General features: G+C 44.5%; 1 protein-coding gene across 3 annotated transcripts; it reads left to right on the top strand.

The window, feature by feature from the left end:
- Positions 1-11797: 11797 nt before the first annotated feature.
- LOC117969739 (ras-interacting protein 1-like) lies at positions 11798-53252 on the top strand. 3 transcript variants are annotated; one of them, XM_059018410.1, is made up of 15 exons: positions 11798-12883; positions 23853-23965; positions 24920-25734; positions 27051-27271; positions 28710-28907; positions 32435-32657; positions 33330-33679; positions 39822-39983; positions 40332-40369; positions 41779-41927; positions 42108-42214; positions 43351-43612; positions 45604-45779; positions 45910-46051; positions 51304-53252. In XM_059018410.1, the coding sequence occupies exons 2-15, from the start codon at positions 23853-23855 to the stop codon at positions 51480-51482; spliced, it is 3135 nt and encodes a 1044-aa protein (XP_058874393.1). In that variant the 5' UTR covers positions 11798-12883; the 3' UTR covers positions 51483-53252. The 3 variants fall into 3 exon arrangements, with proteins under 3 accessions (XP_058874393.1, XP_058874394.1, XP_058874395.1); XM_059018411.1 differs by lacking the exon at positions 11798-12883 and adding an exon at positions 13084-13217; XM_059018412.1 differs by lacking the exon at positions 11798-12883 and adding an exon at positions 21120-21138.
- Positions 53253-71644: the final 18392 nt, after the last annotated feature.

Below are 71644 nucleotides of genomic sequence, written 5' to 3'. Positions count from 1 at the left end.
TGATACACGCCTCTGTATCACTCCAACATTATTATTTACAGGTGTTTGCCATGAGGCTCTGGACATTGTAAACTCATTAAATAAACCCCCTTGCACCTGGAAATCACTGTCTGTCTGATTTGTGTCCGCTCTGCACTGCACTCACCTGGATTCACTCACCACTTTGCCACACCTGGGAATTAATTGTCAGGCCATCCAGTCCAGGGTACTCTGTTCCCTTTACTTAGCGCCCTCACAGGTCAGGAGGGAGATTAACCATCAAGAATCATTCTATTTCTGTCACACAGAATAATCCAACATTTTCACTGTAATGCTCAGAATATTCAGCCCCGGTTTTAGTGCTTTTATGAAAGAATGACAGTGTGGCGAGTGACCTGGATTTCTATGGTTTAATTACTCATTGTTAGTCACTATGCTTAATATTGCACTTACCCCTCATCTTCCTCCATTGATGTTTACTCTGAAGCAGTCTTTGTTGGCCAAAATGAACAGAACAGGTACAGCTTTATTACCTACAGTCTGACACATGTACCAATATTGAGCCTGTTAAACCAGTTTATAATCTACTACCTGCAGAAGGTAACTTTAGGTCAATTTTAAAGGGGGGTCCATAAACAGGCATGGAAATAAGACTCCTACTGCACAGCAGTTTCACCCATTCCAGGTTTTACTACAAGCCTGATTAGCCCCAGTGTATAGGTATCAAGCACAGGTGTGTCTTATTAAACTCCTAATAAAACCAGGAATGGATCAAAATGCTGTGCAATGGTAGCTGTGGTAAAGCCTATGCTTAAGAAACACAATTTGGATCCTAAAGTCCTCAATAACTACAGGCCAATCTCCAACCTACCATTCTTAGATAAGGTTCTCTAGAGATTTGTTGCAATTCAGTTACAAACATGTCTAACTCTTAACGGTATAGTCGAAGTTTCAGTCTGGTTTTTGTGCTGCACGTAGCACCGAGACGGCCCTTGTCAGAGTTGTGAACGATCTGCTGATAAGCTCTGACTCGGGCTTTCCATCAGTTTTAATTCTAGATCTAAGTTCTGCCTTTGATACTGTAGACCATTCCATCCTACTGAATCGTCTTGAAAGCACAGTAGGACTGTCTGGCCTTGTGCTATCCTGGTTCAAATCTTATCTTTCTGATAGGCTTCAGTTCATCTCTATTGGGGAGGTAAAATCGACATTATCGGAAGTTGTCTGTGGTGTTCCACAGGGCTCCTTCTAGGTCCCTTGTTGTTTTCATTATATATGCTACCGTTAGGTCACATTATCCACAGACACGGAGTGAACTTCCATTGCTATGCTGATGATACCCAGCTGTATGTGTCCCTAAAGCCAGGAATTTCTTCTGCCTGGGTGTTATTAGCTACTTGCCTTACAGACATCAGGCATTGGATGTCACAGAATTTCTAATGTTGAATTAAGATAAAACAGAGGTTATGCTAGTGTGATCACAGAACCAACTAAAATGAAATATGGGATTACATGAGCTCAACCCTTGCAGTCTCTCATCAAAACTTAAATTAGAAATTAAGAGTTTGGGTGTCATCTTTGATCCTGATCTCTCATTTGAGACTCATATTAGTTACTAAAGTATCTTTTTACCATTTGAGAAATACAGCCAAACTTAGACCAATTATTTTTGTATCTGATGTCAAGAGACTAATGCATGCCTTTGTTTCATCTAGAATTGATTATTGTAATGCACTTTTCTCTGGTGTCCCAAAACATGTGGTATCCCACTTGCAGCTTGTTCAGAATACTGCTGCTAAAATTCTGACTAAAACCAGGAAAAGTGAACATATCACCCCTGTTTTGGCCTCTTTACACTGGCTGCCTGTGCAGTATAGAATTGATTTTAAGATGTTGCTGTTAACTTACAAGGCCCTGAATGAATTAGCACCTAGTTATTTGCAGGAGTTACTGACCCTGTATCTTTCAACCCGCACTCTGAGATCACAGGATGCAGGGCTGCTGGTTATTCCGAGGGTCAACAAAAGCAATACGGGAGGTAGGGCCTTTTATTGTAGAACTCCTAAATTATGGAATTCTCTGCCTTTGTCAGGGAAGCTGGGACCGTTACAGTTTTCAAGTCAAGACTAAAAATGCACTTTTATAAAATGGCTTTCTTATCTCAGTGGGTTTTAATGTAACATTAAAATTGTTGCTTTTGTATTATTATGTGTATGCTGTTATTGAAATGGTCTGACTGTGGCAGTTGTGTGTGTGACATGCTATACAAATGTATTGTGGTTTGTTCTTTTTTTCTGCTGTGTACTGTACAGTGCTTTGCTATACTTTTGTATAAAAAGCGTTATATGAATGCAATAAATAAATAAATCAACTGTTCTGTTGTATACTGTCATATCTTCTCATTAAAGCCTCTGTTTGATTTGTATCTATGTATTTTTTCAGCTTATGCAGTGTTTTATACATTGTCCCTGTTTCCTTCATTGCACTAGTTCCAATCTTTTTAAAACAGAGAGAAAAAAAGCTTGCGTCCCCAGTGTTTGTGCGATGGTCCGGCCACGTACCGGTCCACTCTCTGTACTGGACTTCCTTAAGGTGGACCGGACCTGTACCGGGCTTCCATAGGTTTGGATCGGACCACTCACAGAACCTTGGGGGTGCTGGTGATGGATTGAGATTTTTTCACATGGCTTATATTTTATATTGTCACACGTAGTTCAGCAATTCATTTCGGGAGGTAGTTCAAATCCCTAAACCACCCCCTTAGCTATGTCACTGGTGTGTATGTCTGTGAGTGTGTGTGAGTGTGTGTATGTGAGTGTGAGTGTGTGTGTGTGAGTGTATGTGTGTGTGTGAGTGTATGTGTCTGTGAGTGTGTGTGTGTGTCTGTGAGTGTGTGTGTGTGTGAGTGTGAGTGTATGTGTGTATGTGTGAGTATGTGTCTGTGAGTGTGTGTGTGTGTGTCTGTGAGTGTGTATGTGTGTGTCTGTGAGTGTATGTCTGTGAGTGTGTATGTGTGTCTGTGTGTGTGTGTGTGTGTGAGTGTGAGTGTATGTGTCTGTGAGTGTGTGTGTGTGTGTCTGTGAGTGTGTATGTGTGAGTGTGAGTATGTGTCTGTGAGTGTGTGTGTCTGTGTGTGTCTGTGAGTGTGTATGTGTGTGTCTGTGAGTGTGTATGTGTGTCTGTGTGAGTGTGTGTGTGTCTGTGAGTGTGTATGTGTGAGTGTGTGTGTCTGTGAGTGTGTATGTGTGTGTCTGTGAGTGTGTATGTGTGTCTGTGTGTGTGTGTGTGTGTGTGTGTATGTGTCTGTGAGTGTGTGAGTGTGAGTGTATGTGTGTGTATGTGTGTGTGTGTATGTGAGTGTGTGTGAGTGTGTGTGTATGTGTCTGTGAGTGTGTATGTGTGTCTGTGTGTGTGTGTGTGTGTGTGTGTGTGTGTGTGTATGTGTCTGTGAGTGTGTATGTGTGTCTGTGTGTGTGTGTGTGTGTGTGTGTGTTGTACTGACCCATCAAGGGGTGTAAAAGCTGAACCAAGCCAAACTGCCCGGACGGTGCATTACCACTGCACACTGATCCTTGACTAGACTCAAGGGAACAGGGAGCAGTGAAGGGCTGTATTATTACCGTGCAGACCTTGTTTTGTATCCTGTGCTTAGGGCTTCTGATTTTCGGTTTTAACCGATAAAACCCGATAAAACACCCCTGATACAAAAAAAATGAAATCAGTGAATAAACGGAAAACACCGGAAAAACTGTGAAATGTTTAATCAATTCACATTGATTTGATCCTGTTCCAATAAAAAAATAAAACCTACTAGAAAAATAATAATAAATACATTTCCCAGTGCTGCTGGGCAACGTCCCGACTTCCTGACTTGCATCTATCATTGATTTGTTCTGAATACTTTAAACCCGCCCCAACTACTGAGTGACAGCGCATTCCTACATTTCTATTGGAGACTCCACTTGCAAGATTCAAAATGAGATTAGAATCAGGATGGAGGCTTGTTAGCAGGATTTCAAACTGTATTACAGTTAAGACACAGAGGATTTAAAACAGAATTGTGGCGAAATGTACAAAAATGCCTCCACACAAAAACCCCAGAGGTATGTGCCCGTGACCATCGGGATTTCACTGTGGAAGACAGCTAAGGAAAGAAGGTACAACTTAAGTGTGCAAGTACTGTCAAGTTACTACACATATTTTGACAGAAAAAAACCCCAAAACGCTCAAGCATTTTGGAAAGTAACCGAAAACACTAATTTCATACAGTATATCAAAAACGAAAGCCCCGAAAAAAAAAAACGATTTACATAAAACTCGAAAATAGCTAAAAAAAAAAATAAGCACCGAAAAATACAATTAATAAAACCCGAAAAACAGAAGCCCTACCTGTGCTTTGCCACACTTTACCTTACTGCTTTGTGGTTTAACAAATGCTTTTCTATACTTCATTGTCCTGCTACACTATGACTTCTTACCGAGTCCCCAGATTTAATATAATTATCCTCGTACAACCTTTCATGTTGTTTTAATCACTAAAATGCGTCTGGACCGGGGGGGGGGGGCTCTCGGCGGGCGCATCCAGCAAAGGTGCTCCGCCGATCAATAAAATCTCAAATAGACCAGGCCGGCAGATACGAAATAGGTTTGTTTTATTTCTGATCACATGACCTCCCTTTAAACTAATTTTGAGCCAATTCTGTTTACTAATTAAACTCAGAAAAAGCCGTTAATTACAAAACCGTTTTTAACTTCACATCTCGACTGAGCCGGTGTTAGGCAGAATTCAGAGCCTCATGGAAATCACTTTCCTGCTTACTGTAGCAATCAGGTGGTCTGGCGATTCGTCTTCCGCACTTTCACCAAGGGCTGTTTTGAATGAATTCCGAAGTGAACACTTTTTTCTAAGGTTAAGGTTAATTTCGCATAATTTATATTTCAAACAGGCGTGACAGATTACGTTAATTGCATTTCATTCTTGCAGTCGCTAGTTTATGGTTGTGCTTTTGTTATACAGAGTTGTCCCGACAGCTTTTCTTTTCAGCATACCCAGTATGAAGTTATACACTGATAGCAAGTCCACCATTTATAATCTCTTGATTTGTAGCAAATAAAAAAAAAAATCTTAAGCCCAGTTTGTAATGAATAGTTTTCTCTTTGTTAGGATGCAGAAACAGCTCAACAACAAGGTAGTGATTCTGAAAAAATAGAAACCAAAAGGTTCAAGCCCTATAAATAGGAAACAACTGGAGGATGTACGATCAGGAAGCTTACAGTCTCTGTGCCCCTTGTATGCACTATAATAATAATAATAATAATAATAATAATAATAATAATGCAGACATCATATGATATGTGTATTTAAGTTGAGTGAACTGTTCTTGAAAAGCATGTGATTCCAGAAGAATTAATTTTGATCTTTAGGGGGGGGGGGGGGGGGGGGCTCTGGCCAAAAGTGTTGCGCCCCTCTAATAGAATGAACTAATCTCGCTTCATAAAGTGGAATGAAACCTGCTGACTAATATTACGTCACCATATTGAATTACACACCGTGTGTCGAGGTACACCCCGCCCCCCTGTGTGTATTTTGTATTATTGTTTTACTGCATGGCTTGGTGTGTTATTTGTTTATTTATTTATTTATTTATAGTCACCGCCAATGGTTTTTTTTTACCCTGGTTTTCTCCCCAATTTGAAATGCCCAATTATTATTTGTATTATTATTATTTATTTCTTAGCAATTTGTTTGACTTACAATTGTTACAAGATAGCACATTATTTTTACATACAATTACATTATTTTTTTACACATTATTTTTACATACAATTACCCATTTATACCGTTGGGTTTTTGTTGGAGCAATCTAGGTAAAGTACCTTGCTCAAGTGTACAGCAGCAGTGTCCCCCACCTGGGATTGAACCCACGACCCTCCAGTCAAACGTCCAGAGCCCTAACCACTACTCCACACTGCTCCACACTGTATCCCGGTTCACTGCTTGCAACCCCCTGGCAACTCGGGAAACGGTGGCTGGAACACGCGTCCTCCGAAACGTGCTCCTGCCAATCCGTCATTTTTTGCACTGCGGATCCACAGCAAGGCCACCAGACCTATACTGCCGGAGGACAACACAGATCTGAAGACTCCACTGCAGAACCGTAGGCACCCAGTCGGCCACAGGGGTCACTGGTGCGCGGTGAATCGTGGATTCCCCTGCCGATCTAAGCCCTACCAGGGCGGCGCTCAGCCAATTGTGCACCGCCCCCTAGGAACCCCCGGTCACTGTCGGCAATGACATAGCCTGGATTCGAACCTGCGATCTCCAGCCTTTACTGGATGCGCCACTCGGGAGCCCCCTGCGGTTTGGTGTGTTAAAAACACAATGTTGTTATTGTTTACAACCTGGATGGGGTTAAAATGCCCCATCTGGATGAATTTGTGAGAATGTGTCGTCAACAGCGAGTGCTTACTGACAAACTGGCTGTTGACCACACATATGAAAACCTGTGCTGAATGTGGTCCAGGGATAAACTATAAACAAGAAGCTGCTTGATGAGATTCTGGGATCAATCAGCTACTAACAACCAAACGAGCAAGATGGGCTGAATGGCCTCCTCTCGTTTGTAAACGTTCTTATGTTCTTAGGTAATTGATAGCCAGTTAATCCCTCAGCCGCAATATAAAAACAAGCAGCTTTTGCTGAACTTGGTTGGTGTGTTCAGAGGCGGAACGAGACGCGAGTCGTGAGATAAAAAGAAAAGCTAAATCCAAATAGAAAGTGCTACCCGTGTGGCTTGATAGCATGCTTGATAACATGTTTGATAGCATGCTTGATAACATGTTTGATAGCATGCTTGATAACATGTTTGATAGCATGCTTGATAACATGTTTGATAGCATGCTTGATAGCATGCTTGATAACATGTTTGATAGCATGCTTGCTAACATGCTTGATAACATGTTTGATAGCATGCTTGATAACATGTTTGATAGCATGCTTGATAACATGTTTGATAACATGCTTGATAACATGCTTGATAACATGTTTGATAGCATGCTTGATAACATGTTTGATAGCATGTTTGATAGCATGCTTGATAACATGTTTGATAGCATGTTTGATAGCATGCTTGATAACATGTTTGATAACATGCTTGATAACATGTTTGATAGCATGTTTGATAGCATGCTTGATAACATGTTTGATAACATGCTTGATAACATGTTTGATAGCATGCTTGATAACATGTTTGATAGCATGCTTGATAACATGTTTGATAACATGCTTGATAACATGTTTGATAGCATGCTTGATAACATGTTTGATAGCATGTTTGATAGCATGCTTGATAACATGTTTGATAGCATGTTTGATAGCATGCTTGATAACATGTTTGATAGCATGCTTGCTAACATGCTTGATGACATGTTTGATAGCATGCTTGATAACATGTTTGATAGCATGCTTGATAACATGTTTGATAGCATGCTTGATAACATGTTTGATAACATGCTTGCTAGCATGCTTGATAACATGTTTGATAGCATGCTTGCTAACATGCTTGATGACATGTTTGATAGCATGCTTGATGACATGCTTGATAACAGTTTGACACCCGCACGATGCTTGTTTGTTCCGTGTCTGTTTTGTCTGTTTTGTTTTGGCCACTATGCCGTTTTGTTTAAGTGTTTTTGTTTAAATCTTTGTTTTATTATTAAAACTCGTGCATCAACACTTCCATACGCCAGTGCTGTGTCTGTCTCCTCCCTGGTCTGACATCACCAGCAAGCCATCTTACAACACACCGCCTTGTAGTTTTCCATATACTTCACAAAACACTGACACAAATTGAAAAATGTGACATTTGGAAATCTAACATGAAATACTACTGTAGTGCTATTATGGCTTCCGGTAGTCTTTTTTTGCGATATTATTTATTTATTTATTTATTTCTTAGATATCATTTTGGAGGAGAGGACGAGGTGCATAAAGGCAGTTTCCCAGGCCAAGCAGGGAGAATGGATGAGATGGGAGAGTGTGGAACAACGCAAGATCGGCTGGCGAGATCTACGGACAATGGACCAGAGCAGGATCAGTTTCCTCATCTGGTTCTCCCATCACCACAGAACCTTAATCTATGGGTAGGAGAGGATCCGTGGTGTCCTTTGTGTTCATCACCAGCTTCATTAAGACACATTTTGACAGGATGTAAGGTGGGTCTTAGCCAAGGCGTCATGACCAGGTGCTGCGATGTTTGGCTTTAACATTGGAAGACAAGCGCAGCATGACCAACAGGCTGTCACCAATTCCAGCAATATATGACTGTGACAGGCTGGCTTTAGTGGTGACGTCAGCCCAGAAATGAACACACAGCACTGCGAGTGAAAATAGTGAATGACAGCGCTGCTGCGCGGTTTATTAAGTACGGAAAAATAAAAGGTTTGAACAAACACAAAAACACTGTAAAATAAAACGGCACAGTGGCCAAAACGAACAGACAATAAACAGACAGACAAACGAGTGGACGAACAGACACAAACAAGTACTGTGCTGGTTCTCCAGCACGTAGTAGCAATTGTTATTTTTTAAATACACTCTCCTTTCTCTCTCACCCGTTCTCCACTCTCGAACACACAACCCTGAGTGAATGAAACGTGCATCTATATATACAATTGTGCTGGGATTCAATTACCAATTAAATATTCACTTTAATCCCAGCACGTGAACTAAATCTGTGCAATCCTGTGCTCACATATTATTAAATACTTTAAATGCACGTGAAGTGAAGTGCAATCCCCGTGCCTAAATATAATTATACATTTTAAACACTCGTGCTCATTACCCACATTATATCCCGTGTACCAACTACAATACACCAACATTAACACACTACATGCAACATATAACACACAAATGCACACGGGTGGGGCACATTGCCACAATGACACACGAAGAACAACATTCCTCCGTCCAGGGGAGCAAACTCCAAGAAAAGGTATTAAAACCAAAACTCATCTAGGACAACTGGAAGCTGCTAGAGACTGGAAAATGCTGGCAGATGTTGGACAACGGCTTATTTTCCCACTTGAGATTGCCACCACTAACCTTTGACCTGATATTGTCTTGTGGTCTGGATCAGCACGCCTCGTTCACCTGGTAGAGTTAACAGTGCCATGCATGGGAGGATGCTGTGGATGAGGCGTATGAGAAACTTCGGTACGCTCAACTAGCTGCTGAAGAGGAACAGTTTCTCAGAGACATCGGATTCAGTGGTTAAGAGTTGCAATGCATAGTGAAGAACAGACAGACAGACAGACAGATGCACAGACAGACAGACAGACAGACAGACAGACAGACAGACGCACAGAGAGGCAGGCAGGGAGGTCCTAATAAAGTGGCCAGGCCAGTGTGTATATTTTTGAAACTTTGAAACTTTTGTTCAGAAACAGGAAACGCCTGTCAGGAAGCTGACCTTGATACTGCGACAATCTGGGAGAAGCAGGAAGCAGTGTTCTAGGGCAGGAAGTGACCTCGTGTCCTGAGGAGGGGGGAGCTTCCTGTTTCAGAACTCCGTCAGCAAATCAAAACAATGAAAATAGTAAAAACACAGCAGAGTGTAATAAAGCACAGTGAAAGTATGGTAAAACATAGACAATTATTGTAAAGCATAGAGAGGTGTGGTAAAACATAGACAATTATTGTAAAGCATAGAGAGGTGTGATAAAGCATAGGGAAGCATTGTAAAGCACAGAGAGGTCTAGTAAAGCATAGGGAAGCATTGTAAAGCACAGAGAGGTCTGGTAAAGCATAGACAATTATTGTAAAGCACAGAGAGGTCTGGTAAAGCATAGACAATTATTGTAAAGCACAGAGAGGTCTGGTAAAGCATAGGGAAGCATTGTAAAGCACAGAGAGGTCTGGTAAAGCATAGGGAAGCATTGTAAAGCACAGTGAGGTCTGGTAAAGCATAGGGAAGCATTGTAAAGCACAGAGAGGTCTGGTAAAGCATAGGGAAGCATTGTAAAGTACAGAAAGGTATGGTAAAGCATATGGAAGCATTGTAAAGCACAGAGAGGTCTGGTAAAGCATAGGGAAGCATTGTAAAGCACAGTGAGGTCTGGTAAAGCATAGGGAAGCATTGTAAAGCACAGAGAGGTCTGGTAAAACATAGGGAAGCATTGTAAAGCACAGAGAGGTCTGGTAAAGCATAGGGAAGCATTGTAAAGTACAGAAAGGTATGGTAAAGCATATGGAAGCATTGTAAAGCACAGAGAGGTCTGGTAAAGCATAGGGAAGCATTGTAAAGCACAGAGAGGTCTGGTAAAGCATAGGGAAGCATTGTAAAGCACAGAGAGGTGTGGTAAAGCATAGGGAAGCATTGTAAAGCACAGAGAGGTCTGGTAAAGCATAGGGAAGCATTGTAAAGCACAGAGAGGTCTGGTAAAGCATAGGGAAGCATTGTAAAGCACAGAGAGGTATGGTAAAGCATAGGGAAGCATTGTAAAGCACAGAGAGGTCTGGTAAAGCATAGGGAAGCACTGTAAAGCACAGAGAGGTCTGGTAAAGCATATGGAAGCATTGTAAAGCACAGAGAGGTGTGGTAAAGCATAGGGAAGCATTGTAAAGCACAGAGAGGTCTGGTAAAGCATAGGGAAGCATTGTAAAGCACAGAGAGGTCTGGTAAAGCATAGGGAAGCATTGTAAAGCACAGAGATGTATGGTAAAGCAGGGAAGCATTGTAAAGCACAGAGAGGTCTGGTGAAGCATAGGGAAGCATTGTAAAGCACAGAGAGGTATGGTAAAGCATAGGGAAGCATTGTAAAGCACAGAGAGGTCTGGTAAAGCATAGGGAAGCACTGTAAAGCACAGAGAGGTCTGGTAAAGCATATGGAAGCATTGTAAAGCACAGAGAGGTCTGGTAAAGCATAGGGAAGCATTGTAAAGCACAGAGAGGTCTGGTAAAGCATAGGGAAGCATTGTAAAGCACAGAGATGTATGGTAAAGCAGGGAAGCATTGTAAAGCACAGAGAGGTCTGGTGAAGCATAGGGAAGCATTGTAAAGCACAGAGAGGTATGGTAAAGCATAGGGAAGCATTGTAAAGCACAGAGAGGTCTGGTAAAGCATAGGGAAGCACTGTAAAGCACAGAGAGGTCTGGTAAAGCATATGGAAGCATTGTAAAGCACAGAGAGGTCTGGTAAAGCATAGGGAAGCATTGTAAAGCACAGAGAGGTCTGGTAAAGCATAGGGAAGCACTGTAAAGCACAGAGAGGTCTGGTAAAGCATATGGAAGCATTGTAAAGCACAGAGAGGTCTGGTAAAGCATAGGGAAGCATTGTAAAGCACAGAGAGGTCTGGTAAAGCATAGGGAAGCATTGTAAAGCACAGAGATGTATGGTAAAGCAGGGAAGCATTGTAAAGCACAGAGAGGTCTGGTGAAGCATAGGGAAGCATTGTAAAGCACAGAGAGGTATGGTAAAGCATAGGGAAGCATTGTAAAGCACAGAGAGGTCTGGTAAAGCATAGGGAAGCACTGTAAAGCACAGAGAGGTCTGGTAAAGCATATGGAAGCATTGTAAAGCACAGAGAGGTCTGGTAAAGCATAGGGAAGCATTGTAAAGCACAGAGAGGTATGGTAAAGCAGAGTGCTTTACCATACTTTCACTGTGCTTTATCATGCTTGCCTATATTTTACCATGCTTTCACTGTGTTTTATTACACTTTGCTGTGCTGTTACTGTGGGAAACTTTTATAAAGTGTGTCAGTGTGTGAGAGGGAGAGGAAGAGGGAGAGGGAAAGGGAGCAGGAGAGGGAGCGGGAGAGAGGATAAGGGAGTTCCCAATCTCAGCTGATTTAGTTTCAGAACAATACAGTTACTCTGAGACAGAGGGACACACAGAGTGGAACTGCCTGACTGTACAGAGGAATCTGAGCTTCGATCAAGCAGAGACAGAGACACACAGAGAGGAGCTGCCTGACAGTACAGAGGAATCTGAGCTTCGATCAAGAAGAGACAGAGACACACAGAGTGGAGCTGCCTCTGTACAGAGGAATCTGAGCTTCGATCAAGCAGAGACAGAGACACACAGAGAGGAGCTGCCTGACAGTACAGAGGAATCTGAGCTTCGATCAAGAAGAGACAGAGACACACAGAGTGGAGCTGCCTCTGTACAGAGGAATCTGAGCTTCGATCAAGAAGAGACAGAGACACACAGAGTGGAGCTGCCTCTGTACAGAGGAATCTGAGCTTCGATCAAGCAGAGACAGAAACACACACAGTGGAGCTGCCTCTGTACAGAGGAATCTGAGCTTTGATCAAGAAGAGACAGAGACACACAGAGTGGAGCTGCCTCTGTACAGAGGAATCTGAGCTTCAATCAAGAAGAGACAGAGACACACAGAGAGGAGCTGCCTGACAGTACAGAGGAATCTGAGCTTCGATCAAGAAGAGACAGAGACACACAGAGTGGAGCTGCCTCTGTACAGAGGAATCTGAGCTTTGATCAAGAAGAGACAGAGACACACAGAGTGGAGCTGCCTCTGTACAGAGGAATCTGAGCTTCGATCAAGCAGAGACAGAGACACACAGAGAGGAGCTGCCTGACAGTACAGAGGAATCTGAGCTTCGATCAAGAAGAGACAGAGACACACAGAGTGGAGCTGCCTCTGTAGAGAGGAATCTGAGCTTCGATCAAGCAGAGACAGAAACACACAGAGTGGAGCTGCCTCTGTACAGAGGAATCTGAGCTTTGATCAAGCAGAGACAGAGACACACAGAGAGGAGCTGCCTCTGTACAGAGGAATCTGAGCTTCGATCAAGAAGAGACAGAACGTGGACAAGAACATAAATACAAAGAAACAGAAATAATCTGAAAATAAAACGTTCCGCTGGGCATCTCACACGGTAAGAGAGCGGCAGAGTTATTATTATTATTATTATTATTATTATTATTATTATTATTATTATTATTATTATTATTGCAGACGCTTTTATCCAAAGCAGCTTACAGAGACTAGGGAGTGAACTCTGCTTCATCAACAGCTGCTGCTGCTGCAGAGTCTCTTCAATAGGACCTCGTTGTTTTATGTCTCACCAGAAGGACGGGTTAATCCACTCCGTTACACAGAACACATAATTCAGCACTCAGAGAAACAGCAGCAGAGCTTCCTGTCACTGTCAAACTGGGCTTTTCATTTCATATCATCATTACGTCAAGATTAAAGACTTGCTTTTATAGGTTAGCCTGTTTAACCTGACTTATATTACAACTGTTTTGATCTGTTTCATTCTGATTATTGGTGTCATTTTGTCTTTTATCGATCATTCTAATTCATTTCCTGTTTTCTTCAATCGTTTTATTTTGATTTTTTCATTGTTAATATTTATTATTATTATTATTATTATTATTATTATTATTATTATTATTATTATTATTATTAGCAGTAGTATTTAGTATTAATTTATCATTTTCACTTCTTGATATTGCAGACTTCTTTCTGTTTCACCCGACATGTAAAGCATGTTGAGATGCTGCGGTATGAAAGGCGCTATATAAATAAAATACATTGAAATTCAATTTCAATTTCAATTAATTCACTTTTAAAGAGGCTTTTTAATCAAGTTTTAAATATGTCATTTTAATTAATTCACTTCAAAAGGAGCCTTTATTTTTGTTTATATTTTAAATATATTGTAGCATTTTTAGGTTCTTGGGACTGAGCCTGAGGCTGTGATGGAGTTGGAGGCTCAATCCGTTTGTTTTTACACAAGTAATCAATACAATAAAATCATAAAGTAAAGAAAAGGAACTGAGAGTTGAAAATGAAAATGAACACACCCTTCTCTCACACCCTGGTCTCCCCCATCTTGCGGTCTTTTCATGCACCCCCTTATATCCTCCGCTCCCTCAGTCAGACCCCTGCCCCTGCGTATTTCGCGCCAAACTTGTACCCCAGTTCTCCTACACACACATCCACACACAACATGCAACCCGTGCACGCACACACCACCATGCCACCCCTGCACGCACACACACACCCCCCCCTCCACACTATCCTGATCCTGCCCCTCCCCCCCGCCCCCAGGATCACTACTATATCATAGGTTTCCATACAGTATTTAGTATTACAAATATTTAACATTTTCAAGAACATAAAATATAACTGGTTTCCATATTCAATATTTTTGGCTTCTATATTTTATATTTAAGAATTTAGAAATACTAAAAAAAGGCATGAATTAAAAAATAACATTTCTTGAGTGTAAATTCAATAACAAACATTTCCACTAGAAGTCTTTCTCGGTGTCTTCAGAGTAAATTCAATGACACATGTTTCCAGTAGAAGTCTTTCTCAGTGTCTTCAGCGTAAATTCAATGACACATGTTTCCAGTAGAAGTCTTTCTCAGTGTCTTCAGAGTAAATTCAATGACACATGTTTCCAGTAGAAGTCTTTCTCAGTGTCTTCAGTGTAAATTCAATGACACATGTTTCCAGTAGAAGTCTTTCTCAGTGTCTTGAGTAAATTCAATGACACATGTTTCCAGTAGAAGTCTTTCTCAGTGTCTTCAGCGTAAATTCAATGACACATGTTTCCAGTAGAAGTCTTTCTCAGTGTCTTCAGAGTAAATTCAATGACACATGTTTCCAGTAGAAGTCTTTCTCAGTGTCTTCAGTGTAAATTCAATGACACATGTTTCCAGTAGAAGTCTTTCTCAGTGTCTTGAGTAAATTCAATGACACATGTTTCCAGTAGAAGTCTTTCTCAGTGTCTTCAGAGTAAATTCAATGACACATGTTTCCAGTAGAAGTCTTTCTCAGTGTCTTCAGAGTAAATTCAATGACACGTTTCCAGTAGAAGTCTTTCTCAGTGTCTTCAGAGTAAATTCAATGACACATGTTTCCAGTAGAAGTCTTTCTCAGTGTCTTCAGCGTAAATTCAATGACACATGTTTCCAGTAGAAGTCTTTCTCAGTGTCTTCAGAGTAAATTCAATGGCACATGTTTCCAGTAGAAGTCTTTCTCAGTGTCTTCAGCGTAAATTCAATGACACATGTTTCCAGTAGAAGTCTTTCTCAGTGTCTTCAGAGTAAATTCAATGACACATGTTTCCAGTAGAAGTCTTTCTCAGTGTCTTCAGAGTAAATTCAATGACACATGTTTCCAGTAGAAGTCTTTCTCAGTGTCTTCAGTGTAAATTCAATGACACATGTTTCCAGTAGAAGTCTTTCTCAGTGTCTTCAGAGTAAATTCAATGACACATGTTTCCAGTAGAAGTCTTTCTCAGTGTCTTCAGAGTAAATTCAATGACACATGTTTCCAGTAGAAGTCTTTCTCAGTGTCTTCAGCGTAAATTCAATGGCACATGTTTCCAGTAGAAGTCTTTCTCAGTGTCTTCAGAGTAAATTCAATGACACATGTTTCCAGTAGAAGTCTTTCTCAGTGTCTTCAGAGTAAATTCAATGACACATGTTTCCAGTAGAAGTCTTTCTCAGTGTCTTCAGTGTAAATTCAATGACACATGTTTCCAGTAGAAGTCTTTCTCAGTGTCTTCAGAGTAAATTCAATGACACATGTTTCCAGTAGAAGTCTTTCTCAGTGTCTTCAGAGTAAATTCAATGACACATGTTTCCAGTAGAAGTCTTTCTCAGTGTCTTCAGCGTAAATTCAATGACACATGTTTCCAGTAGAAGTCTTTCTCAGTGTCTTCAGAGTAAATTCAATGGCACATGTTTCCAGTAGAAGTCTTTCTCAGTGTCTTCAGCGTAAATTCAATGACACATGTTTCCAGTAGAAGTCTTTCTCAGTGTCTTCAGAGTAAATTCAATGACACATGTTTCCAGTAGAAGTCTTTCTCAGTGTCTTCAGAGTAAATTCAATGACACATGTTTCCAGTAGAAGTCTTTCTCAGTGTCTTCAGTGTAAATTCAATGACACATGTTTCCAGTAGAAGTCTTTCTCAGTGTCTTCAGAGTAAATTCAATGACACATGTTTCCAGTAGAAGTCTTTCTCAGTGTCTTCAGAGTAAATTCAATGGCACATGTTTCCAGTAGAAGTCTTCCTCAGTGTCTTCAGAGTAAATTCAATGGCACATGTTTCCAGTAGAAGTCTTTCTCAGTGTCTTCAGAGTAAATTCAATGACACATGTTTCCAGTAGAAGTCTTTCTCAGTGTCTTCAGAGTAAATTCAATGACACATGTTTCCAGTAGAAGTCTTTCTCAGTGTCTTCAGAGTAAATTCAATGACACATGTTTCCAGTAGAAGTCTTTCTCAGTGTCTTGAGTAAATTCAATGACACATGTTTCCAGTAGAAGTCTTTCTCAGTGTCTTCAGAGTAAATTCAATGACACATGTTTCCAGTAGAAGTCTTTCTCAGTGTCTTCAGAGTAAATTCAATGACACATGTTTCCAGTAGAAGTCTTTCTCAGTGTCTTGAGTAAATTCAATGACACATGTTTCCAGTAGAAGTCTTTCTCAGTGTCTTCAGAGTAAATTCAATGACACATGTTTCCAGTAGAAGTCTTTCTCAGTGTCTTCAGAGTAAATTCAATGGCACATGTTTCCAGTAGAAGTCTTCCTCAGTGTTTTCAGAGTAAATTCAATGACACATGTTTCCAGTAGAAGTCTTTCTCAGTGTCTTCAGAGTAAATTCAATGACACATGTTTCCAGTAGAAGTCTTTCTCAGTGTCTTCAGAGTAAATTCAATGACACATGTTTCCAGTAGAAGTCTTTCTCAGTGTCTTCAGAGTAAATTCAATGACACATGTTTCCAGTAGAAGTCTTTCTCAGTGTCTTCAGAGTAAATTCAATGACTAATGTTCCCAGTAGAAGTCTTTCTCAGTGTCTTCAGAGTAAATTCAATGACTAACTGTGGCAGAATGAGGGTACTGCCCTATGTATATAGTGTGTGTATATGTGTGTTTGTAGTGGTGGTGGGTAATTAAAGGGTTAATTCACTGGCACTTTAAGAACATAAGAAAGTTTACAAATGAGAGGAGGCCATTCAGCCCGTCTTGCACGTTTGGTTGTTAGTAGCTTATTGATCCCAGAATCTCATCAAGCAGCTTCTTGAAGGATCCCAGGGTGTCAGCTTCAACAACATTACTGGGGAGTTGGTTCCAGACTATCACAATTCTCTGTGTAAAAAAGTGCCTCCTATTTTCTGTTCTGAATGCCCCTTTATCTAATCTCCATTTGTGACCCCTGGTCCTTTTTTCAGGTCAACAAAGTCCCCTGGGTCGACATTGTCGACTAGGATTTTGAATGTTTGAATCAGATCACCGCATAGTTTTCTTTGTTCAAGACTGAATATATTCAATTATTTTAGCCTGTCTGCATACGACATGCCTTTTAAACCCGGGATAATTCTGGTTGCTCTTCTTTGCACTCTTTCTAGAGCAGCAATATCCTTTTTATTATTTGTTTATTTAGCAGACGCCTTTATCCAAGGCGACTTACAGAGACTAGGGTGTGTGAACTATGCATCAGCTGCAGAGTCACTTACAATTACATCTCACCCGAAAGACGGATTTGAACCGGGGACCTCCTGGTTACAAGCCCTTTTCTTTAACCATTGGACCACACAGCCTTTTTGTAACGAGGTGACCAGAACTGAACACAATATTCTAGGTGAGGTCTTACTAATGCATTGTAAAGTTTTAACATTACTTCCCTTGATTTAAATTCAACACTTCTCACAATATATCCGAGCATCTTGTTGGCTTTTTTTATAGCTTCCCCACATTGTCTAGATGAAGACATTTCTGAAACAACATAAACTCCTAGGTCTTTTTCATAGTTCCCTTCTTCAATTTCAGTATCTCCCATATGATATTTATAATGCACATTTTTATTTCCTGCATGCAATACTTTACACTTTTCTCTATTAAATGTAATTTGCCATGTGTCTGCCCAGTTCTGAATGCTGTCTAGATCATTTTGAATGACCTTTGCTGCTGCAACAGTGTTGCCACTCCTCCTATTTTTGTGTCTTTTGCAAATTTAACAAGTTTGCTTACTATACCAGAATCTAAATCATTAATGTAGATTAGGAATAACAGAGGACCTAATACTGATCCCTGTGGTACACCACTGGTTACCTCTCTCCATTTTGAGGTGTCTCCTCTAATCAGTACTTTCTGTTTTCTACATGTTAACCACCCCCTAATCCATGTGCATGCATTTCCTTGAATCCCTACTGCATTCAGTTTGAGAATTAATCTTTTATGCAGGACTTTGTCAAAAGCTTTCTAGAAATCTAAATAAACCATGTCGTATGCTTTGCAATTATCCATTGTCGATGTTGCATCCTCAAAAAAGTCAAGCAGGTTAGTTAGACACGATCTCCCTTTCCTAAAACCATGCTGACTGTCTCCCAGGATATTGTTCTCATATCGGTAATTTTCCATTTTAAATCTTATTATAGTTTCCATAAGTTTACATATAATAGAAGTCAGGCTTATTGGTCTGTAGTTACCTGGTTCGGTTTTGTCTCCCTTTTTGTGGATCAGTATTACGTTTGCAATTTTCCAGTCTGTCAGTACAACCCCTGTGTCAAGAGACTGTTGCATGATCTTGGTTAGCGGTTTCATTTCTTTGAGTACTATTGGGAGGATCTCATCTGGCCCAGGGGATTTGTTTATTTTAAGAGCTCCTAGTCCCTTTAACACTTCTGTTATGCTAAAGTTATGCTAAAGTTATTTAATATTGGATAGGAACAGGTCGACATGTGGGTCATGTTGTCCGTGTCCTCCTTTGTAAAAACCTGTGAAAAGTAATCATTTAATATATTTGCTATTTTTTTTTCTTCATCTATGATTTTGCCATTTGTGTCTCTTAGACATTTTACCTCCTCTTTGAATGTTCTCTTGCTGTTATAATATTGGAAAGACTTTTTGGAATTGGTTTTAGCCCCCTTAGCAATATTGATTTATATCTCTCTCTTGGCCTTTCTAACTTCCTTTTTGACTTGTGTTTGCAGTTTCAAGTACTCTTTCTGTGTACTTTGTTTTTGGTCCCTTTTAAACGCTCTGAAAAGTGCCTTTTTTTCGCTGAATATTTTGTTTAATTGATCTATTAAACCATTTTGGCCATTTTGTTTTAGATTTAGATTTGTCTACTTTTGGGATGCAAATGTTTTGTGCCTCCAGTACTACATTTTTAAAAAACAGCCATCCTTTTTCTGTGGATGTTTTCTCTATTTTACTCCAATCTACTTCTGTTAGTCTCTGTTTCATACCTTCATAGTTTGCTTTTCTAAAATTGTAAGCCTTAGCTTTAGGTATTACTTTTGGGGTTTTAAAAAATACTTAAAATGAGACCATGTTGTGATCTGAGTTTGCCAATGGCTCTCTGACCTCTGTTTTAGTTATTCTGTCTTCATTATTTGAAAAGACTAAATCAAGGCATGCCTCCCCTCTAGTCGGTGCCTTGACAAATTGTGTTAGGAAGCAGTCATTTGTCATTTCCACCATTTCAATTTCGTCCGCCGTGCCCCCCATCGAGTTTTCCCATTGCAGTGTTCACGCTAGGCCGTGCCATTGCGCCAATGCCCCCCTGAAATAGAAAATGTCCCGCTGAAATTCTCGTAACGCGCCCGTGTGTCCCCCCTTCCCAGACCAGACGCAATACCAATACGCAGTAAATGAATGCATTTTGTATTAACATGACATGTCTGACGACAGGCTAATCTTTTTGACTTGTTTGTTTACACTTGCGTTTTCATAATTAAACTCCCGTTACAGTCAGTTTCACAGTAAAGCCTGGATGACAACATCAGGCTTGTTAACAACATGGCCCGGCGCAAATATAACCTTGTATCCCTGTTAGACCCGACCATTACTTCTGGAAGAATAACTAATCAGCTTCGGCAGTGACTTTTGAAATGCAGGCTATTATATTTGTGCTTAAAAATACTGTGTGCTGTAGATTTGCGAAACGAAAACCGCATTATTGACTAAAAAAAAAAAAGTAGCCTACGGTAACGTTATAAAATATGTGAAATTTTTAATATATATATATTACACACACACAGTGTATGTGATTTTATACAGCACTGTATATCTTGCACTGAGAAAACACCACTGGAATCGGAATAAAGGAAATTATTATGTAATACAGTTCACGTGCAGTCGCGGTTTTCAAAACCATATCATTATGTGCAGTATTACAATAAGTTAAAAAATATAGCAAATCCACAAAACCAAATACATACTGCATATCTGACCTTTTATTTTTAGTGTTCTGTGTAACAATGGCCATCGTTTAACCTTGAAAAAAATTAAATACAGTACCTGAAGCAGATATACGCGTCTATCATATCAACAACACTAACGTGTGTTGTAAAAACAAAAGCAACAATTGTTTTGAAAACTGTCCACAATATTTACTTGGGGGCTAAGAATGGAAAAATGTAAACAAAAAAATGCAATTTTTATATGGAAATTGTCAAAATAAAAGGGGAAGCTGAAAGGTAAGAATTTACCAGTCAGGACAATGACATTTAAATACTACTACAATTAAACTGTATCTGTTAGTAATGTGGTTTCTTCTAGCAGTTTTCAAACTGGGGTACACGTACCCCTGGGGGTACGCGAGAAAAATTCTGAAATGGCAGACAACGCATTTTATTTAGTACCACTTGCCAATCCTATTGCAAACCTTTAATCAACGTTTAGTTGCTAACGCCAGACTGATGTGCTGTGACAGAGCGTTCAGCGCACACGACTAATTTACATATTCAATATGTGCGTTTTAAATAATAATAATTACATATTTTAAAAAACTAAAAGCCTAGTCTTTAACTCATTTTATTTCCTGTGTGGGTTAGTACCTGCAAATCGATATTTATTTTTTTTCAATGACCCTATTAAAGTTTATTGTAACTTAAGTACAACATTTCAAAATACAGAATGTATGGCCAATCAGAAACCAAAGTATTGCCATGCGTTACGTCTGGTGTTAAGAGTTGTTAGCTTTCAATCCAGTGAATAAGGTTGTTGGTTCAATACTAGAACATTACTAGCAAAGGGCGATCAAGACGAAATACCGTTATAGATTAAAAACGCCAAAAATGTCTTGCGACTGAAGCTCTCTCCAATTCCCCTGCCCTCATCAGAGATTTGTGTGGTAACAAGCAGGGACATCCATCACATACTAGGTAAGCGTTTTATTATTGTTTTTTTTAATTAGCATCAGTACTGTACGTTTTAGTCACCAAGAATTTAAAAATGCCAATGATATGTTTTGGTAATGAGGTCAGCTGTAGAGATGCGTGGGTAGTGAACTTCTTTGCCTTCTTTTCTGTAATTTTATTATCAATAAAAATACATGATTGCCATTTGCTATCATGGAATAGTCCTATGTCATTTCTGAGTGATATGAGGCTAGCACGGAGGCTTTGTTGATTTTAATTAATTAATATTTACAATAGAATTATGATGTTTCCAACAACTAGAAACCTGTTTGAGGGACTATTTTTAGCCATATTTCCTTTATAATACTGTAACTTTTATAATTGTATCCATCACACACTCCAAGGCTTGTGTGTTTTGTTGTATCCTGTTATTGTACAGATCTTTTTTTTCTGTTTTCATTTTATGACTGACTATCTCAGTGGACTACATTGTTTGGAAAAGGATATGCAGCTTAAAGATTGAAAACCCCTGTTCTAATGTGATTTAGTACAATGAATATCCTCTACTCAGTTGATACACCAGCATCATTGTGACACGTTTCCCAATAATTTCCCCCAAAAGTGACAGTGAGTATTGTAGAGACACCTTGGTTGTATCGACAGCTTTACAGTTTTATATTTTGTTCAGAAACAAAAGGTCAGTAAACTCTGCTGGCATATTTAAAAACAAACAAAAATAAGAAATGGTGGTTGATTCTGAATCATCAAACATATTGACCCCCTCACTGAAGAAAATGTCCCCCTAAAATTTTGAGAGGGGGCCACATTGACCCTCAGTCTATAAGTCCTGGAGCAAACACTGCCATTGTATACGTGGGAAGTTGAAATCCCCCATTAGTATGGCTTCTCCTTTTCTACACGCATTTCGAATGTCATTGTATAACAGATTATTTTGCTCAGCGTCTGAATTTGGCGGTCTATAGCATGCTCCTATTATTATGCCCTTTGAATTTTTATCCATTATTCTGACCCATATTGATTCTGCATTGTTTTCTTTGTCCTGATTTAACACCTGGGCTTCAAGACTATTTCTTATGTATAGCGCTACCCCTCCGCCTCTTCTGTCCTGCCTGTCTTTCCTATACAGTGTGTACCCACTAATATTATATTCGTCTCCATCACTCTCAGACAACCAAGTTTCTGTAACACCTATCACATCGTAGTTACTTGTTAGTGCAGTAGCTTCAAGTTCTAACATTTTGTTTCTGAGACTTCTAGCATTAAGATAAATATACATTTAATAGTTGTCTTACCTGAGTTGTTGCCCTTGTTTTGATGTGGTCTCCCTTCTGTTTTTTTGTTTTCTCCCCCCTTTCTTTCTAGTTTAAATGCTTCTGGACCTCCTGAAGGATCCTTTCTCCGAGTAGATTGGTTCCCTTTCTGTTTAAGTGCAGTCACACAGGTTTAATTGATTAAGTGGGTGTAAATTGCTGCACAGGTGTGTATATAAGGGAGCACAGGTTTAGTTGGTGTTATGATTCTGGAGAGGGTAGATCTCTGATCCTGTGTGTAGTGGGTTTTTGCTGTTAAAGTGTGCAAGATCTGATGATCTTTAAACTGTTTATTTTGTTGTGGTTTTGTGTTTGTTTTGTAAATAAATACGCGCTGTAGCGTTTTCACCTGCCGTCTGTCTCCGAGTCTCCCTGCATTACCGCCTGACAGCCCTTCCACTCGTGTCATCCTGTGAAACTAACGTTTCCAGTAGAAGTCTTTCTCAGTGTCTTCAGCGTAAATTCAGTGACTAACGTTTCTTTCAGTATTTCTAAATTCAGCCCTATCAAGTGTTTGTTAGTAGGCTGTGTGGTCCAGTGGTTAAAGAAAAGGGCTTATAACCAGGAGGTCCCCGGTTCAAATCCCACCTCAGCCACTGACTCACTGACCCTGAGCAAGTCACTTAACCTCCTTGTGCTCCGTCTTTCGGGTGAGGCGTAGTTGTAAGTGACTCTGCAGCTGATGCATAGTTCACACACCCTAGGCTCTGTAAGTCGCCTTGGATAAAGGCGTCTGCTAAATAAACTAATAATAATAATATAGATAATTAATATTTAAGAATTATTTTCTTTAGTCTATATTGTAAAAAAGCATTGTGCATTTAAATAGTATAATAACCCTTCTTAGTTATTTGTTCACTGTCCCGCACCCTTCCCATGGCGTTTGCAGTCATTCCGAGCTCTTCTTATCATTGCAGTCACTCAGACACTGGCTTTTGTTATTTGTTCCTCAGTCTGTGTTGCTTTGACTGTGAGTTCAGGAGCTGCTCTTCAGTTCTAGCTGCACTGCCATGGACATGAGTAACACAGGCTAGATCATCTTTATATATTATCTTTACACTAGTGCACAGCTAGTGTAGTGCCAGCAAAACTAAAAAAAAAATCAGTGTGTCTGACCACTAGATGGCGCTGGCTCGTATTAATATAAAGACTGATCAGAGACTGATTTCATGCTGCAGTGGAAATTGAAACCAGTATAGTGAAACCAGTACACTAAACCAGTGAGACCAGTATACAATAATACTCTGTGTGCTGGTCTTTCTGTACTGGTCTCTCTGTACTGGTTTCTACTGGTCTCTCCGGTCTCCCTGTAGTGGTCTCTCAGTAGTGGTCTCTGTACTGGTCTTCCTGTAGTGGTCTCTCAGTACTGGTCTCTCAGTACTGGTCTCACTGGTCTCTCTGTCTCAGATGTTCTCAGACGGCTCTCCCAGGTTCCGGAAGCTGCACTTCCCGGTCGGGCTCTGGATTAACAACCCCAAGAAACACTTCAGCAAGAGGAGGCCGAGCGCAGGGAGTGAGAAGTGAGTGAGAGAGAGGGGGGTCACAGCATTCACTAGAGGGGGGGTCACAGCATTCACTAGAGGGGGGGGTCACAGCATTCACTAGAGGGGAGGTCACAGCATTCACTAGAGGGGGGGGTCACAGCATTCACTAGAGGGGGGGTCACAGCATTCACTAGAGGGGAGGTCACAGCATTCACTAGAGGGGGGGTCACAGCATTCACTAGAGGGGAGGTCACAGCATTCACTAGAGGGGAGGTCACAGCATTCACTAGAGGGGGGGTCACAGCATTCACTAGAGGGGGGTCACAGCATTCACTAGAGGGGAGGTCACAGCATTCACTAGAGGGGGGTCACAGCATTCACTAGAGGGGGGGGTCACTGCATTCACTAGAGGGGGGTCACAGCATTCACTAGAGGGGGGTCACAGCATTCACTAGAGGGGGGGTCACTGCATTCACTAGAGGGGGGTCACTGCATTCACTAGAGGGGGGGTCACAGCATTCACTAGAGGGGGGTCACAGCATTCACTAGAGGGAGGGTCACAGCATTCACTAGAGGGGGGGTCACAGCATTCACTAGAGGGGGGGGTCACAGCATTCACTAGAGGGGAGGTCACAGCATTCACTAGAGGGGGGGGTCACAGCATTCACTAGAGGGGGGTCACAGCATTCACTAGAGGGAGGTCACAGCATTCATTAGAGGGGGGGTCACAGCATTCACTAGAGGGGGGGGTCACTGCATTCACTAGAGGGGGGTCACAGCATTCACTAGAGGGGGGTCACAGCATTCACTAGAGGGGGGGTCACAGCATTCACTAGAGGGGGGGTCACAGCATTCACTAGAGGGGGGTCACAGCATTCATTAGAGAGGGGGTCACTGCATTCATTAGAGGGATCACACCATTAATTTCAATACCCTCAACCCTAACCCTTTATCCTCTCTCTCCTCTCTCTCTCTCCTCTCCTCTCTCAGATCCATCTCTAGCTCTGATGTCATCTCCTGTCAAGATCTCCCCAGCACTGGGATTAGTGGCACTTTCCACTCCTCCCAGTCTAGCTCCCAGTACCACGAGCAGCCGGGCTCCCAGTCCAGTGCCCCCTCCCCTCCTCGCCCCCTCCCCCTCTCCCTCTCCCTCTCCAGCTCCACTCCCTCCCTTCCCCCCTCCCCCTCCTCCCTCTCCTCACCCCCCTCCTTCCTCCGACCCAAGAACTCAGCCCAGCCCCCTCAGCCAAGACACAAGCGCCTGTCCCAGCTGTTTCTGAGGGGGCGTTCCCATAGTGACCGGGAGCGGGGGGGCCGAGGCTGGGGAGGGGGCGGAGCGGGGGGGTGCAGCAGCCCCCCGGGACTGATAAAGATTTACGGAGACGCCCTGTCGATGGGGGCGAACTATAAAAGCGTTCTGGCGACCAAGAGCTCCACAGCCGGAGAGATCGTGGCAGATTTTATAAACCGTTACGGACACGTGCTGAGGAGGAGAGGAGAGGGGGATGAGAGAGGAGAGAGGGGAGGAGGAGAGGAGAAATGTGTGTTGTTAGCGAGTGACTTTGTGTTGTGTGATGTCATCGGGCGCCCCCTGTCGGAGGGGCTGGGGGCGGAGTTGGGGGGCGGGGCTGGCTGGACGGCGGAGTGTCGGAGGGGCGTGGCCAGCTCGGAGCGCCCTCTGCTGCTCATGGAGATGTGGAGACCGAAGGAAGGTTTTGAGAGACGCTTCGAAATCAGGAGGAGAGACGAGTGCGAGAGAGAGGAGGAGAGGAAGAGGAGAGGAGAGGAGGAGGAGAACACTGCAGGTAAGAGAGAGGGGGAGGGGAGAGAGGAGAGGGAGAGGAGGAGGAGAACACTGCAGGTAAGAGAGAGGGGGAGGGGAGAGAGGAGAGGGAGAGGAGGAGGAGAACACTGCAGGTAAGAGAGAGGGGGAGGGGAGAGAGGAGAGGGAGAGGAGGAGGAGGAGAAGACTGCAGGTAAGAGAGAGGGGGAGGGGAGAGGAAGAGAGGAGAGGGAGAGGAGGAGGAGAACACTGCAGGTAAGAGGGGGAGGGGAGAGAGGAGAGGAGGAGGAGGAGGAGAACACTGCAGGTAAGAGAGAGGGGGAGGAGAGAGAGGAGAGGAGAGGAGGAGGAGAACACTGCAGGTAAGAGAGAGGGGGAGGGGAGAGAGGAGAGGAGAGGAGGAGGAGAACACTGCAGGTAAGAGAGAGGGGGAGGGGAGAGAGGAGAGGAGAGGAGGAGAACACTGCAGGTAAGAGAGAGGGGGAGGGGAGAGAGGAGAGGAGGAGGAGGAGAACACTGCAGGTAAGAGAGAGGGGGAGGGGAGAGAGGAGAGGGAGAGGAGGAGGAGGAGAAGACTGCAGGTAAGAGAGAGGGGGAGGGGAGAGGAAGAGAGGAGAGGGAGAGGAGGAGGAGAACACTGCAGGTAAGAGGGGGAGGGGAGAGAGGAGAGGAGGAGGAGGAGGAGAACACTGCAGGTAAGAGAGAGGGGGAGGGGAGAGAGGAGAGGGAGAGGAGAACACTGCAGGTAAGAGAGAGGGGGAGGGGAGAGAGGAGAGGGAGAGGAGGAGGAGAACACTGCAGGTAAGAGAGAGGGGGAGGGGAGAGAGGAGAGGAGGAGGAGAACACTGCAGGTAAGAGAGAGGGGGAGGGGAGAGAGGAGAGGGAGAGGAGGAGAACACTGCAGGTAAGAGAGAGGGGGAGGGGAGAGAGGAGAGGGAGAGGAGGAGGAGAACACTGCAGGTAAGAGAGAGGGGGAGGGGAGAGAGGAGAGGGAGAGGAGGAGGAGAACACTGCAGGTAAGAGAGAGGGGGAGGGGAGAGAGGAGAGGGAGAGGAGGAGGAGAACACTGCAGGTAAGAGAGAGGGGGAGGGGAGAGAGGAGAGGGAGAGGAGAGGAGGAGGAGAGTACTGCCAGTAAGAGAGGAGAGAGGAGATACATTTTAAACATTCAGATACATAAATTCTGTAATCATGAAGTAATATACTGCAGTATATTTTGAAAGATGCTGAGATATATTGGGATATTTACCGGAGTAAAGAGGGAGAGACTGTGCAGTATATTTAATTACATTCTATAATTTTATAACCCCCCCCCCCCCCCCCCACCACCTCCCCCCAGGTCTTGTGACCCGCAGGCTCCGTCCAATCCGCTCTCGCATGGCGTCCGGGGGCGGGGTCGAAGACAGTGGTCGTGGTCAGGACGAGAAGGGGGCGGAGCTCCGGCGCAGCATCAGCGACATGCACCTGAGCGTGCGCCGTCGCCATGGCACCCAGAGCGAGGAGCGCAAACACGTGAAGAGCATGCTGCTGGATGAGGGGGAGGGCCTGGCAGACACTCCAGTTAGTTTATATGAGACATACACTGAGACACACAGAAAGAAAAACACACACACACACACTGACACACACACACACACTGAGACACACACACACTGAGACACACATACACACTGAGACACACAAACACACTGAGACACACACATACACTGAGACACACAAACACACTGACACACACTGAGACACACACACTGAGACACACAAACACACTGACACACACTGAGACACACACACACACTGACACACACACACACACTGAGACCCACAAACACTGACACCCACTGAGACACACACACACTGAGATACACCCACTGAGACACACATACACACTGAGACACACGTACACACTGAGACACACGTACACACTGAGACCCACACGCACACACTGAGACACACACACACACTGACATACACACACTCTGCCAGACACACTCAGACAGACACACTGAGACATACACTGAGACACACACACACACACACTGAGACAGACACACTGAGACAGACACACTGAGACATACACTGAGACACACACACACACACACTGACATACACACACTGAGACAGACACACTGAGACATACACTGAGACACACACACACACATTGACATACACACACTGAGACAGACACACTGAGACATGCACTGAGGTATACTGAGATACACTGAGATACACACAGACATACAGGCGCACACACACACTGACTCACAGATACACATACACACAGACACAAACCTACACAGATACACACAGACACACAGAGACAAACTGAGATACACACAGAATGACTGACAGACACACACACACATACACACACTCAGACGCACACACTGAGATACACAGACAGACAGACACATACACAGACAGACACACTGACACACAGACAGACACTGACACAGACACACAGACTGACAGACACACAGACGCACACTGACACACACACACACACAGAGACACACACACAGAGACACACACACACACACACACAGAGACACACACACACAGAGACACACACACACACAGACACACACACACACAGAGACACACACACACAGACACACACACACACACAGAGACACACACAGACACACACACACAGAGACACACACACACACACACAGACACACACACACACACACACACACACACACACACACACACACACAGACACACACACACACACACACACAGAGACACACACACACACACACAGAGACACACACACACACAGAGACACACACACACACACACACACAGAGACACACAGACACACACACACAGAGACACACACACACACAGAGACACACACAGAGACACACACACACACACACACACACACAGACACACACACACACACACACACACACACAGAGACACACACACACACAGAGAGACACACACACTGGTTCTCACACTCTTTATTTTTGTTTATTTCTGTCCTCAGTCTGACTTGTTGACAGCTGGATCAAAGGAGGTGGGAGGAGAGGAAGCGAGGGATGGAGAGGGGAGAGGAGGAGGAGCAGGGGGGGAAGGGGAGAGGGGAAGCGGCTGCAGTGATCTGGAGAAATTGTCTCAGAGCCTTATACTGCCCCCTACAGACCGGCCCTACTTCCTGCTACTGCAGGGCTACACTCAGAAAAAGGTGAGAGGAGACGGGGAGGGGAATCTCTGTGTCTGTCTCTCTGTGTCTGTCTCTGTGTCTCTCTCTGTCTGTCTATGTGTCTCTCTCTGTCTGTGTGTCTCTCTGTGTCTGTGTGTGTCTCTATGCGTCTCTGTGCATCTCTGTGTCTCACCTTTACATTATCTCCCTCTATGTCTATGCACCTCTCTGCATCTCTGTATCTCACTGTGTGTCTCTTTCCATGATCCTCTCTCTTCTCTCTTTCTCCTTCTTCCCTTTTGTAACAGCAGTCTAGTCTCTGTCTAGTCTCTGTAACAGCAGAAATGCCCTGTCTAGTCTCTATAACAGTCGTAAGGCCCTGTCTAGTCTCTATAACAGCTGTAAAGCCCTGTCTAGTCTGTATAACAGCCATAAGGCCCTGTCTAGTCTCTATAACAGTCGTAAGGCCCTGTCTAGTCTCTATAACAGCCATAAGGCCCTGTCTAGTCTCTATAACAGCTGTAAGGCCCTGTCTAGTCTGTATTTCGTCTGTCTTTGGATCCAGGCAATCCTTCTACTGGGGTGCTATTAGCTGCTTGCCTTGCTAGTGTTGGATGTCACAGAGCTTCTTCATGTTGAATTCTGACAAAACAGAGGTCATGCTTGTGGGCTCACAGCATCAACTAAAGAATATCCATTTACATAAGCTAGACCTTAGCAGTGCCTCATTGGAACTAAAACTAGACATGAGAAATTTGGGGGTCATCTTTGATCCTGATCTATCATTTGAGAATCATATTTGGAAAATTACAAAAAGTATCATTTTATCATTTGAGAAATATAGCTAAACTTAGACCTATTATTTCAGTATCTGATGCCGAGAGACTAATGCAAGCCTTTGTTTCATCTAGAATCGATTATTGTAATGCACTTTTCTCCGGTATCCCAAAACGTGTGGTATCCCGCTTGCAGCTTGTTCAGAATACCGCTGCTAGAATTCTAACTAAAACCAGGAAAAGTGAACATATTACCCGTTTTGGCCTCTTTACACTGGCTCCCTGTGCAGTATAGAATTGATTTTAAGAGTTTGCTGTTAACTTACAAGGTCAAGAATGAATTAGCACCTAGTTATTTGCAGGAGTTACTGACCCTGTATCTTTCAAACCACACTCTGAGATCACAGGATGCGGGGCTGCTGGTTATTCCGAGGGTCAACAAAAGCAACACAGTAGAGCTCCTAAATTCTGGAATGCTCTGCCTTTGTTTGTCAGGGAAGCTGGGACCGTTACAGTTTTCAAGTCAAGACTAAAAATGCACTTTTATAAAATGGCTTTTTGTCTTATATATATTAGTTTTTGCTCAAAGAGCCAACTTCCCAACGTTTCAGTTTCACATACCCTTGTCAAGGGAAAGTGTGTTTGAAAACAAACATTGGAGGTATTTATAGGCTTTTAGATGCCATGGTAACCACACATTTATTTCTCTTTCAATCTAATGTCTTTGTGATGTCATTCACTATGTAGCTAATGATGGAACAATCTACTGTTCCTTTCTATTTTAACCTTTAGGCATCATGGTATCTAGTCTATTTATCCATTTATTTTCTTATATATATATATATATATATAATGTTATTTATAATATATATAATAAAATATGTCTAGTCTCTATAACAGCAGTAAGGCCCTGTCTAGTCTGTGTAACAGCAGTAAGGCCCTGTCTAGTCTGTATAACAGCAATAAAGTCCTGTCTAGTCTGTATAACATCAGTAAGGTCCTGTCTAGTCTGTATAACAGCAGTAAGGTCCTGTCTAGTCTGTACAACATCAATAAGGCCCTGTCTAGTCTGTATAACAGCAGTAAGGTCCTGTCTAGTCTGTATAACATCAGTAAGGCCCTGTCTAGTCTGTATAACAGCAGTAAGGCCCTGTCTAGTCTGTGTAACAGCAGTAAGGCCCTGTCTAGTCTGTATAACAGCAATAAAGTCCTGTCTAGTCTGTATAACATCAGTAAGGCCCTGTCTAGTCTCTATAACAGCAGTAAGGTCCTGTCTAGTCTGTACAACATCAGTAAGGCCCTGTCTAGTCTGTATAACAGCGGTAAGGTCCTGTCTAGTCTGTATAACAGCAGTAAGGCCCTGTCTAGTCTGTATAACAGCAGTAAGGCCCTGTCTCATCTGTATAACAGCAGTAAGGCCCTGTCTAGTCTGTATAACAGCAATAAAGTCCTGTCTAGTCTGTATAACATCAGTAAGGCCCTGTCTAGTCTGTATAACAGCAATAAAGTCCTGTCTAGTCTGTATAACATCAGTAAGGCCCTGTCTAGTCTGTATAACAGCAGTAAGGTCCTGTCTAGTCTGTATAACATCAGTAAGGCCCTGTCTAGTCTGTATAACAGCAGTAAGGCCCTGTCTCGTCTGTATAACAGCAGTAAGGCCCTGTCTAGTCTGTATAACAGCAATAAAGTCCTGTCTAGTCTGTATAACAGCAGTAAGGCCCTGTCTAGTCTGTATAACAGCAATAAAGTCCTGTCTAGTCTGTATAACATCAGTAAGGCCCTGTCTAGTCTGTATAACAGCAGTAAGGTCCTGTCTAGTCTGTATAACATCAGTAAGGCCCTGTCTAGTCTGTATAACAGCAGTAAGGTCCTGTCTAGTCTGTACAACATCAGTAAGGTCCTGTCTAGTCTGTATAACAGCAGTAAGGCCCTGTCTAGTCTGTATAACAGCAGTAAGGCCCTGTCTCATCTGTATAACAGCAGTAAGGCCCTGTCTAGTCTGTATAACAGCAATAAAGTCCTGTCTAGTCTGTATAACATCAGTAAGGCCCTGTCTAGTCTGTATAACAGCAATAAAGTCCTGTCTAGTCTGTATAACATCAGTAAGGCCCTGTCTAGTCTGTATAACAGCAGTAAGGTCCTGTCTAGTCTGTATAACATCAGTAAGGCCCTGTCTAGTCTGTATAACAGCGGTAAGGTCCTGTCTAGTCTGTATAACAGCAGTAAGGCCCTGTCTAGTCTGTATAACAGCAGTAAGGCCCTGTCTCGTCTGTATAACAGCAGTAAGGCCCTGTCTAGTCTGTATAACAGCAATAAAGTCCTGTCTAGTCTGTATAACATCAGTAAGGCCCTGTCTAGTCTGTATAACAGCAGTAAGGTCCTGTCTAGTCTGTATAACATCAGTAAGGCCCTGTCTAGTCTGTATAACAGCAGTAAGGTCCTGTCTAGTCTGTACAACATCAGTAAGGCCCTGTCTAGTCTGTATAACAGCGGTAAGGTCCTGTCTAGTCTGTATAACAGCAGTAAGGCCCTGTCTAGTCTGTATAACAGCGGTAAGGCCCTGTCTAGTCTGTACAACATCAGTAAGGCCCTGTCTAGTCTGTATAACAGCGGTAAGGTCCTGTCTAGTCTGTATAACAGCAGTAAGGCCCTGTCTAGTCTGTATAACAGCGGTAAGGCCCTGTCTAGTCTGTACAACATCAGTAAGGCCCTGTCTAGTCTGTATAACAGCAGTAAGGCCCTGTCTAGTCTGTATAACAGCAGTAAGGCCCTGTCTCCACCTGTTTCTCTCAGGACTTTGTTCTCTACGTGATGGCGGGACACACTCACATTTTTGGGCGCACTCTAACCCCAGCGGAGAGGGAGAAGGAGAGGGGGAGCGAGAGAGAGAGGGAGGGGAAAAGGAGGGACAAGCTGAGGGTCGACACCTTCCTCTCAGCCCCTGATATCCTTCCCAGGCACCTATTGGTCCGCAGGGACTCCGCCCTCCGAGGACACGCCCCCTCTGCAGAGACAGGTACCGGAAGGGAAATTCCAGAGAGTCTGTGTGTGTGTGTGTGAGTTTTTGTGTGTGTGTCTATTTTTCTGTCTGTATGTGTGTGCTTTTACTATGGGAAACATTTATAAGGGTTAGTTTATCCTCTTTTTTAATATGCTTTACCATACCTCTCTGTGCTTTACAATGCTTCCCTATGCTTTACCACACCTCTCTGTGCTTTACAATGCTTCCCTATGCTTTACCAGACCTCTCTGTGCTTTACAATGCTTCCCTATGCTTTACCAGACCTCTCTGTGCTTTACAATGCTTCCCTATGCTTTACCACACCTCTCTGTGCTTTACAATGCTTCCCTATGCTTTACCACACCTCTCTGTGCTTTACAATGCTTCCCTATGCTTTACCATACCTCTCTGTGCTTTACAATGTTCCCTATGCTGTACCATACCTCTCTGTGCTTTACAATGCTTCCCTATGCTGTACCAGACCTCTCTGTGCTTTACAATGCTTCCCTATGCTTTACCACACCTCTCTGTGCTTTACAATGCTTCCCTATGCTTTAACATACCTATCTGTGCTTTACAATGCTTCCCTAAGCTTTGCCATGCTTTCACTGTGCTTTACTACACTTTGCTGTGCTTTTACTGTGGGAAACTTTTACTATGCACTTGTTCTCTCTTTCTGTCTTTCAGGCCACGCCCCTTCAGCAGCATTGGTCCGTCCCTTCAGGGGCGGGGTCGTGACTCACAATGGGGCGGAGCTAGTGAGGGAGGTGAAGCTGAGGCCGGGGGATGTGCTGGGGCTGGGCCAGCACTTCCTGTTCCTGTATAAAGACCCGCGCTGTGTCTCCGCCCCCCTCCTCCCTGCCCTCCTCTCCCCGCTCCGCTCCCCCACGCGGTCTCCTCCCAGCCTCGTGGGGGCGCTGTGCTGCCAGGCGTGCGGGCGATCGCAGGCAGAGAGGCAGGCTCGCTTGAGGGAGTACCTGAGCTCCACACAGCCAGTGCTGAGATACAGCATAGCACACGAGGAACAGCTACTCAGGGTAAAACTGCACTGTGTGTATGTGTGAGTGTCTGTGTGTCTGTCTGTGTACGTGTGTGAGAGTGTGTGTGTGAGTGTGTGTGAGTGAGACAATCACAAATATCCTTACCATCTGTCTGGACAACATTAAGCAATGGATGTCAAAAATCAATTTATTGTTAAACTCTGATAAAACAGGTAATGCTGTTGGGATCAAAAAATCAATTAATCAATACAAATTCAGATGTTTTGCAGCCTCCCATTTAAGGTCTGAATTGAGAAATCTGGATTACTGGATTATTGCAATGCTCTGTTATCTGGTATTCCCAGATCTGTGTTATCCCGACTGCAGATTGTGCAAAACACTGCTGCCAGGGTTTGAACAAGAAGTAGAAGACTTGATCACATGACGCCGGTATTGGCAGCCGTACATTGGCTTCCTGTAAGGTTTAGGGTCGATTTTAAGATCATGCTTATTACTTACAAAGCATTAAATGGTTTGGCTCCTTCATATTTAAATGATATTTTAATCCCATGTATACCTAGACGTCCACTGCGATCCCAGGACGCAGGATTGCTTCCTGTCCCTGAGGTTTCAAAAAAGAACACGGGCAGTAGAGCATCTGGCTTTAGGGCTGCCGAATTATGGAAACGAGGTTTCTGTAAGGGAGGCACCAACTGTTGCAGTGTTTAAAACACGACTGAAGACACACTTTTATAATCTATCGTTCACATCTTAATATTAAGTAATGTTTTTACCTTGTATTCCATTCTAATTGATTTTTGAATTAAATGTTTTCATGTTTGCTATTGCTGGAATAGTATCAATGATTAATGTTATGTTGTACCAGTGAAGCTCCTTGCAACAAGTCATTGTGAAGGGCACTATATCAAATAATGATTGATTGATTGTGTGTGTGTGTGTGTCTGTGCGTGTCTGCTTGTCTGTCTGCCTCTCTGTCTGTCTGTGTGCCTGTCTGGTTCTCTGTATCTGTGTGTCCGTCTCTCTGCCCCTTTTAAAGAAATATCCAGGGGTTCATTTGTTAACACAAAGGTACCGGATCTTATCATTAAGAAAGAGGGACAGCATCCTAATGTACTGACCTTGATTTACGGGTCGTGATTTATTGTTGATGGTGGTAGCTGCATGCCAGGGGCGGCATTTGCTATAAGGGGAGGGGCAGCTGCTCCCCCCCCCCCCCCCCCCCACATTATGACATTATGGACCCAAATTTTGAAAGGGGTTTTATTTTCGGTGGAAACGGTAAAATGAGTTGAATTTTTCCACAGGTTAATCCGTTAAAAAATATTCGCCTAATTTCCTCTGTTTTATCCACCATCGGATCACATTTCATGCAGAATTCAGAACAGAAAATAGGAGGCACTTTTTTACACAGAGAATTGTAAGGGTCTGGAACCAACTCCCCAGTAATGTTGTTGAAGCCGACACCCTGGGATCCTTCAAGAAGCTGCTTGATGAGATTCTGGGATCAATAAGCTACTAACAACCAAACGAGCAAGATGGGCTGAATGGCCTCCTCTCGTTTGGAAACTTTCTTATGTTCTTATGTTCTCAATATATCCCAGCATCTTGTTGGCCTTTTTTATAGCCTCCCCACATTGTCTAGATGAAGACATTTCTGAGTCAACATAAACTCCTAGGTCTTTTTCATAGTTCCCTTCTTCAATTTCAGTATCTCCCATATGATATTTATAATGCACATTTTTATTGCCTGCATGCAATACTTTACACTTTTCTCCATTAAATTTCATTTGCCATGTGTCTGCCCAGTTCTGAATGCTGTCTAGATCATTTTGAATGACCTTTGCTGCTGCAGCAGTGTTTGCCACTCCTCCTATTTTTGTGTCCTCTGCTAATTTAACAAGTTTGCTTACTATACCAGAATCTAAATCATTAATGTAGATTAGGAATAGCAGAGGACCTAATACTGATCCCTGTGGTACACCACTGGTTACCTCGCTCCATTTTGAGGTTTCTCCTCTAATCAGTACTTTCTGTTTTCTACATGTTATCCACTCCCTAATCCATGTGCATGCATTTCCTTGAATCCCTACTGCGTTCAGTTTGAGAATTAATCTTTTACGCGGGACTTTGTCAAAAGCTTTCTGGAAATCTAAATAAACCATGTCGTATGCTTTGCAATTATCCATTGTCGATGTTGCATCCTCAAAAAAATCAAGCAGGTTAGTTAGACACGATCTCCCTTTCCTAAAACCATGCTGACTGTCTCCCAGGATATTGTTACCATATAGGTAATTTTCAATTTTGGATCTTATTATAGTTTCCATAAGTTTACATATAATAGAAGTCAGGCTTATTGGTCTGTAGTTACCTGGTTCGGTTTTGTCTCCCTTTTTGTGGATCGGTATTACGTTTGCAATTTTCCAGTCTGTCGGTACAACCCCTGTGTCAAGAGACTGTTGCATGATCTTGGTTAGCGGCTTGTAAATAACTTCTTTCATTTCTTTGAGTACTATTGGGAGGATCTCATCCGGCCCAGGGGATTTGTTTATTTTAAGAGCTCCTAGTCCCTTTAACACTTCATCTGGTCTTACTAATGCATTGTAAAGTTTTAACATCACTTCCCTTGATTTAAATTCAACACTTCTCATCTAGATTAATTCTTGCAGATATTCGGTACAATATTGAGCGGACATTTGGGAGTGTTAAAAAGCTGCTTCAGATAGATCTGGTGGTGTGCTACAGTACAGCCCTGGGAAAGTGTGCACACTCATTGTTGCAAGCTGCATTCTGCATAACAGCTGTCAACAATGCACGACCAGGAGCACTTACCCCATCCCCAAAGCTACAAGTCAGTGCCTGTCATGTGTATGCAACAATTTCAACTATTTTAATATATTTATATAGTCACCATGTACGTGTGATATTTAAGCAGGCTATACTTAAAATCGCTTTGAAATATACAAAATTATGGAAACTGTAAAGGTCCATTAAATTAATGTACCCAAAGTGAGAGTTGAGGTGCAGTCTTAAATAAAAGCAATCAAAAGGCATCTATGGTAAAAATTTCGCCAAACACCTGGTGAAATGTAAATAGTGAACTTAATTGACTGAGTGAGTGTGTTGGTGACTTTTGATTAATATTACAAAATAAATCGGAGGGAGATCAAGTTAAACAAACAAATATTTGATTTGCAGAGTTAAACATAAATGTTCCATTAACAATTACTTTCTCTGCTTTGACTGTCTCTCAGGGTGCTGTGATTTGGGACAAAACGACATGGTGGCCAAAATAAACAGACAGTAATTAAACACGTATCATGCTGGTGTAAAGCCAGCACAGGTAGCAATTGTTTTCAATTTTTACTCTCTTAAGAACATAAGAAAGTTTCCAAACGAGAGGAGGCCATTCAGCCCATCTTGCTCGTTTGGTTGTTAGTAGCTTATTGATCCCAGAATCCCATCAAGCAGCTTCTTGCAGGATCCCAGGGTGTCAGCTTCAACAACATTTACATTCCACCTCTGAACAACCCCAACCCTGGTCAGCAAAACCTGCTGGTTTTTATATCGTGGTCGAGGGATGAACTTAGTTTATCCCTCTGCCACATTCTGCACGAGGTTTCTCACATGCCTGGTCGATCTGTCAGTAAATCATTAGCTGCCCCTGCCAAAATACATTGAACTATACCAATAAAACAAACACATTTCAATAACAGTAAATAATAACCCAAAACACCACAAATAAACACAGGGGCAGGGGTACCCTGTCACACCACGCAATACCTTACTTTCTTTTCCAATGATTGTTAATAAGAGTAGTGTAATGTCCCAGTCTAGCTGCTACTGTAAAACGATAAAAAATAAAAGTCGGTCCCCTTACAGCCTATTAGAATCCCGGTGCTCACTCAGAGCAGTCTATCCCCAGTCCAGGAGCCCCGTGTTAAGCGCTGGTTCTCTTTTTAAAGTCTGGGCATTCAAATTGCAATCGCCAGCACCTGCCGACAGACTGCATTGCACTAATTAAACAGCTGTGTCTATTCACAGTTCTAACGGAGCGATCAACGAGGTCCATTACATTACTATTATTATTATTATTTATTTCTTAGCAGACGCCCTTATCCAGGGTGACTTACAATTGTTACAAGATATCACATTATTTTTTACATACAATTCCCCATTTATACAGTTGGGTTTTTACTGGAGCAATCTTGGTAAAGTACCTTGCTCAAGGGTACAGCAGCAGTGTCCCCCACCTGGGATTGAACCCACGGCCCTCCGGTCAAGAGTCCAGAGCCCGAACCACTACTCCACACTGCTGCCATTACTATAAAATGAGACTTAGTGGAACAACATTTTCAAGTTTGTTATAAACCAGTGCCGTGCTTTAAAAATACTTGTACATTGTGTATAATTTATTTAAAGAATAAGAACGATGTTGACAAAGCGCAGCGCGCTATCGCGTTGTAAACTGGACCAATTACTGTCTGTTATTTCTCAGTTTATTGAGACAGAGAATGTTGACCCAACACTTCTGGAATGACGCCCGCGCTGCATGCCGGTAATCTTCAGGTCTGAACACGCGAGATGTCCCTTTCTTGTAATGGACAGAGCAATCTTTAGCAGAAATATTCCTGATCTTTGATGCTGCTGGTGTCTTTTTCATTGCTCTATGCAATGTGTTCAATCGTCTACGGAAGGAAGCAAACTAAACCGGCTGCCAGGTTCCTAAATGCAGTGCGTCAATCAGGCAAACGTTTGCTGTACTTATTTTTAAGTGATACAAACATATGCATTTACACTATTCTATCAAAAATGGGAATTTTCCCAGGGAATTACATATTTCACAATGGGTAGATTTCACTGAAATCATGATAACCATGAAAAAATACAACCTTGTTCATCAGTGTGAGACTGAGGAGAGACTGACAATTTCATTGTGTTGATTTTGTCTGTGGATTTCATTGTGTTGATTTTGTCTGTGGATTTCATTCTGTTGATTTTGTCTGTGGATTTCATTGTGTTGATTTTGTCTGTGGATTTCATTCTGTTGATTTCATTCTGTTGATTTTGTCTGTGGATTTCATTCTGTTGATTTCATTCTGTTGATTTTGTCTGTGGATTTCATTCTGTTGATTTTGTCTGTGGATTTCATTGTGTTGATTTCATTCTGTTGATTTTGTCTGTGGATTTCATTCTGTTGATTTTGTCTGTGGATTCCATTGTGTTGATTTTGTCTGTGGATTTCATTCTGTTGATTTCATTCTGTTGATTTTGTCTGTGGATTTCATTCTGTTGATTTCGTCTGTGGATTTCATTCTGTTGATTTTGTCTGTGGATTTCATTCTGTTGATTTCGTCTGTGGATTTCATTCTGTTGATTTTGTCTGTGGATTTCATTCTGTTGATTTTGTCTGTGGATTTCATTCTGTTGATTTCATTCTGTTGATTTTGTATGTGGATTTCATTCTGTTGATTTCATTCTGTTGATTTCATTCTGTTGATTTTGTCTGTGGATTTCATTCTGTTGATTTCGTCTGTGGATTTCATTCTGTTGATTTTGTCTGTGGATTTCATTCTGTTGATTTCATTCTGTTGATTTTGTATGTGGATTTCATTCTGTTGATTTCATTCTGTTGATTTTGTCTGTGGATTTCATTCTGTTGATTTCATTGTGTTGATTTTGTCTGTGGATTTCATTCTGTTGATTTTGTCTGTGGATTTCATTGTGTTGATTTTGTCTGTGGATTTCATTCTGTTGATTTTGTCTGTGGATTTCATTTTGTTGATTTTGTCTGTGGATTTCATTCTGTTGATTTCATTCTGTTGATTTTGTCTGTGGATTTCATTCTGTTGATTTTGTCTGTGGATTTCATTGTGTTGATTTTGTCTGTGGATTTCATTCTGTTGATTTCATTGTGTTGATTTTGTCTGTGGATTTCATTCTGTTGATTTTGTCTGTGGATTTCATTCTGTTGATTTTGTCTGTGGATTTCATTCTGTTGATTTCATTCTGTTGATTTTGTCTGTGGATTTCATTCTGTTGATTTCATTGTGTTGATTTTGTCTGTGGATTTCATTCTGTTGATTTTGTCTGTGGATTTCATTCTGTTGATTTTGTATGTGGATTTCATTCTGTTGATTTCATTCTGTTGAATTTGTCTGTTGATTTTGTTCTCTGTCAGGAGATCGTTGAGAAGAACGGGTCACCTGACTCAGGGGCCGGGGCTCTGGCTCCTGCCTTCCTGCTGTCACTCTGCATAGACCACGCCTCCAAACACCTGCACCCCGCCCACCTGCCAGCCCTGCTGCTCAAAACAGCCAATCTGGTGAAGGGACTGGTGTGGGTGAGTCTGAGTGTGTCTGAGGGAGTGTGTCTGAGTGGATAAGAGAGTGTCTGAGTGTCTTTGTGATAGAGTGTCTTTGTAAGAGAGTGTCTGTGTGCATGTGTCAGTGTGTGTTAATGTGTCTCTGTCTCTGTCCTGTGTCTGTTTGTCCTGTGTGTAAACCTCTGTGTGTCTGTGTGTCTGTGTGTCTGTCTGTCAGCACTGCCATCTGACAACCAAACGAGCAAGATGGGCTGAACGGACTCCTCTCATTTGTAAACTTTCCTCTCTGCTCTCTCCTCTCTCCTCTCATCTCTCTTCTCTCCCACACTCCCTCTCTCACATTCTCTTTCTCTCTCTCCTCTCCAGGACAAAATCAAAGAGATTGGAGACAAGCAGCCAGAGAAGTGAGTATCTTTACAAACAGTGTCTCAGTGTGTGTGAGTCTGGATAACAGTATGCGATAGTAACAACACAGCACAGAGTGATACAGCACAGTATGATACAGCACAGAGTGATAAAGCACAGTGTGATACAGCACAGTGTGATACAGCACAGTGTGATACAGCACAGAGTGATACAGCACAGAGTGATACAGCACAGTGTGATACAGCACAGTGTGATACAGCACAGTGTGATACAGCACAGAGTGATACAGCACAGTGTGATACAGCACAGTGGCAGCATGGTAAAGCACAGAGAGGTCTGGCAAAGCATATAAAAAAACATAAAGCATGGTAAACTAACCCTTATAAAAATGTCCCACAGCAAAAGTACAGCATAGTGTAATAAAGCACAGTGAAAGCATGGTACGGGAGGTATGGTAAAGCATAGGGAGGCATTGTAAAGCACAGAGAGGTCTGGTAAAGCATAGGGAAGCATTGTAAAGCACAGAGAGGTCTGGTAAAGCATAGGGAAGCATTGTAAAGCACAGAGGTGTGGTAAAGCATAGGGAAGCATTGTAAAGCACAGAGAGGTCTGGTAAAGCATAGGGAAGCATTGTAAAGCACAGAGAGGTGTGGTAAAGTATAGGGAAGCATTGTAAAGCACAGAGAGGTCTGGTAAAGCATAGGGAAGCATTGTAAAGCACAGAGAGGTGTGGTAAAGCATAGGGAAGCATTGTAAAGCACAGAGGTGTGGTAAAGCATAGGGAAGCATTGTAAAGCACAGAGAGGTCTGGTAAAGCATAGGGAAACATTGTAAAGCACAGAGAGGTGTGGTAAAGCATAGGGAAGCATTATTATTTGTTTATTTAGCAGACGCCTTTATCCAAGGCGACTTACAGAGACTAGGGTGTGTGAACTATGCATCAGCTGCAGAGTCACTTACAACAACGTCTCACCTGAAAGACGGAGCACAAGGAGGTTAAGTGACTTGCTCAGGGTCACACAATGAGTCAGTGGCTGAGGTGGGATTTGAACCGGGGACCTCCTGGTTACAAGCCCTTTTCTTTAACCACTGGACCACACAGCCTCTTATCATTTGTAAAGCACAGAGAGGTGTGGTATTAACAAACCAGGTAAATGAATGGGACGGGACTTTACTGTGCAAGTTTACTATGGTGAACTTTTCTAAGGGTTTTGACCCCTGTATGACCCCCTTAAACACTGAAATGATCAGGACTGAGCGATCAGCAAGTTGAATCTGAATGATAACTACAGCTCCCAGCAGGCCTCCTCTCTGGCAGCAACAACGAGGGATGATGGGAGCTGTAGTTCACATAAACAGTTTTTAGGCATTTTCTAAAAAATGAAATGAAAGATTGTCACTGGATAAAGTTTATGTGTGTGTGCCCCCTCCCCCCTCCCCTCCACAGTCAGGAGAAGAGCGATGTGAGCGCGCTCAGCATAGAGGCCCTGACCTCTGAACTCCGACCCCTCATGTTCTGGATGTCCAACGCCACCGAGCTGCTGAACTACATCCAGGTCAAAGTTGAGGACATGGAGCGAGACCTGGAGTTTGAGAGTGAGGCTTCAATAGTGTGTGTGTGTGTCTGAGAGAAAACAAAGTATGTTTGTCTCTGTCTGTCTGTCTGTCTGTCTGTCTGCATATCTAATCTTCTTTCCTATTATACAGCACAGTCACAGTGTTTAAACTCTCGGAGATAGTTCAAATTTCTTTGTTTTTGTTTTTTTTCCGCTGCAGGTTCGAGTGACCTGTCAGCTGACCTGGAGACAAGCTCCGAGGCGCTGGCGCTGCTTGATGATGTCATCATGTACACCTTCCAGCAGTGCGTCTATTACCTCACCAAGGTCAGCCCGCGCTCACTGATGACATCACTGCCTGTCTTAAAGCTATTGAATAAAACTTTCTATATAAACTCCCTCCTCTCTCTTATTCTTTTTCCCCTCTCATCTATCTCTGCTCCTCTCTCCTGTCTCCTCTCTCCTCTGTCCTTTCTATTCTCTCCTCTCTCCACTCTCCTCTTCTAGTTCAGATGCCCTCTGTATCATTTTCTGTTTCACTCGTCACATCCTGGAGACTTTTTAAAAAAAGTTTAACGCAAACCCTGTGGCCTCCATAGAGCTTTCAAAATCATGTCTGAAATACAGCAGAGGTGAACCATTTGTGAAAGGGTTTTTTGTAGGGTTGTGGGTATTCACTGAGACAGTTATTTAACGTTGCCACACTGCACAGGTGTGCAGATTCATTTATAATTTATTTCTAATCACACAATGTAGTGCAGTGGTACATGGTATCCATTGTGTGGGAGAAAACACTCAAAGTGTTGACACAGTGTAAAAATGTCCCAAAACAAAACACATTAAAACACAACTAATAAAGAAAAGGTGGCCATGCTCGGGCCGTGCACGATCTCCACTATAAGCAGGGTCCCACTGTTAAAAGGCTGCACTGAACCCTCGCTATACTATTGGGGAATGGTAACCGGATCCCATAAACTCGCCCTGCTACAAACACAACAAATCCTGGTTCACGTACTCGCGATCTCAGTCCTGACGATCCGAGACACACACACGCTGACTTGTTGCTGTTGTCCAGGGTCTTGTTTAATTTCGCTCTCACGTTTCAGGCTAGGCAATGCTGTCACTGATAACTCTTGAGTCGAACGCTGATCCTTTCAGCCAGACCTGGATGCACGCAGCAGACGTGCTGTACATGCGATTAGGAGAATAGCGGGTGTTCAGTGCAACCTCCCTTTATGGTCGGGAGCGCCTCAGGATCCGCCCCTCCAGCCAATCAGGGACTCCTGGTCAACCAAACCCTGACTGAGCTCCGTCAGTCAATTGGCTGTCTGGCTGCCATCTAACTCTCTATCTCTCTTCTCCCCTCTCCCTCCCCCTCTCCCCCTCCCTGTCTTCTCCCCCTCTCCTCACTCCCCCTCCCTCTCTTCTCTCCCACCCTTCTCCTTTCTCCCCCTCTCTCTCAGACTCTGTACTCTGCTCTCCCAGCCCTGCTGGATTCAAACCCTTTCTCCCTGCCTCCTCCCTCCGCGCTGCCCCCGGACCCCTCACCCCTGACCCCTGACCTGTCCCTGATGCCGGGGGGCGTGGCCCGGGTGCTGGAGGTGTACCTGTCAACGCTGGAGCTGACGCGCACCTGTCAACTGCACCCCGACCTCGTCTCTCAGACATTCGGGTACCTGCTGTTCTTCAGCAACGCCTCGCTGTTCAATACACTCATGGAGAGAGGTGAGTGTGTGTGTCAGTGTGTGTGTGTCTTAGTGTGTGTATGTGTGTGCCTTAGTGTGGGTGTACATGTGTGTGTCAGTGTCTGTCTGTGTGTCTTAGTGTGTTTGTGTGTGTCTCAGAGTGTGTCAGTGTGTGTGTCTGTGTGTGTCTCTCTCTCTCTGTAACTCTATCTTCCCCTCACCTCCTATCTGTGTATCTCTGTATAACTCCTCTCTGTATCTCTGTGTAACTCCTCTCTGTGTATCTCTGTGTAACTCCTCTCTGTGTATCTCTGTGTAACTCCTCTCTGTGTATCTCTGTGTAACTCCTCTGTGTAACTCCTCTCTGTGTATCTCTGTGTAACTCCTCTCTGTGTATCTCTGTGTAACTCCTCTCTCTGTGTCTCTGTGTATCTCTGTGTAACTCCTCTCTCTGTGTCTCTGTGTATCTCTGTGTAACTCGTCTCTGTGTATCTCTGTGTAACTCCTCTCTCTGTGTCTCTGTGTATCTCTGTGTAACTCCTCTCTCTGTGTCTCTGTGTATCTCTGTGTAACTCCTCTCTGTGTATCTCTGTGTAACTCCTCTCTCTGTGTCTCTGTGTATCTCTGTGTAACTCCTCTCTGTGTATCTCTGTGTAACTCCTCTCTGTGTATCTCTGTGTAACTCCTCTCTGTGTATCTCTGTGTAACTCCTCTCTGTGTATCTCTGTGTAACTCCTCTGTGTAACTCCTCTCTGTGTATCTCTGTGTAACTCGTCTCTGTGTATCTCTGTGTAACTCCTCTCTCTGTGTCTCTGTGTATCTCTGTGTAACTCCTCTCTGTGTATCTCTGTGTATCTCTGTGTAACTCCTCTCTGTGTATCTCTGTGTAACTCCTCTGTGTAACTCCTCTCTGTGTATCTCTGTGTAACTCCTCTCTGTGTATCTCTGTGTAACTCCTCTCTCTGTGTCTCTGTGTATCTCTGTGTAACTCCTCTCTGTAACTCCTCTCTCTGTGTCTCTGTGTATCTCTGTGTAACTCGTCTCTGTGTATCTCTGTGTAACTCCTCTCTCTGTGTCTCTGTGTATCTCTGTGTAACTCCTCTCTGTAACTCCTCTCTCTGTGTCTCTGTGTATCTCTGTGTAACTCGTCTCTGTGTATCTCTGTGTAACTCCTCTCTCTGTGTCTCTGTGTATCTCTGTGTAACTCCTCTCTGTGTCTCAGTGTCTCTGTGTATCTCTGTGTAACTCCTCTCTGTGTCTCAGTGTCTCTGTGTATCTCTGTGTAACTCCTCTCTGTGTAACTCCTCTCTGTGTGTCTCTTTGTATCTCTGTGTAACTCATCTCTCTGTGTCTCAGTGTCTCTGTGTCTCTCTGTGTAACTCCTCTCTGTGTCTCAGTGTCTCTGTGTATCTCTGTGTAACTCCTCTCTGTGTCTCAGTGTCTCTGTGTCTCTCTGTGTAACTCCTCTCTGTGTCTCAGTGTCTCTGTGTATCTCTGTGTAACTCCTCTCTGTGTCTCAGTGTCTCTGTGTATCTCTGTGTAACTCCTCTCTGTGTCTCAGTGTCTCTGTGTCTCTCTGTGTAACTCCTCTCTGTGTAACTCATCTCTCTGTGTCTCAGTGTCTCTGTGTCTCTCTGTGTAACTCCTCTCTGTGTCTCAGTGTCTCTGTGTATCTCTGTGTAACTCCTCTCTGTGTCTCAGTGTCTCTGTGTATCTCTGTGTAACTCCTCTCTGTGTCTCAGTGTCTCTGTGTCTCTCTGTGTAACTCCTCTCTGTGTCTCAGTGTCTCTGTGTATCTCTGTGTAACTCCTCTCTGTGTCTCAGTGTCTCTGTGTCTCTCTGTGTAACTCCTCTCTGTGTAACTCATCTCTCTGTGTCTCAGTGTCTCTGTGTCTCTCTGTGTAACTCCTCTCTGTGTCTCAGTGTCTCTGTGTATCTCTGTGTAACTCCTCTCTGTGTCTCAGTGTCTCTGTGTCTCTCTGTGTAAGTCCTTTCTCTGTGAACCCCCCCTCTCTCTCTTTCCTCTCTCAGGTTCTGGTTCTGATTCGTTCTTCACCTGGTCTCGCGCGGTTCAAATCCGGACGAATCTGGACCTGGTTCTGGACTGGCTCCAGGGGGCAGGGCTCGGTGACATCGCCAATGAGTTCTTCCGCAAGCTGTCAATCACCGTCAACTTCCTGTGCATCCCCAAAACCCGCCTCATACATGTAGGGCTCTGACATCACTTCCTCCAACACCCCTTCCCCCTTCTTGTCTACCTCAAATTCAAATTTCTCTCTCCTCCCTCTATCTCCTCTCCCCTCTCTCATCTCTCTCTCTCTTTCTCTCTCTCTTCAGTCTAGCTGGTCTTCTCTCCAGGAGGAATACCCCTTACTAAGCCCCGCCCAGCTGAATCACCTGCTGCGACACTATAGGCTGGGAGCCGGCAGGGAACCGCCCACTTCCTGGCAGCCCCCTGAAGATTCCAATCTGAGCTCAGGTAGGCCATGCCCCCTTCTGATGTTTGCTGTTCTAAAATTGTAAACCTTAGCTTTAGTCCTTACTTTTGGGGTTTTAAAAATCACTTCTAATTAGACCATGTTGTGGTCTGAGTTTGCCAATGTCTCTCTGACCTCTGTTTTAGTTATTCTGTCTTCATTATTTGAAAAGACTAAATCAAGGCATGCCTCCCCTCTAGTCAGTGCCTTGACAAATTGCGTTAGGAAGCAGTCATTTGTCATTTCCACCATTTCAATTTCGTCCGTCGTGCTCCCCACCGGGTTCCCCATTTTATACAGCGGAAGTTGAAATCCACAATTAGTATGGTGTCACAAAGACGGCCGGAGTGGGTGGTGTCAGACCAGAGCCAGGAAATAAATAAACAGAGAGATGGAGTTTTGGTGAAGCTGAGCGCGTGATCGCGCTCAGCATTTAATAACCAGAACAGAAAATAAAAGGTTTTAAACACAAAAACACGGGACACGGCACTACACGCCAAAATAAAAAGACAAACAAAACGGACTAGACAGTGCACAGACAGACGAACAAAACACGGTGAGCAGATTTTAACTATTATTCTTTACACAAATACCTCCGTCTCCAATCCCGTTCTCCACTCACCGAACATCCAACCCCGACTGAATGAAATGTGCGTCTATATATACTGTTGTGCTGGGATTCAATTACTAATTAATTATTCACTTGAATCCCAGCACGTGAATTAATTCTGTGCAACCCTGTGCTCACATATTACATTTAACCAGCACGTGAAGTGATTTGTGCCCTCCTCGTGCCTAAATACAAATCTACATTTTTAAATACACGTGAAACACAGACCCGTTTATATCCCGTGTACCAATCTCTATACACCAACATTAACACACGCAACATACAACACATAACACACAAATGCACACAGGGGCGGGGCGCATTGCCACATATGGCTTCTCCTTTTCTACATGCATTTCGAATGTCATTGTATAACACATTATTTTGCTCGGCGTCTGAATCTGCTGGTCTATAGCATGCTCCTATTATCATGCCCTGTGGCAGGGCGGTAGAAAAGCCCTGCTGTTTAATCATATTGTTTGTTTATTTTTTGAACGGGGGCTCCCCCTGCGCCCCTGTGTTATTTGGTATTTGTTTATTGTTTTATATTTGTGTGTACATGACGGTGAAGCGCCGTGCGTTTGGTTTTGCAGCGTGGATGGGAAGCCCCATCCACATTATAAAACTCGTGCAGAAGGTGGCCATCTCCCCAATTAGTTAAGTGACTAATTAGTTGCTAATCGGGAGATGGTCGCCTGTATAAATACCTGCAGCTCTCTGCACTCGAGGTGGGTGTTCGGAAGTGAACGGGAGAGCGAGACGCGAGAGAGAGAGTTAAAAAGAAGAAAAGGATCCGTGAAGGCTACTGCCCAGCCGGACCCTAATTCATTATTTGTGTTCGAGATTTTTTATTTTTGTTTACTTGTTTTATTTCTGCTCTGCGAGCAAGTGTTTATTTTTGTTTAAATATTTTATTTTTGGTTCTCTTTAAATAAAACGGCGCCCGCGCCACTGCACCGTACCTTCTGTTTTTGTTGTGCCTTCTTCTGGTCTGAGTCACCACCCAGCCACCCTGTCACACGTGGTGTCCAGCGTGGGATCACCAGCGCCTCCTGGACTCAGGCCAGAAGAGGTACTGCAGTAGGGTACTGCAGGTTTTTCGTTTTTTTTTCGTTTTTTATTGTGTGTGAGGAGGGTGAAGAGGAGGAAAAATGGGAAAGAAGAAGCAGCGGCAGAAGAAGCAGCGGCAGAAGCAGCAGCGCGGGGCGGGTCGCAAGCCCCACCGTGCATCTGGCCAGGTGGACGTCTGCATGACCTGCTGGAGGGGGGAGGAGTGGTGTTTTGAAGTTGGCGAGGTCGGGCACGTGTCGCCCGACTACTACCACTCCCCACCTCAGGAAGAAGTGGCGGAACCAGAGCCACAGGAGGAGGATGGCTGGGAGGCCCTCCTTTGCAGCATGGGTGTGCAGTACTGTTGCTGCATCTGTGGGGAGTGGGGGCATTTCCCAGCTAACTGCCCCCTCCCACCAGTGGAATACGTGCTGCAGCCATCACCACCACCAGCAGAGGGAGCATGCCTGCTGGTCCCGCCTCCACCACCTCCAACGGCCGGAGCAGAGCAGCTGAGCTGTCTCTGTCTCCACCGCAGCCACCAGCAGAGGGAGAGTGCCTGCTGGTCCCACCTCCGCCAGCAGAGGGAGCATGCCTGCTGGTTCCGCCTCCATCACTGCCACCAGCAGAGGGAGCATGCCTGCTGGTTTCACGGCTGCAGCCAGAAGGGGAGGAGCCCCTGCCGCCTTCGCAGCCAGAAGGGGAGGAGCCCCTGCCGCCTTCGCAGCCAGAAGGGGAGGAGCCCCTGCCGCCTTCGCAGCCAGAAGGGGAGGAGCCCCTGCCGCCTTCGCAGCCAGAAGGGGAGGAGCCCCTGCCGCCTTCATCACCTTCACATCCATCACGACCACCACTATCACCCCCAGCATGAGGAGAGGAGCAGGAGCTGCCTCTGCCTCCACCTCCGCCAGTAGAGGGTGCATGCCTGCTGGCTTCACCCCTACCAGCAGAGAGAGAGAGTCTGCTGGTCCCACCTCCGCCAGCAGAAGGAAGAGACCTGCTGGCCACACCGCCACTTCCTTCACTACCCCTACAATCACGAGGAGAGGAGCAGGAGCTACCTCTACCTCCAGCCCCACTAACAGAGGGAGGATGCCTGTTGGCCTCACCACCTCCACCACCATCACCACCGCCTTCACTACCCCCACCTGGAGCAGAGCAGCAGGAGCTGCCTCTGTCTCCACCACCGCCAGAGGGAGAGAAGCAGGAGCTACCTCTCCCTGCACAAATTAAAGGGTCAGGACAGGATGCTGGCAGTCCTCAGCAGCCCCTGCATAGGTTGCTGAGGGGAGCACGGGGGAGAACCGCCCGGCTGCAGTGGTTGCAAAGAGGGCCAACCCCAGCACCACCGCTGGTCCTGGCTCTCTTCCCGCCGTCGCCTCCCGAGGGTCCAATGCCGCCATCGCCTCCTGAGGGACCACAACGGCCCTGCCTCGCACCGCCCAAGGATGCCAGCCTCGCACCGCCCAAGGATGCCAGCCTCGCACCGCCCAAGGATGCCAGCCTCGCACCGCTCAAGGATGCCAGCCTCGCACCGCCCAAGGATGCCAGCCTCGCACCGCCCAAGGATGCCAGCCTCGCACCGCCCAAGGATGCCACGCTTGGATCGCCCAAGGATGCCACGCCTGGATCGCCTGGGGCTGCCTGTGGCTCCGCATCGCCTGGGGCTGCCTGTGGCTCTGCATCGCCTGGGGCTGCCTGTGGCTCCGCATCGCCTGGGGCTGCCTGTGGCTCCGCATCGCCTGGGGCTACCTGGTGCTCCGCATCGCCTGGGGCTGCCTTTTGCTTCGCACAGGGTACAGGGTACGAGGGAGAAGTGGAGCTCCCGCTGCCGTCTCCATGGCCAGGGGCTCCCCTCCCGAGTTTGCCTCCCGAGGGTCCGCTGCTGCTGCCGTTGCCTCCCGAGGGTCCGCTGCTGCTGCCGTCGCCTGAGGTCATTCAGGATCCTGCTTCGCCTGGGGTCGCCAGGGATCCTGCTTCGCCTGGGGTCGCCAGGGATCCTGCTTCGCCTGGGGTCGCCAGGGATCCTGCTTCGCCTGGGGTCGTCGAGGGTCCTGCTTCGCCTGGGGTCGTCGAGGGTCCTGCTTCGCCTGGGGTCGCCAGGGATCCTGCTTCGCCTGGGGTCGCCAGGGATCCTGCTTCGCCTGGGGTCGTCGAGGGTCCTGCTTCGCCTGGGGTCGTCGAGGGTCCTGCTTCGCCTGGGGTCGCCAGGGATCCTGCTTCGCCTGGGGTCACTACACTATGGCCGGATCCCCACGGAGGGGAACTGCTGGCCATGAAGAAGGGGGGGGAGGTCAGGAGACCAGCTCCCCCAGCCGAACTTTCACGGCAGGAGGAACAGTGGCTGAAGCCCCGGAAGAGGGAGCTACCAGCCAGGAAGACATGGGGAGAGGAGGACCTCCCACCATGGCCACCCCCATGGATTACTCCAGACCCCTCTTCCAGGACATTGAGACTGAGGGGGGAGGTGGCCGTTGGGGCCATGTGTGCTTCACACAAGGAGGGGGATATGTAGCAGCTCCCCCTCCGCCCCTGTGTTATTTGGTATTTGTTTATTGTTTTATATTTGTGTGTAAATGACGGTGAAGCGCCGTGCGTTTTGTTTTGCAGCGTGGATGGGAAGCCCCATTGACATTATAAAACTCGTGCAGAAGGTGGCCATCTCCCCAATTAGTTAAGTGACTAATTAGTTGCTAATCGGGAGATGGTCACCTGTATAAATACCTGCAGCTCTCTGCACTCGAGGTGGGTGTTCGGAAGTGAACGGGAGAGCGAGAGGCGAGAGAGAGAGTTAAAAAGAAGAAAAGGATCCGTGAAGGCTACTGCCCAGCCGGACCCTCATTCATTATTTGTGTTCGAGATTTTTTATTTTTGGTTTACTTGTTTTATTTCTGCTCTGTGAGCAAGTGTTTATTTTTGTTTAAATATTTTATTTTTGGTTCTCTTTAAATAAAACGGCGCCCGCGCCACTGCACCGTACCTTCTGTTTTTGTTGTGCCTTCTTCTGGTCCGAGTCACCACCCAGCCACCCTGTCACATGCCCTTTGAATTTTTGTCCGTTATTTTGACGCATATTGATTTGGCGTTGTTTTGGACCGCTAAGGGCTAGACGGATTCTACACTTTTTGCAATGTGCAGTAGCAGTGTGGAGTAGTGGTTAGGGCTCTGGACTCTTGACCGGAGGGTTGTGGGTTCAATCCCAGCTGGTGGACACTGCTGCTGTACCCTTGAGCAAGGTACTTTACCTAGATTGCTCCAGTAAAAACCCAACTGTATAAATGGGAAATTGTATGTAAAATAATGTGATATCTGTATAATGTGAAATAATGTATAATGTGATATCTTGTAACAATTGTAAGTCGCCCTGGTTAAGGGCGTCTGCTAAGAAATCAATAATAATAATATTAATAATGTTGTCTAACCTGCTATTATTTTTAATTTCTTCACCACACTTCCATTTACGATTCTATAGATTTTATTAAAAAACTGTTGGACTGGGATTGAGAAAGACTTCTTGTGGAAACGTCAGTATTTCTAACAAGTTTCTACCCCTCTCTCTTCTCTCCTCTCCTCTCCTCTCTCCTCTCACCCAATCAGATATCTTCGAGAGTTTCCTGGATCACCCCCCTCTGATCCTGCCTAATGAGGTGTCTCGGCTGGGGTTGGGAGAGCCAATCACGTCGCAGGAGCTGCAGCAGGAAGTGCAGAGGATCCGAGCCTTCCTATTGGACCTGGAACAGGAAGCCCTGCCGGCCAATCAGAGGATACAGCTGTGAGAAGAGAGCCAATGATAGAGCAGTGTGCGACAGATGCAGCCAATCAGGAAGGAGAAGTTGGATACAGGGGATTCTGGGGATAAAGGGGGTGTCTGTCTGTACATCCGTCCATCTGTCTGTCAACTTGTATCTGGAGAAGCGCTGATCCCATTGTCATGACACTGGCTATTCACAATATTTAGAGAAGCGCTGATCCCATTGTCATGACACTGGCTATTCACAATATTTAGAGAAGCGCTGATCCCATTGTCATGACACTGGATATTCACAATATTTAGAGAAGCTCTGATCCCATTGTCATGACACTGGCTATTCACAATATTTAGAGAAGCGCTGATCCCATTGTCATGACACTGGCTATTCACATTATCTAGCAGAAGATATTGAGAATATCAGATTGTGGGGATATAGGGGATGTCTGTCTGTCTGTCCATACATCCGCCCACCAGTCTGTCACATTTTTGCATATGTCAGGAGAAACTCTTATCAATTTCCATTAAACTCTTCATTGTCATTTCTTATCCTGCACTGTTCTGTACATGCTGTTGATACACGTCACGGTCATCGACGTTTCCCTCTCACTGAGAGCTCTGATTGTGAATGTGCAGCCGTGGTGATGGGGAGAGGAGGTCACTGACAGGCTGGTTTATATTGCTGGGATGGGGGGTGGATGATGTCACGGACAGGCTGGTTTATATTGCTGGGGTGGGGGGTGGATGATGTCACTGACAGACTGGTTTATATTGCTGGGATGGGGGTGGATGATGTCCCTGACAGGCTGGTTTATATTGCTGGGATGGGGGGTGGATGATGTCACTGACAGGCTGGTTTATATTGCTGGGATGGGGGGTGGATGATGTCACGGACAGGCTGGTTTATATTGCTGGGGTGGGGGGTGGATGATGTCACTGACAGACTGGTTTATATTGCTGGGATGGGGGTGGATGATGTCCCTGACAGGCTGGTTTATATTGCTGGGATGGGGGTGGATGATGTCACGGACAGGCTGGTTTATATTGGTGGGATGGGGGGTGGATGATGTCACTGACAGGCTGGTTTATATTGCTGGCATGGGGGTGGATGATGTCCCTGACAGGCTGGTTTATATTGCTGGCATGGGGGTGGATGATGTCCCTGACAGGCTGGTTTATATTGGTGGGATGGGGGGTGGATGATGTCACGGACAGGCTGGTTTATATTGGTGGGATGGGGGGTGGATGATGTCACTGACAGGCTGGTTTATATTGCTGGGATGGGGGGTGGATGATGTCACTGACAGGCTGGTTTATATTGCTGGGATGGGGGGTGGATGATGTCACTGACAGGCTGGTTTATATTGCTGGGATGGGGGGTGGATGATGTCACTGACAGGCTGGTTTATATTGCTGGGATGGGGGGTGGATGATGTCACTAACAGGCTGGTTTATATTGCTGGGATGGGGGGTGGATGATGTCACTGACAGGCTGGTTTATATTGCTGGGATGGGGGTGGATGATGTCACTGACAGGCTGGTTTATATTGCTGGGATGGGGAGTGGATGATGTCACGGACAGGCTGGTTTATATTGCTGGGATGGGGGTGGATGATGTCACTGACAGGCTGGTTTATATTGCTGGGATGGGGATGGATGATGTCACTTACAGGCTGGTTTATATTAACCTTTTGTATTTTAATAGCCTGTAGCTTTACCCTGAGCATTGTAAACGTTTATCAATACTTTGTAATCTTGCTATTAGCTTAAATAAAACTGTTACTTGTTAATTCAAAAACACCTCAATTGAATTCTTATCAATCTTAACAGGAGCTGACATAGTTAACCCAACCCAATAATTTAAACACAGCACAGAAACCACAGAGGAGAGAGCAGCGAGAGGAGAGAGAGCAGGAGAGGAGAGAGCAGGACAGAAGAGAGAGGAGGGGAGAGAGCAGAAGAGGAGAGAGAGGAGGGGAGAGAGCAGAAGAGGAGAGAGGAGGGGAGAGAGCAGAAGAGGAGAGTCAGGAGGGGAGAGAGCAGAAGAGGAGAGAGAGGAGGGGAGAGAGCAGAAGAGAGAGAGGGGGGAGAGAGCAGAAGAGGAGAGGAGGGGAGAGAGCAGGACAGGAGAGAGAGGAGGGGAGAGAGCAGAAGAGGAGAGAGGAGGGGAGAGAGCAGCGAGAGGAGAGAGAGAGGGGAGAGAGCAGGACAGGAGAGAGAGGAGGGGAGACAGCAGAAGAGGAGAGAGAGGAGGGGAGAGAGCAGAAGAGGAGAGAGAGGAGGGGAGAGAGCAGAAGAGGAGAGAGAGGAGGGGAGAGAGCAGAAGAGAGAGAGGAGGGGAGAGAGCAGAAGAGAGAGAGGGGAGGGGAGAGAGCAGAAGAGAGAGAGGAGGGGAGAGAGCAGAAGAGGAGAGTCAGGAGGGGAGAGAGCAGAAGAGGAGAGAGAGGAGGGGAGAGAGCAGAAGAGAGAGAGGAGGGGAGAGAGCAGAAGAGGAGAGTCAGGAGGGGAGAGAGCAGAAGAGAGAGAGGAGGGGAGAGAGCAGAAGAGGAGAGTCAGGAGGGGAGAGAGCAGAAGAGAGAGAGGAGGGGAGAGAGCAGAAGAGGAGAGTCAGGAGGGGAGAGAGCAGAAGAGAGAGAGGAGGGGAGAGAGCAGAAGAGAGAGAGGAGGTTCACATGTTTATTATTATTATTATTATTATTATTATTATTATTATTATTATTGTTATTGTTATTGTTATTGTTATTGTTATTGTTGTTATTATTATTATTATTATTATTATTATTTATCCTGAACACATTGGCCTTGTCTACTTTTATAACTTCCTTCACAGGACACATTCTGAGAGGGGCAGAACAGCCAGTCCAGAAATATGAAAACATTCTCCCAGTAAATCTCTCTTTAAAAGTGTAGATAGGTCTCATATCACTGGCGTCAAAGAATGCCACTTCCCCCCCCCCGTCACAGTCCAGCTGAACTGATCTCCTGGGAGATTTCTCTCTGGAGTGAGTCGTGTCCATGGTGAGGTCCATGCCCAGTACTGACCCCCATCCCACAGGGTTATAATCCAGTGTCCTGCTCCGGGGTTCACTTTCCTCTGACTGGACTCTTTTGTCAGACCCAGATCACAGTAACTTTTGTTTCCCACGTCCACGTCCCAGCAGTGTTTACCTGAGGTGAATCCCTCAGAGCCCAGCACCATAGCGATCAAACCGCTCTGAGTGGTCAGGAAGCTTGCTGTCTGTTATCACTCTCATCACTCTCTCTCACACTTGTTAGATCCTGAGACAGTATCAGAGCACTGTGTGCTCTGTTGGGATCCACAGTCACTGAGCTGAGAAAGGAAGATTAGAATTGGGAACACCGACGTACAAGTATTTTAATAAATTAGATTATTATTGTTATTAATTAGTCATTTAGCATACGCTTTTTTTCAGAAAGACTTGGTTGATCTATGCATCACAACTGCTGCGGAGTCACTTACAATAGGGCCTCGGTTTTACGACTCATCCGAAGGACGGAGCACAAGGAGGTTAAGTGAGCTGAGCTGGGATTTGAACCGGAAATCTCCTGGTATCAAGACCCTTTCTTTAACCATTGGACCACCAAGTTGCTTGGCTGTTTCACTCAGCTTTGCTGTCACCATATCAGCCGCTCTTCTGAGTCTGTGTGAGGTGTTCCAGCCTGAGTCATTCTGTGAAAAGATGCCTCAAGCCCTTTCGTGGTTGTAGCGCTGGGACCCGCATGAAAGAAAGGGTTATCAGTGGGAATGGGTTACAAGTCGTGCCGAAATTAAAGTTTTAAGACTAGTGATGCCCAATGTTTTTGCTGTTGATTCAGAAATTGTCTCAGCATCTGCTTCAAAGTCTGATTAAAACGTTCCACCAAACCATCTGTGGATGATTAACAGATGTCCTGATGGGAAGTATTTTTAGTATTTTAGTTAGTTCCATGATCAGTCAGGATTTCCTTGGGCATCCCTACTCTAGCCTAATCTGCACTAATTCTTTGACTATCGCAGCGGCACCAGTGGACCTCAATGGAACTGCCTCCGGGTATCGTGTTGCGTAATCCACCACCACTAATATATGCGTTTACCCGGAGTCAGAAGGTTGCAGAGGGCCGACTATGTCCATTGCAATGCGTTCAAAGGGGGTAGAAATAATCGGCAGTGGAACCAAAGTGGCGGGGCGCCATCGACCCGGCGCTACTCGCTGGCAGTCTGGGCATGTGGCTGCATATTTCAACACATCTTTATGAAGTCCTACCCAATAAAATCAAGCCAGTATCCGCTCCCTTGTCTTGTCAGCTCCGAGGTGCTCCGGAAAAGGGATATCATGCGCCAGCCTCATGACCTCCAGTCGGCAAGACAGGAGAACCAATAATTGTGTTGCAGGCTGTCTTGTGCCTGTGGCGAGATTTACCCTACACAGTAATTGCCCTTTGATAATGAAATGTGGAAATACTAGCACCCCAGCGAGGACATGGACAACATGCCCCACTTGTTGACCTGTTCCTATCCAATTTTAAATAACTTTAGCATAACAGAGGCAGAAGTGTTAAAGGGACTAGGAGCTCTTAAAATAAACAAATCCCCTGGGCTGGATGAGATCCTCCCAATAGTACTCAAAGAAATGAAAGAAGTTATTTACAAACCGCTAACCAAGATCATGCAACAGTCTCTTGACACAGGGGTTGTACCGACAGACTGGAAAATAGCAAATGTAATACCGATCCACAAAAAGGGAGACAAAACCGAACCAGGTAACTACAGACCAATAAGCCTGACTTCTATTATATGTAAACTTATGGAAACTATAATAAGATCCAAAATGGAAAATTACCTATATGGTAACAATATCCTGGGAGACAGCCAGCATGGTTTTAGGAAAGGGAGATCGTGTCTAACTAACCTGCTTGATTTTTTTGAGGATGCAACATTCAAAATGGATAATTGCAAAGCATACAACATGGTCTATTTAGATTTCCAGAAAGCTTTTGACAAAGTCCTGCATAAAAGATTAATTCTCAAACTGAACGCAGTAGGGATTCAAGGAAATGCATGCACATGGATTAGGGAGTGGTTAACATGTAGAAAACAGAAAGTACTGATTAGAGGAGAAACCTCAAAATGGAGCGAGGTAACCAGTGGTGTACCACAGGGATCAGTATTAGGTCCTCTGCTATTCCTAATCTACATTAATGATTTAGATTCTGGTATAGTAAGCAAACTCGTTAAATTTGCAGACGACACAAAAATAGGAGGAGTGGCAACACTGTTGCAGCAGCAAAGGTCATTCAAAATGATCTAGACCGCATTCAGAATTGGACAGACACATGGCAAATGACATTTAATAGACAAAAGTGTAAAGTATTGCATGCAGGCAATAAAAATGTGCATTATAAATATCATATGGGAGATACTGAAATTGTAGAAGGGATCTATGAAAAAGACCTAGGAGTTTATGTTGATTCAGAAATGTCTTCATCTAGACAATGTGGGGAAGCTATAAAAAAAAAAAGCCAAGAAGATGCTTGGATATATTGTGAGAAGTGTTGAATTTTTTTTTTTTTTAAATTTAGTCGTCGCCAATTATTTTTACCCCGGTTTTCACCCCAATTTAGCATGCCCAATTATTATCTGTATCCCCGGCTCACCGCTCGCAACCCCCCGCCGACTCAGGAAACGGAGGCTGAAACACGCGTCCTCCGAAACGTGCTCCTTCCAAGCCGTCATTTTTCGCACTGCAGATCCACAGCAATGCTACCAGACCTATAGTGCCGGAGGACAACACAGATCTGGCAGCTCCGCTGCAGAGCCACAGGCGCCCTATCGGCCACAGGGGTCGCTGATGCGCGGTGAGCCGTGGATTCCCCTGCCGACCTAAGCCCTCCCTACCCGGGCAGCGCTCAGCCAATTGTGCGCCGCCCCCTAGGAACTCTCGGTCACGGTCAGCTGTGACATAGCCTGGATTCGAACCAGCGATCTCCAGGCTATAGGGCACATCCTGCGAGGAGCGCCTTTACTGGATGCGCCACTCGGGAGCCCCCGAGAAGTGTTGAATTTAAATCAAGGGAAGTAATGTTAAAACTTTACAATGCATTAGTAAGACCTCACCTAGAATATTGTGTTCAGTTCTGTTCACCTCGTTACAAAAAGGATATTGCTGCTCTAGAAAGAGTGCAAAGAAGAGCAACCAGAATTATCCTGGGTTTAAAAGGCATGTCGTATGCAGACAGGCTAAAATAATTGAATATATTCAGTCTTGAACAAAGCAAACTATGCAGTGATCTGATTCAAACATTCAAAATCCTAAAAGGTATAGACAATGTCAACCCAGGGAACTTTTTTGACCTGAAACAAGGACCAGGGGTCACAAATGGAAATTAGATAAAGGGGCATTCAGAACAGAAAATAGGAGGCGCTTTTTTACACAGAGAATTGTGAGGGTCTGGAACCAACTCCCCAGTAATGTTGTTGAAGCTGACACCCTGGGATCCTTCAAGAAGCTGCTTGATGAGATTCTGGGATCAATAAACTACTAACAACCAAACGAGCAAGATGGGCTGAATGGCCTCCTCTCGTTTGTAAACTTTCTTATGTTCTTATGTTCTTATGTTCTTAATAGACCGGACCTGCCCCCAAGCGTGCACTACTGACGGGTCATTATGTTGGCCCCACACTATGTCCACGCTTGAGTACCACATGTCCGGTCTATTGAGAGGGGCCGGAGTAGCATCTGCCCTGGATGGCCCAGTAACCTCGCCCTCTCATAAGAACATAAGAAAGTTTACAAACGAGAGGAGGCCATTCAGCCCATCTTGCTCATTTGGTTGTTAGTAGCTTATTGATCCCAGAATCTCATCAAGCAGCTTCTTGAAGGATCCCAGGGTGTCGGCTTCAACAACATTACTGGGGAGTTGGTTCCAGACCCTCACAATTCTCTGTGTAAAAAAGTGCCTCCTATTTTCTGTAAAATTACTTCTCTTGATTTTAAATTCAAAACTTTACCATATATGAGCATCTTGTTAGCCTTTTTTATAGCTTCCCCACATTGTCTAGATGAAGACATTTCTGAGTCAACATAAACTCCTAGGTCTTTTTCATAGTTCCCTTCTTCAATTTCAGTATCTCCCATATATTTATAATGCACATTTTTATTGCCTGCATGCAATACTTTACACTTTTCTCTATTAAATTTCATTTGCCATGTGTCTGCCCAATTCTGAATGCTGTCTAGATCATTTTGAATGACCTTTGCTGCTGCAACAGTGTTTGCCACTCCTCCCATTTTTGTGTCGTCTGCAAATTTAACGAGTTTGCTTACTATACCAGAATCTAAATCATTAATGTAGATTAGGAATAGCAGAGGACCTAATACTGATCCCTTTGGTACACCACTGGTATGGCAGGTGAATCAGTCACTGTTGTACACTCTATTGACAGTGCTATGGCAGGTGAATCAATCCCATGGTGTGCACTCTGTTGACAGCGGTATGTCAGGTGAATCAATCCCATGGTGTGTACTCTATTGACAGTGCTGTGGCAGGTGAATCAATCCCCGGTGTACACTCTATTGACAGTGCTATGGCAGGTGAATCAGTCACATGGTATACACTCTATTGACAGTGCTGTGCCAAGTGAATCAGTCCCATGGTGTGCACCTTAATGACAGTGTTGTCGCAAGTGACGCTGAATCAGCTAGGCTGGTCAGTAAAATATTGAGTCCTTTGACATGGAGGATCTCGGTAGCTACAGCTGTTGGTTCATCAATTGAATCAGATTCAGTTGTATTGTGTCTACCAACTGATGATGTGAGGCAGAACAGTAATTGGATACCAGAAAATATGAATAACAGTGAGTTTTGGCCTCCTTCAGTGTTCTGGATGGAAGGCGTACCTCGCAAAGTGACTCTGTGCGAACAGAAGGGAATGTATAGTAACAATGTGTACAGATCCAGAACTATTGTACATGGTGCAGGATTAACCCTGACACACAAATTGAAACATAATCCTCTTGTTATGTGTGCATGTAATATGTGCCAAAGCAAGTCATCAGTGACTGGGCCCAAACTTTGTCCAGCCTGTAGTCATTTAGCTAAACACTGTAGAATCTTGTTTGAATGTAATGATTCTGAAGGAATTTCTTTCTCTCATCTAAGATCCAAAGGATATTAAGAGGATTGAATGCATGAATTGTGAAGGAGGTCATTTAGTGAAAAGGGCACATCTAGGTAAATTGGAATATGTAGAAGGTGTCCCAGCTAAACATGTCCAAGTATCTTGTAGGTACGAGGTGAGGAAGATGGCGTCTCACACCTGTGATGCTAAACTTTGGATAAAGGGGCCTGTAATCGTTTTTGCGGAACCAACCAGAGCTGAACCCGGCACAGAAGAATCCTGCTGGGAACGCTGGGATATGCAGGACATGGACTAGGCAATTTCAAATATGGAATGTATTATAAAATGAAGTGTCAAAGATATTAGGAAGGATAAAGAAACAGTATCCTTGTACCACCAGTGGATGGCTCTCTTGCTCCATGAAATAGGTCAGTCTACATATGGTTCTAATTGAACATTTAGTAATCTCAGAATTTTTAAATATATATATATATATATATATAATGAACGATTTACCACAGTATATCTTATCTTCAGAAAGCATGATGCTTGATAAAAAGCACCATTCCGGCTAAAAGTGAACGTTAATCTACAAATTTATGTCAAGAAAAACACAAGATAAGAAGAGACTTTTTATGACCAAAAGATTAACTAACAAGCCAGAGGTCTTGAGAAAAAATCCTGTCTCGGCTGGATTTTGTATGAACAAAGAGAAGGGTCACGCCTAGTTGAATGCAGTTATACTGGCCTATATTTGGATTTAAATCCTAAAAGGGATTCACCAAAATAATATTATAGCAATTGATAAACAGAGGTAAATTAATTGAAAGATTATCTTATAATGAAACAGGTTCAGTGCTAATTGACACTGTTTATAGTTCATAACAGTTATTTCATAAGATTAATAATATGTTGTAAGTATTTGCTATAATGAGAAAACATATTATTTACAACTGACAAGTATTATTGCTTGTTCACGACTTTGCTGTAGTGATAAGAAGATTAAAACCTGGAGCAGTATTCGATTTACTTAAATGGGAAAATGGTACAAGTTTATTCTTCTTTCTATTGAACAATAAGACTTCTAGACATTATAATATCCATTGAAGTATAGAAGTTAAAAGGTGTTGTGTTATGTTTTGTGTTAAGTTTGTAATAATATACTATAATGTACCTTGTTATTAATCCACTATACTATTGTCTAATGATGGTAGATGGATTCCTTATAATGTGGTGATTTGAAACTGCTGCAGTGAAAAAGGGCCTCATATGGGCTGTAGAGAAAGGAGGGGGTCATCTTACATTCCACTTCAGCAAAACTGCAAATCTCATAGACTTGTAGTGTTAAGGTTTATGGAGTTAGTGGTTTAGCACTAATAAGTAAATGTCTTGAAATAATATGCACAAATCATGGCTTAATGGACAGGTCATATATCTAATAAAGTGCTTTGCACAGACTCTGACCTTGGAAAAAAACAAGAGACTGTGGAAACTGCTAGCAGTAACATATTCCCAGAGAGGTACAGGTCAGAGCCTGGTCAGTGCATCTCTTAATGGATAAATAATTGTAATGAAAACTATTACCACTTAAACTTAGTGAAACTAAATGACTTGAATATTGTATGAGACCAACTTTTGTCAAATACTCTGTTAGACAATGGTATATGGAATAAAAACTGACTCATTAACAAAATGATGAAACAATATGAAGTTAAAAGAAACACATACCTTTAATTTAGCATAATATTGGAGTGCACTCTATTGACAGTGTTGTGGCAGGTGATTCAGTTCCATGGTGTGCACTCCATTGACAGTGCTATGGGAGGTGACTCAGTCACATGGTATTCCCTCTATTGACAGTGCTATGGCAGGTGAATCAGTCCCATGGTGTGCACTCTATTGACTGTTCTGGCAGGTGAATCAATCCCATGGTGTGCACTCTATTGACAGTGCTATGGCAGGTGAATCAGTCCCTGGTGTACACTCTATTAACAGTGGTATGGCAGGTAAATCAGTCCATGGTGTACACACTATTGACAGTGCTGTGGCAGGTGAATCAGTCCCTGGTGTACACTCTATTGACAGTGCTATGGCAGGTGAATCAGTCCTATGGTGTACACACAATTCACAGTGCTGTGGCAGGTGAATCAGTCCCTGGTGTACACTCTATTGACAGTGCTATGGCAGGTGAATCAGTCCTATGGTGTACACACAATTCACAGTGCTGTGGCAGGTGAATCAGTCCCTGGTGTACACTCTATTGACAGTGCTATGGCAGGTGAATCAGTCCTATGGTGTACACACAATTCACAGTGCTGTGGCAGGTGAATCAGTCACTGGTGTACCCTCTATTGACAGTGCTATGGCAGGTGAATCAGTCCCATGGTGTACACTCTATTGACAGTGCTGTGGCAGGTGAATCAGTCCATGGTGTGCACTCCATTGACAGTGCTGTGGCAGGTGAATCAGTCCCATGGTGTACACTCTATTGACAGTTCTATGCCAGGTGAATCAGTCCCATCATGTGCACTCTATTGACAGTGCTATGGCAGGTGAATCAGTCCCATGGTGTACGCTCTATTGACAGTGCTATGGTAGGTGGATCAGTCCCATGGTGTGCACTCTATTGACAGTGCTGTGGCAGGTGAATCAGTCCCTGGTGTACACTCTATTGACAGTGCTATGGCAGGTGAATAACTCCCATGGTGTGCACTCTATTGACAGTGCTGTGGCAGGTGAATCATTCCCTGGTGTACACTCTATTGATAGTGGTATGGCAGGTGAATCAGTCCCATGGTGTACACTCTATTGACAGTGCTATGGCAGATGAATCAGCCCATGATGTGCACTCTATTGATAGTGGTATGGCAGGTGAATCAGTCCCATGGTGTACACTCTATTGACAGTGCTGTGGCAGGTCAATCAGTCCCAAGGTGTACACTCTATTGACAGTGCTTTGGCAGGTGACTCAGTCCCTCAGTGTGCACTCTATTGACAGTGCTATGGCAGGTGAATAACTCCCATGGTGTGCACTCTATTGACAGTGCTGTGGCAGGTGAATCATTCCCTGGTGTACACTCTATTGATAGTGGTATGGCAGGTGAATCAGTCCCATGGTGTACACTCTATTGACAGTGCTTTGGCAGGTGACTCAGTCCCTCAGTGTGCACTCTATTGACAGTGGTATGGCAGGTGAATAAGTCACATGGTATATACTCTATTGACAGTGCTGTGGCAGGTGTATCAGTCCTATGGTGTACACTTTATTGACAGTGCAGTGGCAGGTGAATCAGTCCCATGCTATGCACTCTATTGACAGTGCTATGGCAGGTGAATAACTCCCATGGTGTGCACTCTATTGACAGTGGTATGGCAGGGAAATCAATCCTATGGTGTGCACTCTATTGACAGTACGCAGTGCTGTGGCAGGTGAATCAGTCCCTGGTGTACACTCTATTGATAGTGGTATGGCAGGTGAATCAGTCCCATGGTGTACACTCTATTGACAGCGCTATGGCAGGTGAATCAGTCCCTGATGTACACTCTATTAACAGTGGTATGGCAGGTAAATCAGTCCATGGTGTACACACTATTGACAGTGCTGTGGCAGGTGAAAGTCCCTGGTGTACACTCTATTGATAGTGGTATGGCAGGTGAATCAGTCCCATTGTGTGCACTCAATTGACAGTGCTATGGCAGGTGAATCAGTCCCTGGTGTACACTCTATTAACAGTGGTATGGCAGGTAAATCAGTCCATGGTGTACACACTATTGACAGTGCTGTGGCAGGTGAATCAGTCCCTGGTGTACACTCAATTCACAGTGCTGTGGCAGGTGAATCAGTCACTGGTGTACACACTATTGACAGTGCTATGGCAGGTGAATCAGTCCCATGGTGTACACTCTATTGACAGTGCTATGGCAGGTGAATCAGTCCCATGGTGTACACTCTATTGACAGTGCTGTGGCAGGTGAATCAATCCCATGGTGTGCACTCTATTGACAGTGCTGTGGCAGGTGAATCAATCCTATGGTGTGCACTCTATTGACAGTACGCAGTGCTGTGGCAGGTGAATCAGTCCCTGGTGTACACTCTATTGATAGTGGTATGGCAGGTGAATCAGTCCCATGGTGTACACTCTATTGACAGCGCTATGGCAGGTGAATCAGTCCCGTGCTGTGCACTCTATTGACAGTGGTATGGCAGGTGAATCAGTCACATGGTATAAACTCTATTGACAGTGCTGTGACAGGTGAATCAGTTCTATGGTGTACCCTCTATTGACAGTGCAGTGGCAGGTGAATCAGTCCCATGCTATGTACTCTATTGACAGTGCTGTGGCAGGTGAATAACTCCTATGGTGTGCACTCTATTGACAGTGGTATGGCAGGTAAATCAATCCCATGGTGTGCACTCTATTGACAGTGCTATGGCAGGTGAATCAGTCCCTGGTGTACACTCTATTGACAGTGCTATGGCAGGTGAATCAGTCCCTGGTGTACACTCTATTAACAGTGGTATGGCAGGTAAATCAGTCCATGGTGTACACTCTATTGACAGTGCTATGGCAGGTGAATCAGTCCTATGGTGTACACTCTATTGACAGTGCTATGGCAGGTGAATCAGTCCCATGGTGTACACTCTATTGACAGTGCTATGGCAGATGAATCAGTCCCATGGTGTACACTCTATTGACAGTGCTATGGCAGGTGAATCAGTCCTATGGTGTACACTCTATTGACAATGCGGTGGCAAGAGAATCAAATCTTCGTGTAGACTCTATTGACAGTGCTATGGCAGGTGAATCAGACCCATGGTATATACTCTATTGACAGTGCTGTGGGAGGTGAATCAGTCCCATGATGTACAGTCTATTGACAGTGCTATGGCAGGTGAATCAGTCCAATGCTGTACCCTCTATTGACAGTGCAGTGGCAAGTGAATCAGTCCCATGCTATGCACTCTATTGACAGTGCTGTGGCAGGTGAATAACTCTTATGGTGTGCACTCTATTGACAGTGGTATGGCAGGTAAATCAATCCCATGGTATATACTCTATTGACAGTGCAGTGGCAGGTGAATCAGTCCCATGCTATGCACTCTATTGACAGTGCTATGGCAGGTGAATAACTCCCATGGTGTGCACTCTATTGACAGTGGTATGGCAGGTAAATCAATCCCATGGTGTGCACTCTATTGACAGTGTTGTGGCAGGTGATTCAGTCCCATGGTGTGCACTCGATTGACTGTTCTGGCAGGTGAATCAATCCCATGGTGTGCACTATATTGACAGTGCTATGGCAGGTTAATCAGTCCCTGGTGTACACTCTATTAACAGTGGTATGGCAGGTAAATCAGTCCATGGTGTACACACTATTGACAGTGCTGTGGCAGGTGAATCAGTCCCTGGTGTACACTCAATTCACAGTGCTGTGGCAGGTGAATCAGTCACTGGTGTACACACTATTGACAGTGCTGTGGCAGGTGAATCAGTCCTATGGTGTACACTCTATTGACAGTGCGGTGGCAAGAGAATCAAATCTTCGTGTAGACTCTATTGACAGTGCTATGGCAGGTGAATCAGTCCTATGGTGTACACTCTATTGACAGTGCTGTGGCAGGTGAATCAGTCCTATGGTGTACACTCTATTGACAGTGCTGTGGCAGGTGAATCAGTCCTATGGTGTACACTCTATTGACAGTGCGGTGGCAAGAGAATCAAATCTTCGTGTAGACTCTATTGACAGTGCTATGGCAGGTGAATCAGTCCCATGGTGTACACTCTATTGACAGTACTATGGCAGGTGAATCAGTCCCATGGTGTACACTCTATTGACAGTGCTGTGGCAGATGAATCAGCCCATGGTGTGCACTCTATTGACAGTGCTATGGCAGGTGAATAACTCCCATAGTGTGCACTCTATTGACAGTGGTATGGCAGGTAAATCAATCCCATGGTGTGCACTCTATTGACAGTGTTGTGGCAGGTGATTCAGTTCCACGGTGTGCATTCCATTGACAGTGCTATGGCAGGTGAATCAGTCACATGGTATTCACTCTATTGACAGTGCTATGGCAGGTGAATCAGTCCCATGGTGTGCACTCTATTGACTGTTCTGGCAGATGAATCAATCCCATGGTGTGCACACTATTAACAGTGCTATGGCAGGTGAATCAGTCCCTGGTGTACACTCTATTAACAGTGGTATGGCAGGTAAATCAGTCCATGGTGTACACACTATTGACAGTGCTATGGCAGGTGAATCAGTCCTATGGTGTACACTCTATTGACAGTGCGGTGGCAAGAGAATCAAATCTTCGTGTACACTCTATTGACAGTGCTATGGTAGGTGAATCAGTCCCATGGTGTGCACTCTATTAACAGTGCTATGGCAGGTGAATCAGTCCCTGGTGTACACTCTATTAACAGTGGTATGGCAGGTAAATCAGTCCATGGTGTACACACTATTGACAGTGCTATGGCAGGTGAATCAGTCCTATGGTGTACACTCTATTGACAGTGCGGTGGCAAGAGAATCAAATCTTCGTGTACACTCTATTGACAGTGCTATGGTAGGTGAATCAGTCCCATGGTGTGCACTCTATTGACAGTGCTATGGTAGGTGAATCAGTCACATGGTATATACTCTATTGACAGTGCTGTGGCAGGTGAATCAGTCCTATTGTGTACACTCTATTGACAGTGCAGTGGCAGGTGAATCAGTCCCATGCTATGCACTCTATTGACAGTGCTGTGGCAGGTGAATATCTCCCATGGTGTGCACTCTATTGACAGTGGTATGGCAGGTGAATCAATCCCATGGTGTACACTCTATTGACATTGCTGTGGCAGTTGAATCATTCCCTGGTGTACCCTCTATTGACAGTGGTATGGCAGGTGAATCAATCCCATGGTGTGCACTCTATAGACAGTGCTGTGGAAGATGAATCAGCCCATGGTGTGCACTCTATTGACAGTGCTATGGCAGGTGAATCAGTCCCATTGTATATACTCTATTGATAGTGCTGTGGCAGGTGAATCAGTCCTATGGTGTGCACTCTATTGACAGTGCTGTGGCAGGTGAATCAGTCCCATGGTGTGCACTCTATTGACAGTGCTATGGCAGGTGAATCAGTCCCATTGTATATACTCTATTGATAGTGCTGTGGCAGGTCAATCAGTCCCATGGTGTACACTCTATTGACAGTGCTATGGCAGGTGAATCAGTCACATGGTATTCACTCAATTGACAGTGCTATGGCAGGTGAATCAGTCGCATGGTGTGCACTCTATTGACTGTTCTGGCAGATGAATCAATCCCATGGTGTGCACTCTTTTAACAGTGCTATGGCAGGTGAATCAGTCCCTGGTGTACACTCTATTAACAGTGGTATGGCAGGTAAATCAGTCCATGGTGTACACACTATTGACAGTGCTATGGCAGGTGAATCAGTCCTATGGTGTACACTCTATTGACAGTGCGGTGGCAAGAGAATCAAATCTTCGTGTACACTCTATTGACAGTGCTATGGTAGGTGAATCAGTCCCATGGTGTGCACTCTATTGACAGTGCTGTGGCAGGTGAATCAGTCACATACTCTATTGACAGTGCTGTGGCAGGTGAATCAGTCCTATTGTGTACACTCTATTGACAGTGCAGTGGCAGGTGAATCAGTCCCATGCAATGCACTCTATTGACAGTGCTGTGGCAGGTGAATATCTCCCATGGTGTGCACTCTATTGACAGTGGTATGGCAGGTGAATCAATCCCATGGTGTACACTCTATTGACATTGCTGTGGCAGTTGAATCATTCCCTGGTGTACCCTCTATTGACAGTGGTATGGCAGGTGAATCAATCCCATGGTGTGCACTCTATAGACAGTGCTGTGGAAGATGAATCAGCCCATGGTGTGCACTCTATTGACAGTGGTATGGCAGGTGAAAAAATCCTATGGTGTGCACTCTATTGACAGTGCTATGGCAGGTGAATCAGTCCCATTGTATATACTCTATTGATAGTGCTGTGGCAGGTCAATCAGTCCCATGGTGTACACTCTATTGACAGTGCTTTGGCAGGTGAATCAGTCCCACAGTGTGCACTCTATTGAAAGTGGTATGGCAGGTGAATCAGTCACATGGTATATACTCTATTGACAGTGCTTTGGCAGGTGAATCAGTCCCACAGTGTGCACTCTATTGAAAGTGGTATGGCAGGTGAATCAGTCACATGGTATATACTCTATTGACAGTGGTATGGCAGGTGAATCAGTCCCATGGGCTACACTCTATTGACAGTGCTATGGCAGGTGAATAACTCCCATGGTGTGCACTCTATTGACAGTGGCATGGCAGGTAAATCAATCCTATGGTGTGCACTCTATTGACAGAACGCAGTGCTGTGGCAGGTGAATCATTCCCTGGTGTACACTCTATTTATAGTGGTATGGCAGGTGATTCAGTCACATGGTATACACTCTATTGACAACGCTATGGCAGGTGAATCAGTCCCATGGTGTGCACTCGATTGACTGTTCTGGCAGGTGAATCAATCCCATGGTGTGCACTATATTGACAGTGCTATGGCAGGTTAATCAGTCCCTGGTGTACACTCTATTAACAGTGGTATGGCAGGTAAATCAGTCCATGGTGTACACACTATTGACAGTGCTGTGGCAGGTGAATCAGTCCCTGGTGTACACTCAATTCACAGTGCTGTGGCAGGTGAATCAGTCACTGGTGTACACACTATTGACAGTGCTGTGGCAGGTGAATCAGTCCTATGGTGTACACTCTATTGACAGTGCGGTGGCAAGAGAATCAAATCTTCGTGTAGACTCTATTGACAGTGCTATGGCAGGTGAATCAGTCCTATGGTGTACACTCTATTGACAGTGCTGTGGCAGGTGAATCAGTCCTATGGTGTACACTCTATTGACAGTGCTGTGGCAGGTGAATCAGTCCTATGGTGTACACTCTATTGACAGTGCGGTGGCAAGAGAATCAAATCTTCGTGTAGACTCTATTGACAGTGCTATGGCAGGTGAATCAGTCCCATGGTGTACACTCTATTGACAGTACTATGGCAGGTGAATCAGTCCCATGGTGTACACTCTATTGACAGTGCTGTGGCAGATGAATCAGCCCATGGTGTGCACTCTATTGACAGTGGTATGGCAGGTGAATAAATCCTATGGTGTGCACTCTATTGACAGTGCTGTGGCAGGTGAATCAGTCCCATGATGTGCACTCTATTGACAGTGCTATGGCAGGTGAATCAGTCCCATTGTATATACTCTATTGATAGTGCTGTGGCAGGTCAATCAGTCCCATGGTGTACACTCTATTGACAGTGCTTTGGCAGGTGAATCAATCCCATGGTGTGCACTCTATTGACAGTGGTATGGCAGGTGAATCAGTCACATGGTATATACTCTATTGAGAGTGGTATGGCAGGTGAATCAGTCCCATGCTATGCACTCTATTGACAGTGCTATGGCAGGTGAATAACTCCCATGGTGTGCACTCTATTGACAGTGGTATGGCAGGTAAATCAATCCTATGGTGTGCACTCTATTGACAGTACGCAGTGCTGTGGCAGGTGAATCATTCCCTGGTGTACACTCTATTGATAGTGGTATGGCAGGTGATTCAGTCACATGGTATACACTCTATTGACAGCGCTATGGCAGTTGAATCAGTCCCATGCTGTGCACTCTATTGACAGTGCTATGGCAGGTGAATAACTCCCATAGTGTGCACTCTATTGACAGTGGTATGGCAGGTAAATCAATCCCATGGTGTGCACTCTATTGACAGTGTTGTGGCAGGTGATTCAGTTCCACGGTGTGCACTCCATTGACAGTGCTATGGCAGGTGAATCAGTCACATGGTATTCACTCTATTGACAGTGCTATGGCAGGTGAATCAGTCCCATGGTGTGCACTCTATTGACTGTTCTGGCAGATGAATCAATCCCATGGTGTGCACACTATTAACAGTGCTATGGCAGGTGAATCAGTCCCTGGTGTACACTCTATTAACAGTGGTATGGCAGGTAAATCAGTCCATGGTGTACACACTATTGACAGTGCTATGGCAGGTGAATCAGTCCTATGGTGTACACTCTATTGACAGTGCGGTGGCAAGAGAATCAAATCTTCGTGTACACTCTATTGACAGTGCTATGGTAGGTGAATCAGTCCCATGGTGTGCACTCTATTAACAGTGCTATGGCAGGTGAATCAGTCCCTGGTGTACACTCTATTAACAGTGGTATGGCAGGTAAATCAGTCCATGGTGTACACACTATTGACAGTGCTATGGCAGGTGAATCAGTCCTATGGTGTACACTCTATTGACAGTGCGGTGGCAAGAGAATCAAATCTTCGTGTACACTCTATTGACAGTGCTATGGTAGGTGAATCAGTCCCATGGTGTGCACTCTATTGACAGTGCTATGGTAGGTGAATCAGTCACATGGTATATACTCTATTGACAGTGCTGTGGCAGGTGAATCAGTCCTATTGTGTACACTCTATTGACAGTGCAGTGGCAGGTGAATCAGTCCCATGCTATGCACTCTATTGACAGTGCTGTGGCAGGTGAATATCTCCCATGGTGTGCACTCTATTGACAGTGGTATGGCAGGTGAATCAATCCCATGGTGTACACTCTATTGACATTGCTGTGGCAGTTGAATCATTCCCTGGTGTACCCTCTATTGACAGTGGTATGGCAGGTGAATCAATCCCATGGTGTGCACTCTATAGACAGTGCTGTGGAAGATGAATCAGCCCATGGTGTGCACTCTATTGACAGTGCTATGGCAGGTGAATCAGTCCCATTGTATATACTCTATTGATAGTGCTGTGGCAGGTGAATCAGTCCTATGGTGTGCACTCTATTGACAGTGCTGTGGCAGGTGAATCAGTCCCATGGTGTGCACTCTATTGACAGTGCTATGGCAGGTGAATCAGTCCCATTGTATATACTCTATTGATAGTGCTGTGGCAGGTCAATCAGTCCCATGGTGTACACTCTATTGACAGTGCTTTGGCAGGTGAATCAGTCCCACAGTGTGCACTCTATTGAAAGTGGTATGGCAGGTGAATCAGTCACATGGTATATACTCTATTGACAGTGCTTTGGCAGGTGAATCAGTCCCACAGTGTGCACTCTATTGAAAGTGGTATGGCAGGTGAATCAGTCACATGGTATATACTCTATTGACAGTGGTATGGCAGGTGAATCAGTCCCATGGGCTACACTCTATTGACAGTGCTATGGCAGGTGAATAACTCCCATGGTGTGCACTCTATTGACAGTGGCATGGCAGGTAAATCGATCCTATGGTGTGCACTCTATTGACAGAACGCAGTGCTGTGGCAGGTGAATCATTCCCTGGTGTACACTCTATTTATAGTGGTATGGCAGGTGATTCAGTCACATGGTATAAACTCTATTGACAACGCTATGGCAGGTGAATCAGTCCCATGGTGTGCACTCGATTGACTGTTCTGGCAGGTGAATCAATCCCATGGTGTGCACTCTATTAACAGTGCTATGGCAGGTTAATCAGTCCCTGGTGTACACTCTATTAACAGTGGTATGGCAGGTAAATCAGTCCATGGTGTACACACTATTGACAGTGCTGTGGCAGGTGAATCAGTCCCTGGTGTACACTCAATTCACAGTGCTGTGGCAGGTGAATCAGTCACTGGTGTACACACTATTGACAGTGCTGTGGCAGGTGAATCAGTCCTATGGTGTACACTCTATTGACAGTGCGGTGGCAAGAGAATCAAATCTTCGTGTAGACTCTATTGACAGTGCTATGGCAGGTGAATCAGTCCTATGGTGTACACTCTATTGACAGTGCTGTGGCAGGTGAATCAGTCCTATGGTGTACACTCTATTGACAGTGCTGTGGCAGGTGAATCAGTCCTATGGTGTACACTCTATTGACAGTGCGGTGGCAAGAGAATCAAATCTTCGTGTAGACTCTATTGACAGTGCTATGGCAGGTGAATCAGTCCCATGGTGTACACTCTATTGACAGTACTATGGCA

The sequence above is a fragment of the Acipenser ruthenus genome, chromosome 59 (genome assembly GCF_902713425.1).
Source record: "Acipenser ruthenus chromosome 59, fAciRut3.2 maternal haplotype, whole genome shotgun sequence".
NCBI classification, from domain to species: Eukaryota; Metazoa; Chordata; class Actinopteri; order Acipenseriformes; family Acipenseridae; genus Acipenser; species Acipenser ruthenus.
The sequence above is the reverse complement of the archived record's forward strand: the minus strand, read 5'-3'. Positions and strand labels throughout refer to the sequence as shown.

Excerpts from the sequence above, each read along its gene's own strand:
- LOC117969739 (XM_059018410.1), top strand. The coding sequence starts at position 23,853 with ATGTTCTCAGACGGCTCTCCCAGGTTCCGGAAGCTGCACTTCCCGGTC. Across the intron at positions 32,658-33,329 it reads CGCCCCCTCTGCAGAGACAG|GCCACGCCCCTTCAGCAGCA; the intron begins GTACCGGAAGGG and ends TCTGTCTTTCAG. Across the intron at positions 43,613-45,603 it reads CAATACACTCATGGAGAGAG|GTTCTGGTTCTGATTCGTTC; the intron begins GTGAGTGTGTGT and ends TTCCTCTCTCAG.